Source organism: Pinus tabuliformis, chromosome 9 (genome assembly GCF_031772625.1).
Source record: "Pinus tabuliformis cultivar Carrire ecotype Pingquan chromosome 9, CPIR1, whole genome shotgun sequence".
NCBI lineage: Eukaryota > Viridiplantae > Streptophyta > Pinopsida > Pinales > Pinaceae > Pinus > Pinus tabuliformis.
Genome location: NC_142307.1, coordinates 192,300,992 through 192,373,080, shown reverse-complemented (window position 1 = coordinate 192,373,080; position 72,089 = coordinate 192,300,992). Strand labels below are relative to the sequence as shown.

The following is a 72,089-nucleotide window of genomic DNA, read 5'->3' as shown; positions in this document are numbered from 1 at the left end:
CAATGAGAAAGCCAGCACTTCAGAAGATACAGGGCCTATTACAGGACAGATTTTCTATAGCAAGATAGAAAATCTACTTTTTATAATGAATGAAATTAATCACTTGTTTGATGTAGCCCCAAATTTTTTCAAATATACAGAGGCTGAAGAGACAATGGAGGCCATCCTCAGGCATCAGCTCCCTACACAGGAATGGTGGACAGATGCGATCCAGAGAATTTTGTAAATAGTAAGTTATCCACCAACTTCTGTTTTTTCTACAAATTATGATGAAAGGAACATTCAACAAAGTCAGCAGGCATCATAAAATCAGAGATGAGCCAACTCAGCGGATGTAGCGGCCAACAAAGCAGAAAAAGAGAACCACAGCTGGCAAACCCGAGAACGCACTGCGCAGCCAAAAGTAAATGCGTATCTCCAGAATTAACACAGAGTAATGCAACCGACTCAGTGACTCTTAAAAGTCAAAACAATCCTCTGACAGACATAAAGGGCATTTACGTTGCATTAAACATTGTAATAACTCCTTGCCTACTTTCTGAACGTAATAATGTAGATATTTTCTCTCTCAGATGACTCAATGCCTGAGATATTTTGTATACACCTTTCTATAAAATCCCCTTCGCATGAGATAGCAAGGGTTGTTGTTGATTTCTCCTGAAGAAGTTTCTTATGCTGTAATCATTTTCTGGAGCTAATAAATGGAACAATGGAATTTCTGGGATGTCTGATGTGTGGAAAGCGTTTTGTGCCTGTTGATGACTGCTGGATCCCTGTGTATCTCACCATGCAATAAGTATCGGTAACTCTCTCTGTTATTCGTTTGTTTTTGAAATAAATCCATATTTGTTAACTGATTTCTAATACTAATCAACGCAGAAAAAGAATAACTCCAAGGATTTACTAACCCAGTACCCTGAGTTCAATCTGTGTTGTTTATAAATGTTTTCTTCAGTTGTAATCTGTATAAAGTGTGATTCTTAACTGCTGCACTTTCAGAATACATATTTCACGTTGGCCTCTGTTACAGGAATTCGAACTTTGCTCCTGGGCAGTGAGTCCATTTCCATTTCACCAACTTAAACAGAAAATTCTCAATAGATTTCTGTTGTTTAACATGCATCACCACTCAGTCTTAAATTTTGTCTGTTTGAATACACAATAGGCCCTGCAGTTAAGAACAGCACCAAACCAGCATATAAGATCATTTCAGAGCATCCAGACTCCATTGCCCAATGGCATTTCATTATCTGAACAATACATCATAAGACCTGAAAGGAATCCTTCAACCAAAAACAAAACAAAACCTGAGCATAATAGCTAGCCTAAAACACCATCATAACAGAGACAAATCATAAAGAGAGAGCCCTCTCTGGTTGCAGTTAGGCTAGGAGTTGTAACCCAAAGATTGGTTAGTGGTTACCCCGGCCGTATTCCCTTGGGAGTCATAGGGAACAACCTGGGTGTTAACAGATTGTACACAACCTTCCTTGTTACTGGGTTCCAAAGCTTATAACCCTTTAAACCATCCTTATACCCAATAAAGATGCACTTTTCATATTTACTATCCAACTTGGTTCGTTTCTCCTTTGGAACATGTACATATGCATCACATCCAAATACCCTCTGATGTGAAAGAGAGCGTTTCTTACCACTCCATACCTCTTATGGAGTCTTATCCTCCAACACTGATGAAGGTGATCTATTGACCAGGTAACATGTTGTCTCCATAGCCTCTGCCCAGAATTCCTATCCTAACCCGGCACCACTGAGCATGCTTTTTGCCCTTTCCATCAACATCTTGTTCATTCTTTCTACAACTCCATTTTTCTGAGGTGTATATGGAGTACTCTTTTGTCATGCTATACCACACTTCTTACAGAATTCTTCAAATTCCTTACTGCAAAACTCTCCACCGTTGTCTGTCATCAACACCTTTATCTTCTTCTCTATTTGGTTTTCCACCAAAGCCTTAAATTCTTTAAACCTGTCAAAGACTTTAGATTTCTTCTTAAGGAAATATATCCATGTATTCCTTGAGAAGTCATCTATAAATGATACATAGTACACAGACTTACCTAGTGATGGAACCTTCACAGGTCTAAACACATCACTGTGCACAAGCTCTAATATATGTTTTTTCTCTTACCACTAGAGGGGAAACTCACCCGATTTTGCTTCCCATATACACAATTTTCACAGAAATCAAAATCCAGAGAGCTATTACTCATACCTTCTACCATACCTTTACCATGAAGTATTCGAAGGCCCTTCTCTCCAATATGTACAAGCCTTTGATGCCATAACATGGTCTTCTCTCCAGAGACCACTAGATTTTCTGTTCCACTTTCAAGAACCACAGAAATGTTGCACCCATCAATAACAGTGCTACTTAGCAGCTTGTACAGAGTTCCAATCCAAACTCCCCGCATCAATACCAGTGCTCCCCGAACCATTTTGCAGGTATCCTTCTCGAACACTGTTTTTACACCTACATCATCTAGCTTGCTTACAGAAATTATATTTCTAACCAATGCAGGAATATTTAGAACACCTGGAAGTGTTCTAACCCTTCCACCTTGCAACTTCAACTTTACTTTTCCGCAACCAACGATTCTAGCTTTCCTGTCATCCCCCAAGAAGACATCACCACCATCATATTTCTCATACTCGTAGAACCACTCTCTATGGGGAGTGAGGTGAAAGGATGCACCTAAGTCAATCAACCATACCTCATGATCTACATGTGTACTTGAAAAATCCAAGTACACATCCCCACCCTCATCTGAGGTGGTTTTCGCCTCTGCAGAAGGAGCATCATCAGATCCCTTTCCTTTATCAGGAGCTTTAGATTTACAGTTCCTTTTGTAGTGCCCTTTCTTTTTGCATTTCCAGCACACCAACTTTACAGGTTTTCCTAGAGATTTAGATATCCCTTTAGATTTAAATCTTCCACTCAATGACTTATTTTTGTTTCTGTTCTGGGACCGTCCTCGTACAGACAAGGCATCACCATTCTGGCTCTCCATATTTTTCCGTCTCATCTCCTCTGTCAACAAGGATGAGACTATTTCATCAAACTACAAGGCAATTTCATTGCTACCTATTGCAATAACCAGACTATCCCACGAATCTGGTAGAGAATACAACAAACTTATGCACTTATCTTCATCTAAAATTTTAATATCAATAGATAATAACTGACTTACCACAGTATTAAATGCGTTCAGATGTTCTGTCACCGAGTCTCCATCTTTCATCCTTCAATTTATACAGCATTTTTCGTAGGAATAGTTTTTTCATCAGAGACTTAGATTGGTACAAATTCCCTAACATCTCCCACAAAGCCTTCGTTATAGCTTCCCCTGATACATTCAACAATACTGAATCCGAGACACACAATTGCATTGTTCTCTTAGCCTTTCGATCCAACTTCTTCCATTCTTAATCAGAAACTCCCATTGGTTTATTACCCAGATCTACCGCGATCCACTGATCTTTATCCACCAACAAATCCTCCATCTTGAGTTTCCATAACTCAAAACTCTAACCATTAAATCTCTCTATCTCTACCTTTCTACTGCTCGCCATCTTCTTTCACCACCAGAATCGATCCCGCAAATATCCCACTGAACAGGGTCTACCACAGGCCCGAGCAAAACCCCTCAGCAACAAAGGCGTCCCCTTGAAGCCAAAATAGCTCTGGTACCAAATGTAGGTTTTAACCCCGTACAAAAATTACCTGCATACGAATTCTTAAAACACAGAAAATAAACAATGTGAGAGCATAACAAATAAAACACATATACACAGAGATTTTCCCCTGGATCCCAAAACCGGGACTACCAGCTTGATTTTTCATTATATTTCTTTCAATGTTACAATACATATTTATACATGCCGAAGCATCCAATACCATGGACCGAAAAACCATCGCGTCCAAAACCATGGAACGAAAACCATTACATCCAAAACCATGTGTGAAAAATCATGCACAAAACCATAGGTAGGTCCGCCCAACCTAATATAGGGTCCAAAAACAAAATTTTGCCCTCAAACCCCCTGTGACTCCCCCCACTACGCAATCGGTGCAACAAAGGAGGGGCTCCACCCCCCTTCTAACCTGTCGGTTAACTATGTGGGCTAGTCGTTGAAAGAATATAACACAACCCAACATGCGTTGAATAAGGAATTCAGTAGGCCCAAGTCTGAAGTGCAATCAATCCTGGGATTCAAGGAAATCATGATGAAGCCTGGAAAGACACCCTGGGAGATGGATCAAAGACTGAAATGCAAGATTCGTGAAGCTAACATGAATCTTACGTATGGGCAGCATCGCGAATGGTTTATGGCTTCGCTCTTGCCTCATCTAAGTGTTACCTTATCACAGCAAAAGATTGGAACCAGGCGAAAGCCCTCGAGTTTGCGATGAGATTACATGAGACACCAATTCAAGACGTTTCTTTAAGAGTTCAGTGGATCCACGGGGAGTTGCAGAATCTTTGCCTAGAGTTCCAAAGTTTGAAGAAAGATAGAGCGGCTCGGCCTGAGGTGTGCGAAGAAGTTTGGTGTTTTAAATTTAAGAGTCAAGGGCATGATAAAGATCATTGCCCTGTCTTCGCGAATTATGTTGCAGGAGGAGGGACAATGCCTCTGAGGTAGAAAGCTCAAGAAGTTCCAAGTACAGGGCTCGCACTATGGTGCGCTATATGTCAGGTAGCTGGAAAACATGTGACATACAATTGTCACTTGCTGCAGAAATTTGTACATACATTGCAACAGCTCCTCTGCAACTTCTGCAAATCAGTAGGTCACGATGAGCGCAATTGTTGTAGTTATGAGTTAATGATGGAGAGAACGCTCGCATATCGGATGCAGACAAAAACTCAACCTCCGGATCAAGGCGTTGGGGGAGCGCGAGGAGGATATCAGGGGCGCGGACGAGGCTGAGGCAGAGGAGGACCTGCGAGAGGTCAGGGACAAGTTATTTTCTACAATTATGGAGGGCCAGGACACTACGCATGAGAATGTATGAACCCGACGCGCCTGTCGTGCCGATACTATACTCAGTTTGACCACGTGATAGAAGACTGCCCTGTATTAATAGCTAATATGAAAGAAAAGGGCACGCAGCCTCAGCAGCCTACCCAAAACCTGCAGATGATGAGGGCTGAACCTCACAAAGAAGATCCTAATGTGAATATTGTGTTGCGTAGTGGAATGACGACTGGCGAAGATAAGGGAAAGCAGCCTGAAGAAAGTGAATGGGTCCGAAAAGCTCCAAAGAAGGAGGTTTTCTTTGATTTAGAGCATGCAAAAGAAACCTTCATGGAAGCGAAGAAAAGATTTACTGAGGATTCTACCTCAGGAAGTCAGGATAAGCAGTCTGAAGAAATGGACCCATCCATGCTTACTACCTTTTTGGAGACCTGTATGAAGCTACTACACAATAGCAAGGTCGTGAAAGGATTACAGGAGTTGATAAATAAATGTTTTGGTAAAGAAAATGCTCCTAAGGGACCACGTGTGGTCAGGAAAATTGGTAAACATCAGGCAAAAACATGGTGTGATATGAGGCTCACTGCGCAAATAAGCGAATACGAACTGGACCAAGTTATTCTGGATCTTGGGTCAGATGTGAATGTTTGCCTAAACAAACATGGGAGAAAATGGGAAGACCTGTGCTGCAGTGGTCTCCTATTCAATTGAGGATGGTGAATCAGCAAAATATTATCCCCATGGGAAGATTGCAGGGAGTGACAGTAGATATTGAAGGCATGAGCGCGTTAGTTGATTTCGAAGTGATAATATTGTCGATGACAGCAATCCCTACCCCGTGCTCCTTGGGATCGATTGGGCTATTGACATGAATGGGGTGATCAATTTGAAGAGGCATATGATGTCATTTGAAAGAAAATTGCTATGCATAGTAGTACCTTTGGACCTTGCAGAAGGACCGTGTTATACTGAACCGGTTCGTGATTATGAAAGTGACAATGATTTGGACCAAATATACAAAATAATAGCGCGAGACCAAGATTGGGTGAATCCAACAGCTGATGGACATATTGCATGGGACCGCGAAATCTCCTGCACATCAGATTCAGATGAGGAATTGAAACATTGGCATAATCGATTGCACGAAGTATATACGCTGCGTTGTAACATCATGACTAAATCACTACACTGTGTATCATCGGAGGTAAGAAGTTTGCCTTACTATGATGGTTTAACTGATGTTGACAAATTTTTGGATGCATTTGAAAGGGAAGTGCCAGAGAAGAATTGCTTCCAAGCCTTGGACTTGGCGTTGCGCACTATGCCCACAAGATGGTGGGGTATGCATAAAGACAATTTTGATGGATGGCGTGAATACAGAAGAATGATGAGGGTGCGGTTTGGTCGCCCAAAAGTGCGATTGACAGAGAAATACAATGGGAGGAGTGATCTGCACGATCACTTAGAAAAATGGACAGATGCTTATGGAGTAGAACCGCAACCGGAGTGGGTGCATCTATTCTGTCACACTTTGGTCGTAATACCAATGAATTGGTACTTGGAAACAGAGCTCCGCCATGGCACAGACGAATGGGACATTTTGAAATAGGGATTCTTGATGACATTAAGCTTTGAGGATGGATTCGATTGCATCGATGAAGTGTTGCAGGAGGTCAAGGCAATGATATTCAGAATCCCGCAGGATCCCTTCAATTTGATTAAAACAGATTGGACCACCCAGCTGCGCCATGCATTGGAGTGCTACAATGTGACTGTTGAATAAGAAGAGGAGGATCTAAGGAACGTTAATATCCCAGAGGCAAAAGGTCATCGCGAAGTTGAGGGGCCATAGATAGAGAATCCAGATATCACCGCGTCGCTGAAAACTAGACAAGTGAACATTGGAACATAGGCGAAGCCGAAAATTGCGAAGATAGGGGACTAATGGGATGATGCTACGATGGATAAGGTCACTGAGTTGCTCTGCCATTACCAGTATTTTTTCCCTACAAATTTTTCAGACTTGAAGGGGATAATAGGTGATTTAGGAGTGATGAAAATAATGTTGAAACCAGACACGAAGCTTGTGAAGTAGAGGCCATATCACCTTAATCCTAAGTATAAGGAGAAGGTCTGCTTGGAGTTGGACAAGATGTTGGCAATGGGCATTATTGAACCAGTGGAGGAGTCTATGGGTAAGTCCTATGGTAGTTCAGGAAAAGAAGAATAAGGATGAGATAAGGATTTGCGTAGATCTCAGGAAGTTGAACGATGCTTGCATTCATGATCCTTTCCCAACTTCGTTCACAGATGAGGTATTGGATAACGTTGGAGGACAGGAGGCCTATTCATTCACCGATGGGTTCTCTGGATATCATCAGATAAAGATCACGTCGGAAGATAGGAGTAAGAAGACCTTCATTTCTGAGTGCGGATGTTTTCAATATATTGTAATGCCTTTTGGACTTAAGAATGCACCGACAATCTTTTCACGCATAGTCATTGTGACATTCAAAGAGTTCATTCACAAGTTTTTGGAGGTATACTTTGACTATTGGATAGTGTTTGGGCTGGTAAAATGCCATGTAACGAGTTTGCGCTTGATGTTGGATACGTGCCGAAGGTATTAGACCGCGTTAAAATTGAATAAGTGCTTATTTTGCATTCCTTTCGGAATCTTATTGGGTCATGTAGTGTGCAAACAGGGATTAATGGTGTACCCAGCTAAGATCACAGTTATAATCAATTTGGAGGCCCCAAGAAGAGTTAAATAGTTGCGCGCAACACAGGGTCATACTCGTTATTACTAAAAGTTAATCAAGAGTTATGGTCAGATTACTGCGCCGATGGAAAAGTTGTTGAAGAAGGATGCTACATTCTGTTGGAATGAAGAATGTCAGTGGAGCCTGGATGTGTTAAAGGAGAAGATGGTCACTGCGCCAATCCTAGTCTTCTTGGATTGGAAGAAGGAATTTCATGTGCATGTGGATGTATCATGTATTTCATTGGGAGCAGTACAGACACAGGTCGGTGAAGGAGAATTGGATCACTCGATAGCATTCGTAAGCAAGAATCTGTCTAAGGCTGAAAAGAACTATTTGATGATGGAGCGCGAAGGGTTGGATATGGTGTACGTGCTCTAGAAGTTTAGACATTACTTTCTAGGTGGAAACTTTAATATGTATACAGACCATTATTTATTAAAGTACCTAGTCAACACACCTGTGTTGGGGGGGAAAATATGCAGATGGTTGTTGTTGTTTAAGGAGTACAATTTCGAAGCAATTGTGAAGCCAAGGAGATTAAATGTGGGACTAGATCAGTTGTTTCACATTTAAATAAGAGAGGAGCCTACTAATTTGGAGGAAGGATTGCCTGACAAGCAACTCTTTGTGGTGCACGTAGCAGACAATCATTTTTCAGACATCATCCACTTCCTGACTATGAGAACAGCTCCAGAGGGGTACACCAGTCATCAGAAGAAGGAATTAGTGGTGTGCGTGACAGACTTCTATGTTATTGCAGGTCACTTGTATAAAATGGGATCGGACGAGATATTGCGATGCTATGTGCCTGATTTTGAACGTAGCAGCATCCTAGTTAAAGTCCATGGAGGAGATGCAGGAGGCCATTATGCAGGAAAGGAAACAGCGAAGAAGATTTTACGCGTTGGGTTGTGGTGGCCAACATTGTATAAGGATTCAAAATCATATTGTAGGGCGTGCAATGCATGTCAGGGACCGACAGGCCATCGCGGAGGGATGAGCTGCCTTTGAATCCACAGCTATCATTGCAGCCATTCGAAAAATGGGCAATTGATTTTGTAGGACCGATTCACCCTCTAGGAAAGAAGACGGGTGCACGATACATCATCACCGCGACCGAGTATTTAACCAGATGGGTGGAGGCGCAACCCGTGAAGGACTGTATAGGGGCGACAGCAACAAAGTTCCTATTTGAATATGTGATGACCAGGTTCGATTGCCTGAATATTTTAATGAGTGATCACGTTATGCATTTCCTTAATGAAACGATCAGCACACTGACGGGAGAGTTCCAAGTTTATCATCAAAAGAGCACGTCATATCATCCTCAGGCCAATGGAACGGTGGAAGTGTTTAATAAGATATTGGAGAACACGCTGACAAAGGTTTGCAATGCGCAGAGGAATGATTGGGACGTGCGCGTACCAGCGGTGCTATGGGCTTATAGAACTACTTGTAAGAAGTTGTCTAGACAGATAACGTTTAGGTTGGTTTATTGCGTAGACGTTGTGATGCCGATGGAATACATTGTGCCTAGTCTATGCATAGCGGTGTTCATAGGAATGGCAGACCGCAGAGCCTTAGAAGAGTGGCTCGCACAACTGACAGAGCTGGAGGAAGATAGATTCTTGGCTGGATTCCATCAACAAGTTCAGAAGGAGCACGAAAAGGCATGACACGATCGGCACATCAAACTATGCACCTTCAAGGTAAACGATTTAGTTTTATTATATGACAGCAAGTTTGATAAATTTCCAGGAAAATTTCAGATGCATTGGCTGGGGTCGTATGTTATCAAGGATATTACCGATGGTGGAGCAGTTCAGCTTGTGAAATTGAATGGAGATCCATTTCCGGGAAAGGTAAATGGTAGCCGATTGAAGCCATACACTGGGGATCCAACCAAATGACTATATGACGGTAGCACATTCTTAGCGCTCCAGGCAGCTGCAAGGAAGCGCGAGACTATAAACTACACTACCTGGGTTGTAGCGTTGCGCGACAAGAGGTTTGCACGAAATAGGAGGATGTTATAGTACCAACAGAGGCGCGAAGGGAGTTGCGCTATGGGGGTGGATACTGCGCAGTGCAGCCAGAAAGTGACCGTTATTGTCACTGTTCATGATGTGACTACCAGAAGACGGTTAAGAGGAGTGGGCAACCGACATTTAAGGCATTTAAGACTGAAATCAAGTGTGAAATATTTGAAAATCTACCGCCAATCTCGCATTTATGGACGGATTTTAGGGGGAACGGTCGAATTTGAATTTGAATTTGCCTATAAATTACAGGTGGTCGTCTAGCGAGAAACACTTTGCATTTTGATAATATCAGAGTTGTGTTGTTTTTTGCATGAGCTCTTTGCGAATTGGCTTGCAAGCCTCGTGTCTGATCAGTATCTTGAGTCCAATCGAAACCTCATTAACAGCCTCATGTTTGCACCAGCTGAGATCGCTAGTACCAGGGGCATTGTTTCCTCTGAGGGAGCTGCCCCTGAGGTCGTGAGTATGGAGGTTCCCGCAGCAGTGCCTAAGGTGTCGAGGTCACCTAGGCTGAAGCCTATGCCGACGAGAGAGGTTCCCAAGCCTAAAATGGATAAACAAAAGAAATCGATGCCAGTGCGCGAGTCACCGAGGAAGCATGCAGCCACATAGGCTCAGAGAAAAGAAAATCCAACCACACAGGAGAAAGGAAAAGTGGTAAATCTGGAGGCTTAGGAGGGCACAAAATACATTGATATTGAGGGGGTGGACATTATTTCGAAACTATCGGAGTATATCCCTCCATGCCAGGGCAAGGTGAAGGTCTCGAAGGACCTAGATGAGGGACGATTCCTCTTGAACACACCCTTGCTGCCAGAAAATATAACTTTTGAAGGTTTGCGCTTGGCGCGCATCCCACATTTGAAGCTTGAAGATTGGGATTTGGGGTACATTGAGTGGTTCCCCCACCTGGCTATAAATACCTTCATGAAGCGCATGTTCTACAAGGAGTCTGGTGTCACCACACTGTAGCCAGTGGAATGGATTCGTGGGGTAAACAAGGCAGGGTTGTTGAACCTACTATGGGTGCCTCACTACCACCACACCCCCATAAATTTGATAGTCATTAAGCAGTTGTTATGCCTTGTGCATGATGGGTGCTTGTGGTTTGAATGAGCCAATACCAATCACTGATTTGTTGATCCATACGATCACACTGCTCCCTCATTCAGGACTGAATCCGGCAAAGGCATTTGGTGGAAAGACGGGCGAGCACGACCTCACTAAGAAGATGAAGAACAAGTTCAAACTCGTCAAGAAGGCGCATGGGTATTCCATTTCTAGTATTACTGACCCCACAGTGAAGGTTGCCACCCAAATTTTGGCTGGAAAAGTGATGAGAAAGTGTTGCGCGAATGAGGTGTCGGCACCAGTGGTTTCGTTAGCAGCTCAATGCGTGGAGGCCGTACAATTTAACTAGGCATGCTACCTATGCAGCGAGTTCCTCGTGAATTGCAGATAGGCACAGGACCAAAGAAAGACTTTCCATTATTCATGGATATTATTATCAATTGTGTTGGTCGCATGGGAGTTGTTGGAGGATAGCCAGTTTCTTCCAGTTGAGACATATTTACCAAAAGCATCCAAGTTTGCTTCTCTCTGGGCAACCAAGGACGTTGTGCGGATTCGTGAAAGAAAAATATTTTAGGTACTGATGGAGGCAAGCATCCACGCAACCATCAACCAAAAGCCGCGGTTGTCACCAACCGTTTTTGATCAGTTATCTGGGTACGCGAAGTTCAAAGTAGACTTCCTCCGTGTTTACATCTAGGCGTTGAAGGATCTAGATCAGAAGTGGTATGATCTCCCCTACTTAGCTACAGATGATTCCATTATAGAGGTCCTCAAGCAATGGCCAGCAGATTGGAACACGCCATCGGATTTGGCCTTCACCCCAAACAGAGATCAAGAGAGCACTCCTTTCTACATAAAGTGACATAGGGGACAGGAAAAGGAGGGACTAAAAAGAAGACCAAAGCCTCCAAGTTGTCGCTAGATCCAATCACCTTGACGGAGGGTGACTTGGACGATATTGGAGATAAGGTAAGGGATATGAAAATAGAACTGTTGCGGAAATTTGAGAAGCAGCAGAAGCAGGCACTAAGTTCCATAAAGACGAGTTTGTACGAGCTGCAGATCCAAACAACTAGACTCCAGGCCGGTGCAGGGCAGAGCAACGTGGCATCAAATAGCTTGGCGTTGGGGACCACTCAAGTAGCAGAGTTGGTTCGATACTTGGATCTTCGGGTAGTCGCACTGCCTGATGGAGCTATGAGCGTGAAGGCAGATGCTGACAAGGCTACTATCAGTGCTTTCAGGAATGTTGGCCTCAACTTTCCCGCACTCCCCAGTGAATTCCTTCACACACTACAAGCAGGTATGATTACAGAAATTAATGCCCGGGAACAGCGCACACTGAGCTTGATCAGCGAGCAAAAATTCAACAACGAACAGATGTTCCTTGAGAAGACGGAAACACTAGAAGCATGGAAGAAGGTTCAGGAGAAGAACGAGCGCACTGCAGCAGTGGTAGTCGAAGCAGGCAGAACTGTTCCAGAACTACATATCCCACAAGAAGAGATGTTGGAGGCCAAGATTAGGAAGTTGGCTGCAGGTGTGCGCGATGCAAAGACAGAGGCAGCCAAGGTTTAGTTTGAACTAAACCTTAAAATCATAGAGCTTGAGTTGAAGTCACAGCCTTTAACACCACCATAGATCAAAGAAAAATGGGAGGCAGTTATAAAGGATGGAGTCGTGACAGTAGATGTCGCGGTGGCAGATTGCATTGCACTCTTTGAGCAGTCTATGGAGGTCGTTACGACTCTGTAGGAGGATCCTAACTTGTAGAGGTTGAACACAGAAGCCCGCGAATTGCAGCAGCAGTATGACGAAGCAAGAGCAACAGTGTGCACTGTCACTATATCACAATGATTGACTAAGCTACATGAGGAAAAGCATTTGCTCGAACAGGTGGAGGCAATGCAACGGAAATAGGCAGTCATCAAGGCCAGATTGGGGCCTTGGCTAGACGAGGCCTATGTTATCTCTGCCACCATTGAAGAGAAGTTGGTGGCCCTACATAAGACACAGCGGAAGATAAAGGAAGACAGCGCAAGACCAGCAACAAAGCCGCTGGTGGAGCAGATCAAGCAGGTAGCCACAAAGAGTGTGGTTGAGGTAGCAGTGGCGCAAGTCAAACTGGGAGGTCTCCACAGTAAGATCTCCACGCCAACAGAGTGACTCGAGGTTGAGTCACGATATTTTTGTTGGGGACCTGTTGGGACAGGGTTCCCTAGGGTCAATTTTGGGGCAAAAGCCCAAGTTTTGGGGTAGAAAACCCAAGTTTTGTTATGTAAAGTGAAAATCTCTGCATGTTGTGGTCGCAGAGCATGTAGATAGTAAAGTGTCATAAAGGGTCTTTCCCTTATTTTATGTAAGTTGTGTCGACTTTAGTAGATCTACCCATGGTCCACGGACCATGGGATTGTATAAAAGGGAGAGTCTTAGAGAATCTAAGGCAGTTAAGTTAAGTTCATTGATGAATGTAATGGGTCATTAAGAAGTGAAGAGCGAAGAGTCTTAGAGTAGGAGAGAGGCTCTGCAGCTGAGTTTGCAAAGGCCTAGAGTAGAGTCTATAGCTGAGTGCACGGACCCTTGCAGCTGAGTGCCCAGGGAAGTCTCAAGTTTGTAAGCAGAACTGAAGTATAAATAAGGAGATTATTCCAGAAATATTTGTGTTTTGTCCATTTACTTTTGTTATGGATGAATGCATTTATGTTATGATGAATAATGGGGTTATGATTTAATATCGTATTGATGCATGATTCTGCATGTTTTACGTTGTTATAAGAACGCAAGTAATAATATATGTTTAAGCGAAGAATATCTTAATGCATGTTAAAGATATCAGATAATTAGGTTGATCTGGGTAAATACAGAACTAAGGATGATTACAAAGGCGTGTAAGTAGTGATTCACATGTTTAAGGTCCGCAAAAGACAGTCATAGACCTTCGCGAAGGTCTAGAGGCTGGTAAGAGAAAGTTGTATTGATAAGCCTTAAGGTCTTATCGATCTGGATGAAGGCAGGTTGAGGGCATAAAACGACATCACGCTCATCTTTGGGTGTGGAAACTTGGTTCCAGCATCCCCCCATACCGCTTCGGGTGAGACTTTAGTCCGCACTCCGCGGTTGATGCCGAAAGTGCCAGTTGTGTAGGGATTTGTTTGGAAAAATTAACTCTGAACCTAGGTTAGGACCCACTAAGCCAACACGTAGTAATATAGTCAAATCCCAAATTCTATTAATAAATAAAATAACTAAATATTGTAGAACATAAATTGGCTAGAATGGTGGTAGATATCTCTGAAGAGAGAAAGATGGAGGCTACACGTATTCGCCAAAAAATAATACAAGAGGTCAAAAAAATTGTATTTTAATTTAAATAAATAAACCTAGAGGTCAAAAACCCTAGCCCTAGAATATGAAACTTCAAACGGTTTATGGGCCTTGAGGTGGTTGGATGATGCATCAACTTCCTGGGGGCACAACTCTTGTATACAATATTCGTTTAGGTCGCATAGTAGCTCATTGGAAAGAAATATTTGTTGGGGCTCAAAATCAATGTCATCTTTGATGTAATTTGACCACTTTGAACACTCCATAAACCCCATTTTTTCCCGAACATACATATTTCTCGTGCATATCAAAGGAAAACTATGCAAAAAGTTAAAATTGTTAATTATTGTTAATTGTTTATGGTTTGAGATGCATTTGAAGGACCTAATCCATGATTATTGCCACTAATGAAGGTTATGAGGTGGTCCCTATAACCAGTTTGAGATCCTACAACCACACTCCATGGTTAGCATAGGCACATACCCTCAAAAACAAAATGAGGACGTGGGTTTTCTAGGTGAAATCTCTGAGATGATTTCTTACTTGTCAAACCAAACCACACTCGGGGAATTTTGAGGTAAAAAATGGACCTCAAAACAAAACAAAAAAAATGTACTAAAAAAATAACTTTATAACAACCAATAGGATTCAATATGATGATGTCATCCCCAAGGGAAACTATTTTGGAGGGAAAAGAAGAATATTATTTTTTTAATTGTATTTTTGACTTATCTCCTTACGAGTTTACTCAAATTCCATGTGTAGACACCTGTTGTATCCGGAATGAAATTCCACATCCAATGAGTACCCACTCTACATATTTTTGAGTAGGCCACGCCAAAAAAATTGAAATACATGAAAAATGTGAACACGCATTTTTCATGTATTTTCATTTTCTTTCGATGTGGGTCTACTCAAAAGTATGTAGAGTGGGTACTTGTTGGATGTGGAATTTAATTTCGCATTCAATAGGTGTCTATACATGGAATTTTAGAAAAAAAATGTAAGGAGATAAGTTCAAAATACAATTTAAAAAAATAAATAAATAAAAATAAAATAAAAATAAAAAGAAATAAATAAATAAATTCATCTTTTATTTTATTATTTCAACCATTTTATTTTTTTTTCCTTAGGAGGCCCATTTTAGGCCTCAAAATCCCCTTACTGATAGTTATCAATGAGTGCCCAACTGGAGTTCCACATCAACAATCAACTACAAAGAAAACGAGGAAGATATGGATGAGATTACGGGTTTGCATATAAAATATATTCATCCTAGATGTAGTTGCATCATCCCATAATCAACATCTCCTATTTCATTGTTCCAAATTTGTATAGGGGTTTGTTGGATCGCCTAAGACTTGCTTAGTTAGGCTTGCAATTATGAGTCTCATGGATGTCATCTTGTGATTTTTAATGTATAAAAATAGAGCCAAGGTCTTGAAACCCAGGATTAAAAAGATCAATATTGTTTTATTATAATAGCTCAATCCCATCGGATCTCTCGGATGCTCTTGAGCATATGTACTTCCATGTAGTCTATGAACTAAGTAATGAAATATTGTTGTTGACGCCTATTCTTCATGCTTTTGTAGTGAATTTATATGTGTGATTTACGTTTCTTTTAGGGAAACATTGTTGGTTTAAAAGGGCCCACCAACCCCGCATATTGCCACTCTTTGTTCTATCATTTCTCATGAAGTTGTGGTGTGTCATATGAGCTCTGTAAGTTCGGTTTTGCGTCATTGATTGTAATAGTTGTATATTTGACACATGATGCGTGGATTCGTTCAGTGATAGCTAGTTGCTTGGTATATGACACAAAGACCCATTTTTTTATACTTGTTCTTAGTATATAATACATATGTTTGCCCTTTGATAATTGTATTTAACATATGATGCATTGATCTATTGTACAGTGAACACTCAGTTGACATATGATAGGTTTTATGCATGCAATAGTCATCGATCTTGTGAATTTTGGGTTGAAACATTAGGATTAGCTATACAGTTGCATTGTATAATCATGGTTTATTGATTTTGTAATGACAACATTGTGCATGGGGTCATAACTTTGCATCCTTTTGTGATTTGACTCTTTTTACTATGTTACAGGTTGTCTCTATGTTTGCAGGGATGAATTCAATCATTGAATGATAATTTCAAGGCATTGTAACCTTTCATGACTGTGGAAACATGCTCATTTTACAAGTGTGAAAGATTGTAGCCAATCAATGGAGGGCCCAATGTTCATAAGAGTTTAGATATTTCATCTCGTTAGTATACTAAGAAGCTTGCCCACTTAAATGATACCAAAGTGCTTTGTAACTTTGCATGTAACATTTGGATGAATAGGTTGAGAAATAGTAAGAAAGGATTGTGACATGTAATGGTTTTGTAGTAGGTACCCAATCAAGCACATCTCCTGTAGGTTCTCTTTTCATGCTAGAGTGTTTTCAAGTATATAGGTGAGGTATGTTGAAGGCAAGACTTAGAGGCAGCTTGTAGGAATCTTCAAATCCCCACAGAAGTATTCTCCAGTATGTTGTCTAGTGATTAAACCCCTATGCATGACACTAAATTGCTTGGTATTTACATAGGATTCGCATTGTAGTGATAGGATAGTAGATCTATTAATGTTAATAGCTCCGCACATACAGCATAGTGCCTCTAAGCTTACTCTCTTATATTTTTCAAACAACGTCCTTAATTTAAAGTAAGTAAATTCACCCAACATTTTTGTGTCATTATCAAAGAGGTTCTAAAATGGTTAGGGAATTAGTAGTCTAGTTTTGTTTTTCTTGTAAATGATTTCTCTTGATTGCCCCAACACTTAAGACTTCGGGAAGAGAAGGTAAGATAGGAGGTAAGAATATGTGCAACTACTTTGGTGAGTCTCTACAAGTTCTTGTGGCACTGGTACAATGTGTTTCTTTTATAAAAGTGTGTTTTCTTTTAGTTTGATTCATGGAAAGGAAGAAGTCAACTCATGTCAACAGACAACTTGGTAACATCAAGGTCTAAGTAGCATGAGGGAATACAATTATATGATAAATTCTACTTTGAAATTGTTTTCTTTTAGAATATTTCATTTTTTTCTTCAAAAATATTTTTATTCCATGGTGTTGTAAGAACCCCCACCCCCCCATAAAGTAATCCATGTGTTAGGCGGGAATCAACAACTAGAAATAAGAACTCAAGAGTGATCAGGAATTTTGAAGAATGTTACTTCAAGAACTTTGTCAGATTCTAGCAATAACTAGAAAATAATTTTCCTTTTAGGAAGAGAAAATCTTAGCAACAATCAAGAGTATGTCTACATCACTAAAAGTGATAGAAGAGAAAAAGAAACGAGACACTTCTACAAGAAGATCCATAAGACTTCTTTGATCACCCTTGCCAATCTATCGAGGATGCAAAAGAATCATGGACTCGAGATCGAGGATTTTTTAACATGTCTATCATCGGAATCTAGCATGCACTCCTGAGACCAACCATCCAATGGAAAAATATCTACATGGCATGGCAGAGGAGGACATGTAGAGTGGACCAAATGGGCAAGAGAGCTGACAACATCATGATTATATTGAATGTTGGTTCTGGATGACCATCAGATCAAAGCACCATTCTCTTCTTCGACAACTCTTCTCATCGTATCATCTGAAGCAGCTAGTCTCTCATGCTTTGGTATGCATCAAAACATACTTCTGAAACCTGAGTATGAGTACATTTGTTATTTTTTTACACATATGGCTTCTTAAAAATACTCCTACACTTGAAGAAAAATGTGTTTTTTCAAGTAGGATAGAATAGTAGAATAAATAAATGAATAGAATAATAAAGATAAAAATAAGTTTAGTTGTTAAAACTAGGTAACTGGTACAATTAGGCATAAGTCTTGCGTGAAAACTAGGCAACTAGCAAGCAAGATTCACAATAAATTCTATAAGTTCATGTTAGTTATGATGATTCTTCAAAAATTACTTTTGGTTCTATGCTCGAGTTGGACGATGTGGGGTTCCTTAAAGCCCACATTCCAATAGGTATTTTCCCATTGACTCTTACACCTTATATGGGACTAAGATCAGAGATCCATTTGAGTACTTAGGAGTTTGGATACATCAATGGAAAATCTCCTCGTTGACAAAAATGGAATACCCCATTTTCTCTTGATTTCCATATCCTATAGTTGACTCAACTTCATCACATCTATTCATACATGTTGGAATGCACTCTTGGGCCTTAACGCTCATTGACATCAACGGTGAGTTGTGTCGCATTGGTTAACGACATCCATTAACAATCAGTAATCCAATGATTTATTTCTATATTCGATTTTAGCAATGTTTATTCACATAGAATGAATTGTGCTAGATGTGGTTTTATGATCAATACTATCCTAACATTAGTTTGCAGAAATGTGCCAATGAAAAAGACATAGGGATCCAACCTCCAACATCGGCTTATGGTCTCTTGGTTTTAGTTTGGTTTCAACATTTCCAGAGTTTCTAAGCATGAAAAGCTCAAGTTTCACTCCTTCGGCATCAGTATCAACATCATTATCAGTATCATCATCATCATCATCAACATCAACATCAACATCAACAGTCAACATATTGTGGGGAAAAAAACAAATAGAAATACAAGGACAATACTACTCATTCTTGAGATCGTATTTATTATTTGTTCCTTAGTTATCTTTTGAGCCTGACATTGATTGGCTTTTCATGGTACAAATTGCATGGATCCAAATTACAAGGGGATAAAAACATCAACCTTGACAGTTTTATGAATTCTCATATTTGCACACGGTTTGGTGGCCATGGTTAGAGGATCAGTATATTAGTCACATGATTGTTTTTGTTGTGCTTTTAATGGATCATTGTACAAATTCTAGTTTGTTTAATAACATAAGATCATAAGCAGCAATCTATTCTCCTTGCCTTTTCCTATTTTTCAAGATTTTATCAGCAAAATGAACAATTTTGTTAGACACCTGATCCTCAAGATTAAGTAGTTATTGGAGTCTAAGAAACATAGGAAATTGAATCAATGGTTTACCTATTGTATTAGTATGTACACTATGTACATCATTCTTTGACACCATTCTTAATAATACAGTTGAGTTGGTTTCCAATTATTTGTTGTTCTACAGTGGAGCAGAGGTTCATCTACCTTGTTGAGTAAGTTGAGCCACAAGTTTGTGGCCTTCCATAATTGAGCCACTAGTTTTGTGTTCGCCTTTGGTGCTCCTTCCTTTTCTGACTTTGGTATAGAAATGCTTGTTGATCCTTATCAATTTTGCATCATTATGCAAAAACCCTTCTGATTCTATCTGCCTCTCCTGTTGAAAGAGGAATTTACGTATTTGACCTATTATTGGATGTCGAACCTGAAGGTCGAATTATGGTAAGGGAATCTATTAGGAGAACGAGGAGCGAGATAGTTGTGTACATGTGAAGAAGTATGGTGAAAGAGCTCATCGAACTTCCATTCTCAGGTTTGGGTTTGTGTGGAGAGTCTGGGGGTGCAAAAAACACACGAATCTTTGTTTCATGGAGAATTATCATGAAGAGAATGTTCATTTGTTAGCTTTGATTGCTTCTGGACAATGTTGGTGGTTGACAGTAACTGTCTCTATGTCACTGGAGCCGCCAGTGGTGGAGGATTCACAATCAAGTAACATTCAGGCATCTAGAAATTTTTATGTGCTTAGCTACTATTGCCTGTTTTTCTTTGTTTTTAATTTTACTAAAGAAATCTCGAAAGCTCTTTGGCATATATACTGGGGATATTCAAAGTCAAAATCAAAAAGTTTCTAAGCTACTATTTTTCTTAATTGAAGTGTTCAAATTGTAAATGTGTTAGAAAACCTGCACAGATGAATCTAGCTAGTAAAGGTTGAACACACAGCTTTTCAGAGCAAAAACACTAAAAGAAAATCGAAAGAACAAAAGAATGATGCATTAGAAAATAGGTTACAATGCTCATGATATAGCATTACTAGGTGAAGATCCCAAGGTAATGCACCATAGTGGTGATCAATGAGAGGAATCAACACCTACAACAAGTTCTGGAGAGAACTAGCCAGTTGCGAAGTGAAAGGAGGAGCAAATCAGGGAGTAAATCATGCAGAAGAACTAGCCAGTTGTGGAGTTAAAGAAGGAGCAAATCAGGGAGTAAATCATGCAGAAGAACTAGCCAGTTAAAGAAGGAGCAAATCAGGGAGTAAATCATGCAGAAGGAATCTTGCATGTAGTCCCATGCTCTAACTAAGTGTCTGCATGTAGGTGTAGTACCTCCAACACCCCCCCTGAACACCACTATGGGGAAAAATAGAAAATGGGCCCTGGAAACTAAGGCCAAAGGTCACCCAAAATACAGTGAAACTTGTACTAAAATTGAGGAAAGAGGGAAAACCTCGTGGGAAAAACCCCCCCTCAAAATACAATGTAATCAAAAGAAAAGAGGAAGAAAATACAGTTGCTAAGCAACTATGTCCTTCACTCCAAGACAATCGCGCAGAGAGCGAAACTTCTGCTCAATGAATGTCTTGGTGAATATGTCTGCAGTCTGTTCTACTGAAGGACAGAACTGCAAATCAATGAGTCGATCATGTACTAAGTCTCTGATGTAGTGCATATGGATCTCTATGTGCTTCGTCTGTTGCTGCTATACTGGATCCTTGTAAAATTTGAGAGTGCTCTGGTTGTCACACCAGATGACAATGGGCTGGTGGAACTGGACGCCCAACTCAGTGAGGAAGTGTTGTAGCCACAGAGCCTGAATGGTGATGTTGACTACTCCTCTATACTCGGCCTCAGCTGAAGAGAGAGCAATAGCAGCCTGCTTCTTGCTCGACCAACAGATAGGGCCAGACCCTAGACTGAGTGAATATCCGGAGGTGGACTTGCGATCAATGTTGTCGCCCGCCCAATCAGAATCAGTGAAGCCAAGGAGATTCAATGCAGTGCCTGCTGCATAGTGAATCCCGAAGGTGATGGTGCCCTGCACATATCAGAGGATGCGCTTGGCAGCATTCCAGTGTAGCTCATGCGGCTCCTACATGTATCTGGAAACTGCCCCTACTGCATATGAGAGATCTGGTCTAGAGTGGGTGAGGTACAATAAGCTCCCCACTAGCTGTCGGTAGAGAGTATTGTCAACTAATGGAGTGTCACCTCCATCCTCAAGGCGGACCCCAGACAGAAAAGGAGTCGATGCTGGCTTGCAGTCAATCATGTGAAATCTCTTGAGGAGATCCCGTGCATACTTAGCCTGAGAGAGTTTGAAGCCTGTGGCATCCTAGTTGATCTCAAGACCAAGAAAGAAGTGTAAAGGACCCATGTTCCTCATCAAGAACCTATCATGCAAGGCCCTCTTGACTGCAGCAATGGCTGAAGCCGAGTTGTCGGTGATCAGGAGATCATCCACATACAAAACTAAGATAAGAAGAGAATCATGTGTCCTGAGCATGTAAACATTCGGATCAGACTTACATCTTTCAAAGTTTTGTGATAAGAGAAAAGAATCCATATTCACATACCAAGCTCTCAAGGCCTGCTTAAGGCCGTAAAGGGATTTCTTCAGTCTGCAGACCAAAGATGAATCCTGAATGAAACCATGTGGCTGCTCCATGTAGATCTTCTCAGATAGGTCTCCGTGAAGAAAGGAATTCTTCACATCCATATGATGTACTTCCCACCCCTGGGCAGCTGCAATGGCAAGTGCAAGGCGTATGGAATCCATCTTTGCTACTGGAGCAAAGGTCTCATCATAATCAATGCCATGCACTTTCTGGAAGCCTTTGGCTACTAGCCTAGCTTTCTGTCTGGTGATTTGCCCATCTACAACACTCTTGGTCCTGTAGACCCATTTGCATCGGACAAGTTTCCTTCCTGAAGGAAGGGGGACCAAATCCCAGGTTTGGTTCTCGAGGAGGGAGTTATACTCCTCCATGGCGGACTCCCAAGATGGATGCCCAGCAGCCTCAGCATAAGACTGCGGATCGGAAGACTGAACCAAATGACAATGCCAGGATGGTGTTGGTTCAATGGCAGTGAGGGCAAGAGAAGGCTCAATAAACTATGAGCTAGTCCTCCACAAATCAAAAGTATCCCCCACAATACCATTTCTAGTCGCTGGGTGGTCTTGTGCATATATCTCACATAAGCTCCTTGTTCTCTGATTTATGACAAGGGAAGTTGATTCACTGCTGGAAGCCCGATCTGGGCTCGGAAGTGGATCATCATATGCATGCACTGGATTTGTATCTGCAGACTCTGTCTCTACATCTGCATGCTCTACCGCAACATCTACATGCTCTATATCTGCATCTGAGTGTACTGAGTCATCATCTCGGACATGAGGTGAATAAAAGGTGTCTGCATGCGGAAATTGAGGTGCATGCAAGATACTTTCCTCAAATTTGACACTTCACTCAATGATGAGCTTGTCCGTAGAGGAAATCAGGAGTCAGTATCCCTTCACACCATCAGGGTATCCAACAAAGATGCACTCAATGCTCTGTGGATCAAGAGCTTTCCTCTTTTCAAAGGGGATCCTGGCCCATGCTCGAGGCCAAAAACACGGAAGTGGGTGACCTCTCGTTTAGTGCCGCTCCAAGCCTCAAAGGGGGTCTGATCCTTGACAGACCTATGAGGAGATCTGTTCTGGATGTAGTTAGCACAATTAAGTGCTTCAGCCCATAGCTTATGAAGCAGTGACTTAGCATGCAACATGCAGGAAGCCATCTCTTTGAGAGATTGGTTCTTTCTCTCAGCAACTCCGTTCTGTTGCAGAGTGTATGGAACTGTGTACTGAAACTGTATGTCGGACTCAAGGCAAAGGTTCTGAAGTGTTGTATTAACATATTCCCCCCCATTTTTTGTACGGAGAGCTTTGATCTTTCTCTCTGACTGTGTCTCAACTAGTGCTTTGAAATCTTCAAAGTGTGCAAAAACTTCATATTTGTCCCTGAGAAGATACACCCAAGTATACCGTGAGAAATCATCAATAAATGTAAGAACATACCTTGCTTTGTTGATGGAAGGATGAGGAAAAGGCCCCATGAGATCACTATGGATCAGATCTAGAGGAGAGGATGCTCTATGAGTCTTGCCGGTGTCAAACTTTTCTCTAGGATGTTTGCCAAGGACACACCCTTCACAAACTCCTTTGGAGAAATTGATATTTGGCAAGCCTTCCACCATCTCATGCTTGCTTAGCTGCTGCATATACCTATAATTTAAGTGACCAAACCTCTCGTGCCAAAGCCTACTACTATCATCAGCATGTGTAAGCAATAAGGAGGATTCAGATTCAATAAATTCAGAAAATGTATACAGTCTGGCTCCATTGTTTACCTCACCGATTGCAATTTTGGAGCTGCTATGTAGGTCATATATGTTCGCTACATCTGGAGTGAATTCCACTCTCTTTCTGGTGTCAGAATGAGTGATCTGATAAACTAAAAGCAGGTTTACCGAAAGTTTTGGAACATGAATCACATCTTCAAAGCTTCCGTGTAAAAGTTCCACTCTACCTTTTCCGGTGACCTCAATATGTGAGTCATCTCCCATGAGGATGGGAGGTTCTTTGCATGCATCCAAAGAGGAATAGACTTCCTTTGTAGCAGCCATATGATGTGATGCACCAGAATCTATAATCCATGTGTCAGAGGAAGAATTAATTGCAACTAAAGCATGAAAATTTTTACCTTTCCCATGTGGTGGATCCTCAGTTTTCTTCTTGGCGCCTTGAGGGATGTGGTCCCCAAGGTTGTGCTTCTGAAGGATTTCTGCCATTTGGTCAATTTGTTTCTTCATGCAGGAGGATTCTGGATGGAATCCTCGGTGACAGTAGGTGCATTTGTCTCCTTTCTTCCCTTTCTCATTTCTGGAGCCGGAGGAGTCATTGAAGGGCTTGGTGTACCCTTCCTTCTTTGGATGGGAATGCGCTTTTCCCTTGTCTTTTTGCTGCTGATTTTTCTGATTTGAATCAGATCTATGATTTTTATTGTGGCTTCCATCATGCACAGCAAGTGCATGCACTTTTGGAGGTTTGATTTTCCCCATGCCAATGAGTTTATCTTGCTCAAAAGTAAGGGACTCCATGAACTCTTTGAGAGAAGGCATAGTGTAGGATTTACCTATTGCGAGCCTTACTGAATGAAATGTAGACACAAAGACGGAGTATTCCGGTCTGAGCTTTGACATAATAGATAGAACTTGGCGACTCCCCTCCTTGGATTTGTCAATTCCACAACCCTTGAGTTGCAGCAATAGATCATTGTATTTGGTGAAGAAGTCTTGAATTCTATCATAGTTCCATGGATCCAATGACAGCAACTCCACTTCAAGTAGATGTCCTTTCATCTCATCCTATTTCCCGTAGAGTTCTTCAACCCTTTTCCAAATCTCATTGGGAGTATTGCAAGTAGATAGATGAAACTGCAACTCTGGGGAGGTGCACGTGCATATGGATCCGTGGGCCTCATCCATGCAGTTGAGATACTTGGATTTCTCTATGGCTGAAGTGGGTTCCACTTCTAGAGCCATGGTAATCATGTACAACCCTTTTTGATGAAGGTATCGAGCCATTTGGTCCTTCCATTCGTGATAGTTGTACGGTGTTAGGATCGATGCTTTGGGAAACTCCATTTTTCTGTCGATCTTCGATCTCCAAGCTGTAATACGTGAAAAATAAAGTACTGGTGCGCCTTTTATCTAGCAACCTATGGGCTTTGATACCATGTAAATGTGTTAGAAAACCTGCACAGATGAATATAGCTAGTAAAGGTTGAACACACAGCTTTGCAGAGCAAAAACACTAAAAGAAAATCGAAAGAACAAAAGAATGATACATTAGAAAATAGGTTACAATGTTCATGATATAGCATTATTGGGTGAAGATCCCAAGGTAATGCACCATAGTGGTGATCAATAAGAGGACTCAACACCTACAACAAGTTCCGGAGAGAACTAGCCAGTTGCGGAGTGAAAGGAGGAGCAAATCAGGGAGTAAATCATGCAGAAGAACTAACCAATTGCGGAGTTAAAGAAGGAGCAAATCAGGGAGTAAATCGTGCAGAAGGAATCTTGCATGTAGTCCCATGCTCTAAGTGTCCGCATGTAGGTGTGTAGTACCTCCAACACAAACACTACTCGCCCCTTGCCTTTGTAATTAGCAATCATTGCTCTGGTTATGCCTGCGAATCTTAATCAATGCGCCGCTAAAGGTTTCTCCTTCAAGCTTATAAACCACATCTGAGAAGGATAAAAAAGAGAATGATGACTGAGAAGGTGCATTTCTTAGCGAACAACTTGCATGTGGCAAGAATGTTGTGGAATTCCAAAATTATTAATTGATATTGGAAATTTGGGCCAGAAATTGAATCTATTTGATCGAGTTGCAGTTAAGGTTGGTCATAGAACTGCGTTGGCATCACAGGCCATAATGTAGAAATTTTGAATAATTTAACACATATTCAATGGAGATTATCTTGATCATGTACTATTGCGGAAAACATACACAATACATAATCTCCTCTACGTTGATCAACAATATAGCAGCATCAATAACAATAAAACATCAAGAGCATTCACACATTAACACAGTTTGTATCACGGGGAAAGCATCTCGCTAAAAACCCCACACTATCTGTATATTAATGATTGAGTCATGTAACATTACACAGCATAATACTTCTCACAAGTATCTCCACCTCTGTTACACACAATACAGCTCAGATCTGATCTCCAAATCTCTTCCACTGTTTGCCTGCCTCCACTGCTCAATACCTGCTCAAGAACTGATGAGAATAGCTTCCCAAACTCGATTTTCACCTGCAAAATAGTCACTCACTCTTTGTGGACGTGAGCAAAGGCTAAAATGCGGGCCAAATACGTGAGCAAACTCATTGGCATACTCAATCCTTTGATTGTGCAAGATCTGGTGCACAACTATAGTCACAACTGATAGCAATCTGATTCTCTACCACCTGTCCCTGTTGAACTGAACATGCACTGACATGCAACTGAGTTAACTGATGTATTCTTTAGTTGTATTATGAGTTAATAATTAGTTTAACAACTCATCATTAGTCTATCTGCAGTTAGACTAACTACAACCAGTTTAACTAAGTTAAACTGAACACAACTCCATCAACTGTACCTCCAGTCCACTAAACTCAACTCACTTGAGTTCTAACTGAAGTCATGCATGCAACAACTCAACTGACTCATAAGAAAAACGAATTTCCTTCTGACAGCTGCATGTGCCACTTCCGTAGCTCAAACTGAAGTGCTCCAAGAGAATAAGATTAAGTTTATAGTCCAAATATTATTGTGAGATAATAATATTTGAATTTTCTATTTTTGACAGCCAGTCTAAAAATAGACTTGATCACTCACACTGTGATCACTCACACTTTCATCAAAAATAGAAGTCCATCTATTTTTCCCAACTTGATCAATCATCCATAAACATAGACATGATCCATATGTCTAAAAATAGACATAGTCTAAAAATAGACTTGCGCCAAAAATAGCCTGCGGGCCCACTTAGTGAAGGCGACTCTTTTCACTAAGCTCCATCATCTTGTTGCAATCTCAACACATAAATCATGGTGATATGTAGCATAGAACATTTATTATCTACATGAATAAAGTCGGATGACTGTGGAGAAAAATACAGAGAGCAATACATTGTGCGTCGTTGCAAGACCATTGTTGACCAGAGTATAGAAGTTGGGCCCAAAGTGAAATTCATGACGTGGAGGATTACATGACGTATAAGTGTGTCCAGCAGGAATCTAAAGATTCTATGCATTGCGTCAAATGTTACATAGGCAAAGACATGCGTGAACAATGAACCAATGAGTGGACGTCAAAGCATGTCAAAGGCTACCTAAGAGTCCCAGTTTGGAAGTCGTGAGACGTTGTCATGTGATTTGTTGCTTGGCCTGACATTCATTTAAGAGCTAATCACCATCGAAACAGCAGAACATTGTTTGCAAAATTTTGATCATGGGTTTTCCAGTTAAGTAAAATAAAGAAACCTTAGCCGAAGTTCGAAGGAGGACGTGTGAAATCCATTGAAGTGACATGTTATGAACAACATTATAAAGAGAAAGCAGAGGTGGAAATATGTTTGCGTGACCACAGAAAGTTTGGTGTTGTGATGGTAGGAAGGTCACTCCCAATAGGGATTCATGTATTATGTTTGTGTGACCACATAAAGTTTGGTGTTGTGATGGTAGGAAGGTCACTCCCAAAAGGGATTCATGTTGATAAAATAAAGGTTTTCCATTATACCAAAATTCGCAGGTGTTGGTAAACGTTCCAAACCAGTAACTAGGATATTCAAGGTGGAAATTACGGATTCTATAGAGATGCGGTGATTTTTCCAACACCCCCTCAAATGCAACTCAGGGGAATCGAACCTGGGTCCAGACTCTGATACCATGAAGAGGTTTTTCGTTACACCAAAACCCGCAAGTGTTGGTAAACATTCCAAGCCAGTAACTAGGATCCCCAAGGTAGAAATTACGGATTCAATAGAAGTGCGGTAATTCTTCCAACAATTTAAGGATCCCCAGAGTGGAAATTACGGATTCAGCAGAAGTGGGATAATTCTTCCAACAATTTACAATCATGTAATCGAATTGTAGGGTCGCCATTTTTCACTTGTAATCGAATTGTAGGGTCACCGTTTTTCACTTGTTGGTTACTTTTTATGTATTTTGGCCTAGAAAGGAATCGAAAGGGCCATAGCTCATCGTTCAATTTGTAACGGAGGAATAATATCTCAAACGAAAAGTTATATGGAAGCAGAATAAGATTACAGATGCCTAATTATTTTCATGTGGATCCATTACAAAAATAAAATAAAAAAGTTATATATAACGTGAAAACTAGGAGATTGTTTTGTGGTAATGCCTATGTTAGCTTGCCCCTTGAGATTAGTTGCATAATTGAGTAAGTATGGAATTTTCATATGCTTCTCTCAAATATCAAATTGTTTTATTGAGTTGACGGATTGCTTTCTTCTGATACGGTCAAGCCCAAGGTTTTATATTTTTTTCCAACATCAAAATCTTCTTATTCCCTTCCCTTTCCTGGCCGAACATATTCGAATGAGTGCAATTTATTGATTAAATTTTCTGAATTCGATTATGTTACAATCTGAGTTATGTTGATCATGGCCTCTCAGACGCTGCGAAGCATTGCTCTTTGAAAACTAAGCCATTGCACCATCACAATGCACAAGAAGTTGACATCAGTATTTAATTTTTCTTAAGCTTTGTTTTTGTTTTGGTTAAGTTTAAATTATACAATTTATGAGAATAAAATCAAGAAAAGAAAAGGGTATATTAAAGACCACAAAGTCACAAGTTCAAATCTTTGTGCGTGGTAATTTTATTTGTACAAAACAAAAGGGAAGTTAATTTTGAAGAATGTGATACTCACTACACTGGTTGAGTAGCAAGAAGAGGGCATTTGTTATCCGATGAATTATGTTTTCATTTTAAATTGAAAATGGATGCATTTTCGGTTGAAGTAAACACCCTTTTGAAAGTTGATTGCAAGTTTTTTTATAGAAAGATGTAGAAAATGGCTAAACTCAATGATTTGTTAGAGTTATTAAGCAGTCTAATGTCGTCTAATGTTCATAACACAGTCCAAATTAACAAAGACACATTGTTTGATATTAGAAATTGTTTGCAAAATGCACAAGAGAAGATCGAGTTTCTGCCACTCGAATCCCAACTCCAACGAGATGAACCTCAGCAGAAGCGTTGTGATTCTAAACTTGTTTTTGTTCAAAACAACTCTCTTTTTAATTCTAACTCCCATCAAAAAGACATTTCAGGAGTAAATTTGGATACAGCTGAAAGTCTTGATTTGAAACATGTAGTTTCCAAAGAATTTGTTATAAAATGGGAAGAAATTGTGCATAACAAAAACAAAACTAGTGTGGGATATGATAAAGATGTTTCTTTTTATGTTCTTGACTTTTCAAAGCCTGTATAGTTTTGTAGTGTTGGATTTATGGATGATGTTGTACCACAACAATTTATAAGATGCCAACATGGTAATAGAATTGGACATGTGAAAGATCATTGTTATGATATTCACCCTTGTGAACATTGTGGGAAGAAGAATCATAATTCAAGCAGATGCTTCAAGCATAAGACTATTGCAAGAGAGAGAATTAATTTGGATGGATTGATTCTTGGGATTGGTCTAAAACAGCATAAGTCATACCATAAGAGATGTTCAAGAGTATTGAACAAGCTTGCAATGAAGTGTACTTCATCTTCTCACCTTGTACCTGACAAGGGGGGAATTGATGGAATTGATATGGTCTACTACACGTTCGAAGATTTGTCAAGCGATCATGAGTCAAAGATAACCAAAGTTGCACTGCTACAGCCTAGAGTCTGAGTTCATGAATCAGAGTTAGAGTTGTAGATAGAGTTTTCTTTATTTATGCTCTATGAGAATGAGCATGATTGCATGTTTTTGGCATGCTGAGATTTGTGAAGGAGCACTTCCACCAGAATAGGAATTGTTCCAAAGTTGGTTTGTTTGAGGAACTGTTATGATAGTTCTAGATTTGACGGTCATCCTTAAACCATCACTAGTTGAGACCTTGATTTCTCCTATATTTTGGTATCGTTTGTGGTTTTCTCTTAAAAACCACCATTCTTGGTTTGTGCTCATCCTTGAAAACCATTTCTGAGAGACATTTAGCTCTTGGCTGAGATGCATTTTTGCATTTTTAGCTCTCATTCTTGGACTTTGATACATCCCTTCGATTAAGGGGGGATGTTAGACACCTAATCCTCGAGATTAAGTTTGGGTTAGTGTCTATTATGGTGAGTAGTTATTGGAGTCCAAGAAACTTAGGAAACTGAATCAATGGTTTACCTATTGTATTAATATGTACACTATGTACATCATTCTTTGTCACCATTATTAATAATATAGTTGAGTTGGTTTTCAATTTGTTGTTGTTCTACAAATCTAAATTCTAAGAAGTTAGATTCAAAATTGGTGTAAATGCTTCCAAGTTCACAGATTTCTCGACAATTTCAAGTCAGTACTCCATTGGTCACAGAAGTCTTGAGTTTGTTTTACATGGTTGTTACAAGGATGCTACAATACAAAAGGTATATCTGAGGTGAGAAAATCATTTTAAAGGTTATTGGATGTGTTTGAAACATTGGAAATTTAACAATATAACCCTTGGTCCCATATATAAATTTGGTTTTCCTTTATGTTCACCACCTTGTGCATTCATTTGAATATGAATGTTTGATCTTTGCATTACCCTGATATCATGATGCCTTTCTTCCATTATCCCACTAACATTGATCATCATTGGTTCGCATGCATGTTTGATTGGTCGTGCCTTGACACAATCTGATTCCCATATCACCCACAACCTTATCCCACGTTTCGAAATATCTCCTTTGTTCCCCATAACCCTGATTGACAACAAGATTTTAGAGAAACCCAACACTTAGCATTTACTCTATAAAGAATGGGGAAGCTCAAACCAGTGAGGCAAGAACCTTGGTCGTTGACAACCCTAGAGTCATGAGCAAGCTAATTCTTAGAGTCGAAGGGTGGCTCACATTTCTCTGAAAAATTCCAGGGGTATGACAATGCCATAGCAATTGCTTTTGCCCAAGGATTCGACGGAAATGTAGCTCAAATTAGTGATAGAGTAATGGTTGTGACAGAAGAGTCTCAGGACACAATTCTCCCTCAGGAGGGTGATCATTGGTTTACAAACAAACATGTGGAGAAGGGGTTTTGGAGTAGATTCCTGAATTATCCAAACCTAGAACCAGAATGGAAACGAGGAATGTTGAATCGATACCTTGTGGAGAAGTGGAGAAATTTGCTTTCTATTTTGAAAATGTTTGTGATGTCTGGAGGCAAGTATGTCATCACCTTCCTTTATCATATTCGTTTTATTTCGAAGTTGGCGATCATATCAATTTTCTCTATTTCCTTTATAAGAGCTTGGGAAATATGGCAAAGTGCATTCAACAAAACCCTAAGAGTGCCAAGTGTAGTCTTTATCATCATGGCTTCATTAAGATTCGAATTATGGATGACTAGAGATGAAGGAAGGACAATTGGGATGCCTTTGTTGATCCAAGATTGTGTAAGTACACAACATGTGTCCATGCCCCTTTGTCACTAGCCCATATGGACTTCATTGCGCCTCCCATGCCATGTATTCCACTAATTCTAGTTCCCCTGTGTTGTCTGTAAATCTAGGCGGCCTTGAGAGATGCCTCACAAGGCAAGAGTTAGACTAAGATACAATAACGAGGTTGTTGTGACTATCACCTTAGCACTCCATCTACTACTCTTTAGTGGAATGTCACCAGACATGAGGCTTTCTGGTATATATCACCTAAAGATATTCTAAGTCAATAGAATCAAGGTGATGCAAGAGACACTTGATCAAGGTAATTCTTACTTGGATTATGGCAAACTCTTTATGTAAAGGAACAATGTACCAATGAAGAAGCCTAGAGGAGAGTACTTGAAGCATAGGTTTCAAAATATGATTTAATAACCATGCATCTAAGCATACAAGCACAAGGAAAACATATGCTTTAAGAGGATGATCAACAATAGAAAATGGAAAAACTTCTACAAGCCCTAAGTTGAATCCTTTTTGTAGAACTAGGGTTTCGAAAGGTCCTAAATTACCTAGGATTGATGACACCAGCCCTAAAGAGGTAATTTCCACCAAGGAAGAAGCTATACTTTGAGTTGATAAGGTCAAACAAGGTGGAAATATGCCAAATCAACTGCAATGTTGCACCAATTAAATACTTAGTTGAATTTGGCCCTTACCCTATCCTTAGTGACTTGCCTTAAAGGGCAAAAAACGATAAGATGGAGAGGAAAAGATAAATTTTTCAAGGTTTGATCATTAAAAGGGATCCTAATGCCTTTTCCCTACTTGGGTGATGGATTCTTGGGAACTTTAACCATAGAGATATCAAATTTTTCACATGTAAGGGGTAAAACCCTAGTTTTCATTTTCTAACCCTAGCTATCTTTTTATGAGGAGAGAAATTAACTAGAAAGGGCTTACTATGAGGTTTTCTAGAGATTTCAAAGGATAATAGAATTAACATGCAACGATTTATCAAGAATTTCCAATAAACATTTGTATTTAGATAAAGAACAAAATAGAAACCCTAGAAATATTTCATTACATGTAAACCATAAAAGATATGCAATAGAATACTTACAAAATATCCAAGAACGTGCCTTTTTTCAATCCCAAAAAGATGTCTCCAACACAAAAACTAGTCTCCAATATCCAAAATCCACATAAGATTACATCTCCTCAAGTGGCGAAGTACAACTAGGCTAAGTCATAGTCTTCTAGAGAGGTTGAAATCCACAAGTGTGATGATGACAAATAACAAGAGGTGATCCTCTTTTTATATGATGTCTATCACCTCTAACAATCCATTAAAAGCCCCTAAAACAGTATAATTTTGAGTAGACATAAAGTAAATTGGGTCACAAGGCAACCCATTAGCTCAACAATAAAATATGCCAATACATGCCATAAGCTCCTAGTAAGCATGACGTCATACCCTTTTAGGACTCAAGATGCTTCAAAAGTGCACCAGAAGGGCTAAAGAGTCTCCAACCTTAATGATCAACCACAATTTGAGGAAGGGGTCCCAAATCAAGCCTTAAAGAATCTCCATGTGTCCAAAAGTCAGTTGTGGTTGCCCTACATCATCCCTATGGGTGTCAAGTAGACCTCATAGTGTACTCTCTCTCCAACATTGGGGCTCCATCATGTACAATAAGCCCTCCTCAATCATCATATGGAAAACCATCCTCATCTAGGCTCTACATCAAGGCATGCCCATCAAGTAGTGTCAAGGCCAACTTGGGGGCATGTTAGGTCCACCAGTACATTGTCAAGAATCCTCAATGCTAAACAAGAGAAGCTCAGCGCTCTGGCATATGAGGGTGCTTTGGGGTGTCTATCAACTACCAAGATAATCTAAGTGCCCAACACTGTTGAATAGAGGCAACATGGCATCTACAAAATCATCATGCTCTTCGGAATTGTAGTATGATATGGGCATCATGTGGAGTATGGGTGGAAAAATGTGCCCTCAAAGGCCTCGACTACTCTGAACCACTTGGAAAAACCATCTCAAACTCAAGGGAAAGCAACCATTCATTAAATACCATAACCATAGATGCATCTAAGTGTTAAGGATATAATAATACCTCAAATGGAGATCACCTTCAAATATCTAACTAAACCAAGTCCCATAAAAGTGTTCCCTACCTTTTAAGGGCGGCTAAGTAATCAACCCTATTAGGTGCTTCCAACCCCTAAGGGGAGGTGGCATTTCCAAGGTCAACCTTCAATCCATAGGCGTTAATGAGAATAGGTGGCAATGGAGGGGAAATACTTCATGGCCAAGTGTTGTGATCAGGGGACCAACTAATGAGAGTCCACATCCTTAGTGTATAGATGTGATGGAGGGAGCAATCATGCAAGCATGAGTTACCCCTCTCGACCTGCTTTTTCCACCCCTTTGGCGTGCATTTTACTTATTTTTGATAATTATTTTTCATGGTGCATAGTTCAAAAATCAAAGCTTGCTCTTATGATATAGCATTTTATTTTATCCCTTCATATGAGTCTATTTTTCACTCATTAGGGTTGAAATAGGTAAGGGTTCCTTATGATGAGATGGAGCATTAAGTGCTCAAGAACTAGGTGATGGCTAAAGAGGGGGGTGGAGTCAATGCTAAGATTTCCCCAATGCATTAACTTTTCCTTGAGCATCTTTTGCATTTTAATTTTTCTTTTTCATTCATTGTGCCCATCTTATGCTTTTTCATTCTTTTAGTTGCATTAAACCTCCAAAGGAAAGTTTTTCGTCTTGACTTAAGGATGTGGGTATGTGAATGTCAAATCCCAATGAACCAATGACAATTAACCCGAAATATGGAGATGGTATCAAAGGAATAATGTGATATGGAAGGTGTTATGTATGGAAAAACTAGGGAACATGATATTATGACATTGAGGCCTTAATGGAGGTCCCACTAGAATTGAGCTAACGATTCACTGCCCTAGTAATTTGAGAGAACAATTTTACAGTGAAGATTGGTTTGTCATCTAGATTACCCCTTATCCATGTCAAAATGGCAAACACATTAAGTAAAAGAACTCAATTGCAAAATGGGTAAAGTACCTATTGAGTGGTAGCCCACTTTCATCCAAGAGGAATGTTAGATGGTGAGAGGTGCAAGACAGATGCAGATGGCAAAAGAAACTGGCTTATCATCATCAATGACCAATGTGTAGGGTTGTTGGCTGGCTCATTGTCCAATATAGGAGAAAGTTTCATCCTATGGGGTTGCCTTTTTGGGTGGGTAAAACCATGCTACCCTACATTGTCTAGTGCTTATTTCCCCCCTCCAAGATGCACAATGCTCCTCCACCTGAGTAAGATGTTTATCCAAATAAGTTAGCCTCTTCATGTGGCCACCATGAAGGATGTCTCGTAAGTTGTCATGAAAACTTCAACACCATAAAGAAGAGTAACCAGCAAAAATCTGATTGGGACCAAGCTACCATTGTTCTCCAACTTGGACAAGAGGGTAAGGCACTAAAGTCTTCTACTCTCACACAAGTTGTCCATTGTCTTGTAAGAACAATTGAAGCACTTATTATTTCACATGTTTCATAAAGAGAAACTTATTAGAATAAAAAATGGATACATCATCCCGTTGCTCGTAAGAAATTGAATATGATAAATAGCCCTTTCCAAAGATGGAAAGCATTGATTACATGGAGACTATTATGGAAGGAATTTTGTCTAGAGAAAGATTCCATAGTTATGATTAAGTTTATTGTTTATCTTAATCTTCATATCATTGCTCGATATTAAATGAGAAATGTGAAATTGTCAAGTGATAAATTATTAAATAGAAAATGTTGAAAACTAACTATAAAGGTAAAGATAGAATCATGAATTCACTCAAAACAAATGAATATGAATCATTATTACTTTACAAAAAATTAGTGATTTGTTTTCTTTTTTCATATATACATAAAATTGTGTATCCCTACATACACTTATCAATAAAAATGTCGCAAACCTTAATTATGTATTTTTTTCCTCTATATATCTATATATATACACACACCTCCCTCCTATGAAGAGTGCCATTCCAAACCTACAGCACAAAAACGGTGTAGAACTGGTTGATGGCCAATGAGGGGGGTGGAGCTAATACTAGGTTTTTTCCCATACACTAACTTTGTCCTGGCCATCTTTTGCATTTTAATTTTTCTTTTTCATTCATTGTGCCCATCTTGTGCGTTTTCATTCTTTTAGTTGCATTAAACCTCTAGGGGAAAGTTTTCCACCTTGACTTAAGGATGTGGATATGTGAGTGGCAAATCCCAATGAACCAATGACAATTACCCCGAAGGTATCAAAGGAATAATGTGATATGGAAGGCGTTATGTATGGACAAGGTAGTGAACATGCTACTATGACTCTGAGGCATTAAAGGAGGTCCCACTAGAGTAGAGCTAAAGATTAACAGCCCTAGTAAGTTGAGAAAACAATTTTATAGTGAAGATTGGCCAATCATCTAGATTACCCCTTTATCCATGTCAAAATGACAAACACATTAAGTAAAAGAACTCAATTGCAAAATGGGTAAAGTACCTATTGAGTGGTAGCGCACCTTCATCCAGGTGCATGACAGATGCAAATGGCAGAAGAAATTGGCATATCATCATCGATGACCAATGTGTAGAGTTGTTGGTTGACTCGTTGTCCAAGATAGGAGAAAATTTTATCCTATGGGTTACCTTTTTGGGTGGGTAAAACAATGCTACCCCACATTGTCTAGTGCGTATTGCCCCCCTCCAAGATGCACAATGATCATCCACCTAAGTAGGATGTTTATCCAAACATGTTAGCCTCTTCATGTGGCCACCATGAAGGATGTCTCGCAAGTTGTCATGAAAACTCCAACACCCTAAAGAAGAATAACTAGCAAACAATTGATTGGTACCAAGCAACCACTGAGCAATCTACATCTAATGTGCAAAAATACGTTGAGATCTTCTCCCATGTCACAATCCGTCTCAAATAATTCGAAACCTAAACATACACCATGTATCCAAAGTGTCATGAAGCACCGCCAAACATGGCGTAAACATTTTCAAAGCAACACTATGTACACCAAAGTGCCTAAGTCACCAAAATATCACACCAAGCTACCATTGTTCTACAACTTGGACAAGAGGGTAAGGTACTAAAGTCTTCCACTCTCACACAACCAGTGCATTGTCTTGAAAGAACAATTGAAGCACTTATTATTTCACATGTTTCATAAAGAAAAACCATTTAGAATAAAAAATGGATACTTCATTTCATTGCTTGTAAGAAATTGAATATGAGGAATAGCCCTTTCCAAAGATGGAACGCATTAATTACATGGAGACTATTATGTAAGGAACTTTGTCTAGAGAAAGATTCCATAGTTATTAAAGTGGATGATTAAGTTTATTGTTTATCTTAATCTCCATATCATTGCTCGATATTGAATGAGAAACGTGACCTTGCCAAGTGATAAATTATTAAATAGAAAATGTTGAAAACTAACAATAAAGATAAACATAGAATAATGAATTCACTCAAAACAAATGAATATAAATCATTATTACTTTACAAAAAAATTAGTGATTTGTGTTTTTTTTCATATATACATAAAATTGTATATCCCCCGGTACACCTATCAATAAGAACAGTCACAAACCTTAATGATGTATTTTTTCCAAGTGTATATATATACACACACCTCTCTCTCATGAAGAGTGTGGTTCCAAATCTATGGCACAAAAACTGTGTAGATAGTGTGTTTTTTTGCAGAATTGTGGAGTTTTAATTACAATCATTTTTCTAAGAAATTATTTTTGTCATATCTATTGCAACCCTTTATATCGATATACTAATGCAGTCATATAAATTAAATGGCTATTAAACACTAATAGGCATCAAACTATTATAAAAATCAAAATATTTTTTTAATAATGCATCTGACATTACCCAGATTTCAAAAAAAACATAAAAACAAAATTATAACTTTATTTTAAATTATTATTAATAAAAATTATAAAAAACATTTACATATGGGTTAAATACTCACCTAAGATTTAATTTAAACTTCAAACTTGATTTCTTCGAGAAAACCTGTCCAGAGATTAAACTCGAGGGATCGCATGCCAATAATACAGAAGCATGCCGAGTGGCTCGGGAGTAACTAACACCCACTCGAGGTAAAACAATAAAAATGGGGCAGACGATACATCAACCTTTAACCAGGTTATAAAAGCTTGTATAATATCATGTATACTCTTCCATTCTTTTAGGAATAACTATGTACTTGGAGGAGGATTGTTAAGCCACAATTTTAGCCATACTTTTAGTACCTAAATGGAAACAATCCAGCCAGCCTGTAATAGCTTCGTCATTTAAAGGAAATACCGATAATATTGATTTTTTCCATATTTTATGTCCACGTGACGCATATATATATATATATCAAAAAAATAGAAAAAATCAAAACACACATGCCTCCTTTCTTTTTGGTTATATAGATCAAAAGCAGTGATCATGATTTTGTCTAGTCAATTATAGCAACCTCGATTCTGGAGACCAAATCAATGGCCAAATAAGACCATATGTCTACGGTAAAATCTGGAAGAGCGTCTCCTAATAATAATGAAAAATAAAGATGAATTTTTGTAGCTTCAAGTTGAAAGAGCCAAATCACACGACCTTATTCAGATTTTCTAGTTGTCATATATAAACAATCGCAATAAACAACTAGCCATATATTCTCTATATATCCGTATCTTATAGATTCCAAAGATTAATTACACGAGACAATATAGATGATGGCGCTTATTAAATTGGTTTTCACCATTACTGTTAATTAAATACAATTACTAGAAAAAACTTCTCTAATCAGAAACTTGGCATATCACCCAACAATTGCCTGATTTTCTGCCATACATATCAATTTACATCTTCCTCAGATTATCAAGTCTTGCTTGTAGATCATCATCAATACCTGGGTCCTCGGCACTAGTTGCAGTTGCTTGGACAACTTTGGTCGGTGCTGCAGGTGCAGCCACTGAAGTTGCTGGAGCCTTTATCAGCTGCAATATTTTAACTTGATGTCAGTAAAACATATCATTGAAAGAGTAAAGTAAATCTAAATCATCTGGAACATGATTTGACAGAAGGAATACATCCATAAGAATAACAAATGGAAAAGAAATCAAACCTGAGAATCGATATCAATTCCAATCTCATCTAAAACTTGACTGACAAGTTCTTCTGTTTCTTCTTCTTCTTCATCTCCTTCCAAAGCATCATCAATTGCATCACCCATAACCTCTGTAACCATTTCCATTCGTTCATTTTGTCTCTCAAATTCTTGCATTATTTTCTGCAATGCTGGTAAATTCATCTGCCTGTTCATCTGCCTCATTGCTTTGGTGACACCCTTCATTGCCTCCCCCATGCTTTGAGTTGATTTAAGAGTCTGCCACAAAAATTCCCATTGAGATCAAAGCATAAATGTACTCTCTAAATCTTTGCTATTAAAAAACATAAATTTGGTTTGGAAGGAAGAACTGTGATAAATTGGGAGACTCAAAAAGAAGTATGCCAACTAAATTTTGATGGGACTTTGAAGGGAAATCCAGAAACAGCGAGAGATAGATGACACATTATGGAAAGCAAATACAGGGTAAAGTTAGTAATAAGTATAGCACGAGCCTCTAGTAAAGCTTCAGATTATTAGGAAGAAATGGATTGTCTGATGATCATGGGACTCCAGCTCAGCAAATTCTTTTGAGTTAAATAAATGATAGAAATGGACTCTTAAGATTATAATTTATAATGCATATGTTTGGTAAACGATATTTCCTTGACTGGAAGTTACAACATACCCTAATGTTCACCAATTCGAAATAATTGATGACTTACTATTTAAGGTTATCATTTTTATTCAACAAAATATTCAACGGATGTACCTTTTGTTACTTCACCATCATCCATCTAAAAATTGCTCCTGGCACGTATTTTGGCACATAATTTAGAAATCTCTCATGAGTTTCTGTGAAAAGATCTTAATCTACCCTGCGTTTCTACTGGCATAACCTCTGAGGTCATTGTCAATATTTTCACACAAATTTCTAGTTTCTTTCTGACTCACCTATCTACTTGCCTATCAGTATCTGGAATAGCTCTGTCCATCTTCTCAATAATAGTTTTCGGCAATAGCCACAATAGAACCAATGTTATCTCATTGATAGGAGACACAACTTAGAACAGGAAGTATATATTCATTACATATATCAAACAACAAGATAAAGGATGGAGAAAAGAATGATTATGTACATAGGGGAGGTTTATGGTCTCTCAACAACATTCATACTTATAATTCTTCCATACAGAGTGCTTTAACAAAACACCCGTTATATAATAACCAGCATAATCTGTTACACAAGTTGTCACAATCTAAGTCAACTAGGTCCATTAACTGTTTAAATCAAGTGGCTGAGTCAATGTACTTGGTTGACCTATTGTTAGAGATGACAAACTTAGCCTACCTACTAGTTGACTTGGGCAGATCTGGTCAACATACTGGCTGCTGTCAACCATCAAGTTCAATTGCTCCATTGTTACCTTCTTACTTATTACATTCAAACTAGAATCACACCAAACCATCTGTAAGTTGGAGACAATCAGATAAATTAAAATGCAAATTAAAGCATGACACTCATGAAGATAACCATACCTGGATGCGGAGAGAGATGCCTTGAAGCTGTGACTTCAGTGCATAAAATTTTGTTATTTGATGCCTTGTTCGAATTAGATCCTTTGCCATGACCTTCACAGCAGCCTGACGAAGAAAAACGGTTGATTTAGAGACAAAAGATGGCCAAATTTCATCCAAACTCCTTGGAGCAAAAATGCTGTGAAATCTATGCATAAAAACTAATTTAAATTAGGATAATATCAAGACAAGCTATCAACCTAGCCATGTGACACGACAAATTGAAAGTAACATTTAAAAGGCCTTGTGCTATGCAGAAGTAAACTTTTATTCATCTCCAAATAAACAATAAGCCAGTGCTTTCTATTGCATACTATTCAAAGAATAAAGGTAATTATTTGTTAGTCATTTCAACATAATATAGAAAACTAAAGCAGGACTACTCATTGTCCAATTTATAAACTTGTTGAAGATCAACCTAAAGCAAAAAAATTAAAATCTTAGCCAATGTAATTTCAAAGCGAAGAACGAAGCCATCCCGTGGTGGATTTTATAGAGAGAAAAAGAACAAAGATGAAATTGCTTGAAAGGAATGACAAAGGGGGGAAAGGCAATTAGACAGCCAACTAAGGGAAGATTGCAAATTCAATAAGTGATCCAGGAGAGGGCTTTGTGTTAAGAGAAAAGCTAGAGCTTCAAATATTCCAAAGACAAGAAGTTACAAATAAAATGGATATAACTGAAGAGGTGAGAAATACAGACAAGGATCAAGAAAGAGAAAATAATTTGGATAAAATAACTGGGGGTTTAATGTAGACATTCCCAAATTGTAATTGAGAAGCTAAAATCAAAGAGCAGTATCAGACAAGCATAGAAACACCAAAAAATAGCGAAGACAAGCCAACAAAGGCCAACGAAGGAATGTCAATTACTTATGAGGACCATCAAAATGAAGAATCCACCTTGGAATACTTGAAATCGAATACAATCTTGAACACATGTTGATTCCTTCTTCAAGAGAAAAAATATCGCTACAACACAAGTTAGCTGTAAGGAAATTTGAACAAGGCTCATTGTCCAGCACTGCCTTGGCATGTTTACGAAGGAAGGCTAGCAATTCTCTGGAAGCTTAAGTCGGTACATCTAGAATCCTTCATTAGGGGATACCTGGGAGATAAAATGCTAGCTGAGATTCCGTAGACTCCCTTAGAGGGGAAAATCAAGACGTGTTGAATCAGGAGAAATTCAGTGTCATCTATGTAAGGGAAAAAAGGGGTCTCAAGATATCTAGACAAAGCCAGCATCTTGTTGAATAAAATTAGGCTTTCATAACAATAAAACCCAAGGACAGGCCATACACTTGGAAGAACAGGAGCTTTCAATATGAAGGATGTGCAATATGATTATTGTTCAATAATGTTGGATAATACTGAGAAGTTCAAAAAAAAACCTATATTAATGTCCACAAATGACCAAAATAGGTAAATGGTACTTGGACATTGACAACAGCAATAAAGAGTGCCTATAGCATCTCCTAAGCAGTTCTAATCTACAGTTTAAGGAAAGAAATAATGAGCAGGCAATCTCCTAAGCAGGTCTAATCTACAGTTTAAGGAGAGAAATAATGAGCAGGAAATAAAAATAAAGAGAGAAAACCCAGAAAGGTAACCCTAAAAGTTAAAGTAGATAATGTTCCAGTAGAGGAAAGACTCGTAGTAATAACGCTGCACCATGACATTTCAGAAGCCACTGAAACGATGGAAAACAAGGGAGAACAGTGCTTGGCTAGCCACTACATCAAAAGAGGAGTCATCATCATCCACCAAAACAAATGTGGCAAGGAAGGCATATTTAGATTTCAAAAATGTGGATATACATCATGACTTGCAGTAAAATATGTAACAATAGTGTATGAGGGCCAGCCGAAGCATGAGACAAAGATACGTATTCTAACAATAACTAAAACATGTGAAATCTCAATCAGAAGTAGAAAAAGAGGAGATGCTAGAAAACATTTTATCGGAAAGTGTGAAATCTCAATCAAAAGTATGAAAAGAGGAGATGCTAGAAAACATTTTATCGGAAAGTAAGGAGCTATAAAAAATAAACCCACCGGAATGCACATTTTGGTTTCAAAAATTCCAAGATGAGAACTAGTCCCACAGGAATGTACATTTAGGTTTCAAAAATGTGGTATTAACTTTACACATCATAATTTGGTTAATAGCATAGAACAGTGATGGTAAAAGGGTTCACCCAGGCATAAGACAATGATATGCATTCTAACGAATAAACTAAACCATGTGATATCTCAATTGAAAGTCCCAAATGACAAGATGCTTCAAAACATTTATACACAAGGAAAGAGCTAGAAGAACTACTTCCATAGAAAGGTACATTTAGGTTTCAAAAATGCCAAGACGAGAACTAGTCCCATAGGAATGCACATTTAAGTTTCAAAAATGTGGTTTACACATCCTGATTTGGATAAACTCATAAAACAATGATGATCTGAGGGTCAACCTAGGCATGACAAAGAACTACATTCTATCAAATAAACTATAACATCTGAAATATCAATTGAAGTCCCAAATGCCCCGGATGCGGGTGCCACCTCGCATGACCAGGTAAGGCCACTTGCCACGGTCGATAGGACACGCGACGGACGGAGGGCTTTAAGGCTCCTCGCCGCCACCTCCCATCGACCAGCAATGCAGCACACTAGCCTTTATGAAGGCGCAAGAACCACAGCGGAGATTGATGGCCGCATTCAATGCGGGGACAAATCGAAGGAATGAAGGGGTCGTTAAGAATTTCGATTTGGGGGCAGTTGAAACCCAAAGCTATGGTGTTCATGCTCTGCGTTCTGCGAATTCTGGGGTTATTGTGGAATTGGGGGAGGCTGGCCGACTGCTGGTCCTCCCTGGTTCATGCTTACAGTCATTTGTCTGCCATCGTGAGCCGAATTGGAAGGAAACTTCGTCTGAGGAAGAGGTATCTGGAAGAATGGTGCGGGAGAGAATGCCATGTCGTCGAGGCAGAGGCTCAGGGCGAGCCAGATCCTCTCGCGGGCCTGCAGCTGACCTACACCACCATTGCTGCTGTGTTTACTGTTATCGACGTGTGGGAGCTCCTCAGGTGCAGGCCAGCCAATTTGTGGAAGCTGGAGGGTCCAACAATGGCGAGCCAAGCCTACCTGCGTTTGGCTCTGTCATCTTTACACTGCGCAATTCCAGAGAAAATTTGGGCATCAATGCCCATATTTCTGTGTTATTCACCAGGATCCCGGATGAGAATGAAGATGGCTTGCCTCAGCCACCTGCAATGGAGAATCCCTCGGATAACGAAGGGGGAATTCCCCTGGTGCAAGAAGGAAGCCTGCCTCAGGGTCTGGCGGAAGAATGTCGGGTTGTGGACAAAGGTAAGAGGCCATTGGGGGAGGCCTCAAGCTCAAGGGATGCTGCACTGCGGGAGCGCGAACCTGAATTGCCGGCCTTCATGGACGGCTTACCAGAAGGACATGGTTGGGCTTGGATTCGTGAAGCTGAGCCAGAGGATGAGCCGGGGGACGACGCGAACGAGGGCTAAGCCCACGTGGCTCTCATGCATGATGCCTGGACGCGTGTGGGATCGTGGTCGGTTCTGTTATCTCTCCTGTTGTCTTGTGTCTTTCTAGTTTTTTCTGTTGAATTGTGTTTCTGGGTCTTATGTATCAACTGCTGTCTCTTGGTTTCTCTTCCGTTACGGAATGTAGTTTTTTTGGTTTGGGCCATCACCACAGGCCCTGTATCCTTCTGACAAACTCTGCCCCTGCGTGGGTTTCACAGAGATGTTTTGTGTCTTTTTGTTGGCGGTTTTTAGGGAGATGTCTAGGTACCTTCAGGTGGTGGGTTTCACAGAGATGTAATGGGTTTTGGGACTATGTCACAGCTGCCATGGCGCCACATGGGCAGCAAGAAATCTCGTATGTAAAGTTTCCGCTGTAAATATTAATACAAAGTAGGTAATGTTGCTTAGAAAAAAAAAATTGAAGTCCCAAATGAGGAGATGCTTCAAAACATCTCTAGGAAAGGAAAGAGCTAAAAGAGAAGATGTGAAAGGAATAGGGTATTCGATAGGAAAGTACGACTATGAAGAGTCGATTAGAGATGTTATTTGAATAAAATGGAAGCATTAAAAGGATGTAGGAAATCTTTTCGAAACAAATATCATGGATGAAATGGCTTAAAAAAGAAGATAGATACACCACTTTCTTCCATAGGACTACAATACAAAGGAAAGAAATTGATATGATTACCAAACAAAAGAAATATGATTACCCCCTAGAAACAACAAAAACATGAATGGACTACTTGAAAACATATTTAGGAGATGACAAGCGAGATTCTTCCAACACCTAATCATACAAAGAAAAAAACACAGAGAAATATAATAAAAATTAATGGAATACATGATGGAGGAAAAGTTAAGGGAGATGATATTATCTGCAAAGGGTTAGGTCCCACATCTAGATAGAATCCAGGTTGAAATTTTCTTATAACCTTTCTTTCCAATAGCAAAAGATTGCACTGAAGCAACAATAGAAGAATCATCCCCTGATGGGGGTGAACCAACAATGAGATAATTGGCCTCAGGGCTTTCCCCTCCTCACACACAGCGAGCATGCTCCTCGTCTTAGTGGGTATAATTCGATGTGACGACCGGCCTCTAAAGTCTCCAAAGGCAGTGGGTATAGTTATAATGTTATTCAAGCACATTTGGATGGTTGATGCAGATTGGGAGATGAGCAGTGAATGTAGTGTGGCAAGTTTGAATAAGGGTTGCCATGCGAGCTCGGCCTGGAAGCTGAACGGGCAAAGAAGAGCTACGACGGACCTTCATGCAACAATTTGTGTTCCAGACGGCTCTCAGGCGTTTATCTGGGACCCCGAAGTGCACTTGGTTTTCTCAATAGATCTCCTTCTCGGTCTTGGATCTGCAAGTGGAAGCACCAACTCTTGTCAATGGTACATGCCCCTATCCTGTTTGTCATTAGGTGGCTTTCAGGTACTCCTTCCTTTTGGCTTTGCTATGAGTCCCCTGTTCTGGTGGTGTTAATATATTGGTTACAATGTGGGGAGGGGTTTCTGTGCTCAGGAAATTGGGTTCTGGGGTTGTGGCCATCCCTGTGGGTCGTACATAGTGTAGGGTCTTTCTCTTTCTTTTTCAAGTTGTGGTGGAGATGGTGTGTCCAGCAATTTTCGGGTGGGGACGTCTCTGTGTCCCTGAGGTCTGCTTCCTTTCTATTGTTTGTTGGTCCATGCAGTCTTCAGTCCAGCCCCACTTTGAATTTGGTTCTCTATGTATGTTGTCCTAAAGCTAAATTCAAGTTGTATTGGTGCCTGGTTGGTTGCAAAGAGTTGTATGTCAAGGCATTTTTGTTGGGGTGGGAAAGTAGTACTTGTTTCATAATCCTCTTCGTTTTTAGCGAGAGCAGTCCGAGGTCAGTCAAATTTTCCGCCACCCTTAATTACAGTGGGGTCTGTCATGCATTGGAGTTAGATTTTGTTAATTTTAGGCAACAATGGTATGTTCTATGCTTTAGAGCAATTTTACTTCAATTTCTTTATGAGCCCAATATCAATTTCAGTTTAGCAATCACATAAACATGTAAGTAAAACGCTGATAGAACATAAACATAAACAGTAGAAGACAAGCCAAGACAAGAGGACACGACATGTGGCACCAGCTAGGGACAAACCCCATTGTGGGGAAAACCCTTGATCAAATCTTCTTTTAGTCTTCAATAGTTCAGTAGAGAGAGATAATAAATTTTACAAATTCCGATAATTTATAACAGTAGCAAAAGAGCCCTAACCAATGAAGTCAATGCTGGTCAACAGGGAAGTTTCTTCCTCAATTCAGCTCAGTCAAACCCAATCAATTTCAACCTCCAACAAGTCTAATCAGCCCAAAACAGTCTAAAAAAGTCCAATCAAAACTGGTCAACAAAAGTCAACCCTGCAACCAGCGCTAGTACAATCAAAGCTAGTCAAACAAGAGGTCAGATTACCTCGGTTCTTGTGCCTAGATCTTCGGCTTGCTAGGACAGAATTCCTCCACCCAAAATCGCACCAAAAATAGGTCAACGCTTGGTCAATACAATCAAAACAACCTCCTGCAAATTCAATCAACACTGGTCAACAGATGCAACAGAAAAGTACAATCCTTCGCACATGCGGAGAGCTAACCAAAAATCTGTACCCACTCATGTGAGGAGAGAGAGATGTGTGAGAATTTAAGTGTGTCCAAATGAGGATGAGGCATCATGTATTTATAGGCTAATGTTGAGGATGATTAGATGTGACTATTGGGCTTCTGAGCCTACATGAGTTTGTTGGTTGACCTTGATAATTTGTCCATAATCAAAATAAATTCCTAACTTCATTTGTACATGTCAAAATGGGACGATCTTTAGATCAATCCTACACCTCTCTGAGAGAGGGATCTAATAAAAATATCAATTGTCATAAATAAGATGACCCATGTGGAGTTTGGCCCTAGCTGCCAATTTTAACACTCCCTCTCAACTAGGGAGAACTCCCCCTGCTAATCCATATGTCAATCTGTATTATATCTGCCATCCATGCACTGTTATGCTGAACTATGAAGAAGTGATAGAGAATGTATCATACCATTCTCTACTGACCCGAAGTCGATTCCAATCAAAAGAGAGTGTCTCATACCACTCTTACTGACCCGAAGTTAGTTCCCATTGATCCCAGATCAATATCGGACATCCTAGCATAGGGAGTACGGTAGTACACAATGCGTCCATCAGTAGTACTATGGTCCCTATCCTCATTTCCCTACTCATGGCTCAGATGAGAGGTACTTCCCATGAGTCCCAAACTGCATGGATAGGATGTCTCAGCGGGAGTAGGATGTCTCAGCAGGAGAAGAATGAAACACTCGTCTTGCTCACATGTCGCCAAGGGGTATCACAGGGGAAGGATGAACCACTCACCCTGTACACAACCAACCACTAGGGGAACGCTGGACCACTCACCCTATGGTTGCTCACCGCTCCAAGAAGTACCCCAAGCCCCCTGGAGCTCCCAGAGCACAATGTCCATCTCAGACCAGACCCTCATAAGAGGGTCTCTCCACGACTCCCAGTGGTTCTCAGAAGGCCAAGAATTTGACCTTCACCAAGGGCTTTGTTAGAATATCAGCGACCTGCTCATCAGTCCCAATGTGATGGAGCCTTATTGCTCCTCGTTGTACCATATCCCGAATAAAGTGGTTCCTGATATCTATATGCTTAGAGCGATCATGAAACACGGGATTCTCTGATAATCGGATCCCACTTTGGTTGTCACAAGAGATCACGGTGGTATGCAGCACATGTCCAAACAGCTCACTGAAGAGCTTCCTCAACCAGGCAGCTTCACAAGGGGGCATACTAGTAGTTATGTATTCAGCCTCGGCGGTTCTCAAGGCAACCGATTTTTGCTTCCAGCTCATCCAAGATATCGAAGCAGAACCCAAACAAAAACAACATCCAAAAGTGCTCTTGCGATCCACCGCACTGCTAGCCCAATCAGCATCAGAATAACCATGCAGCCTCACATTTCCGACAGTGTATCTCAGTCCATGAGTGAATGTGGCCCGAAGATATCTCGGAAGATTCTTGGCAGCAATCCAATGTATATGATGAGGCTCAACCATGTATTGGCTCTATGTGTTAACTGCAAAACATATGTCCGAACGAGAGTTCACCAAGAACATCAATGTTCCTATGAGTTGACGATACTCAGAACCATTTCCCAATTCAGGTCCAGTAGCACTACCACAACTTCTTAAAGTTAAGTTCCATTAAAATAATCACAAGCATGCAGTCCACCATCCCAAATCTCTCTAATATCTTCACAACATATTTTCTTTGAGAGAGTAAAATTTCAACTGGCTTTTAACAGACCTCCAACCCTAGGAAATAGTGCATCAACCTTAGGTCCTTCATCTCAAATTCAGAAGCCAACTCCCTCTTAAATTTGAAAATGAGAGAGTCTGCACCTGTCAGAAAGAGGTCATCCACATAAAGTACCAGAATGAGAGGTTTATCATTTTCAACCTTAAAGTAAAGGTTCAGATTGGCTTCATTTCTAGGTGAATCCCAGCTTCATTAAACAGTTATCGATCCTCTCATAAGAAGCCAAGAGTTCTTGCTTCAATCCATAGAGAGCATTCTTCAACCTGCATACATCAGATTTTCGATCATGAACTTCAAACCCCTCGAGTTGTTCCACATAGACTTCCTCTTTGATTAAACCATGCAAGAAGGCGGTCTTGACATCCATCTGATGTAGGTTCCATCCTTGCGAGGCAGTGAGGGCTATGATCGAGCAGATGGTGGTGTATTGGGCAACAGGTGCAAATATCTCATGGTAATCTACACCTTCCTTTTAAGAGAAGCCTCGAGCAACAAAGTGAGCCTTGAACTTTTTTGCACTCCCATCAGCTCCATGCTTAATTTTGTAGAGCCACTTAGAAGTGACAACTGATTTGTCCTGGGGTCTAGGGACCACATCCAAACATCATTCTTTATAATTGACTCCTATTCTTTATTCATAGCATCCTTCCATACTTGTTGCTTCATGGCGTCTTCGGATGATGAAGGCTCATTTTGAATGATAGTGCTCATGGCGATCAAATATCCTTGGTACCTGTTCGGCTTCTTGCTTTCACGGAAAGTCCCATTTGGTGCAATGTGCCTCTCACCATCTTCGAGAGTCTCCCTAAGCCATGAGGGTCTCCTCTTGGAGGAGGAAGGCTCATAAGGGAGCAGATCAATAGGATCCATAGGTTCATCAACATCAGGCATCGTTTCGTCCTCTTTTTCACCCTGATTTCCTGTGTCAGCTTCTTTGTCCTTCCTTAAGATAGGAAGGTTGTTGATCTTCCTGAGGGCCATATCTTCGTCGAAGGTGACATCATGACTTATTTGAACTTCCTTTTGACCAGCCACATAAATTCTATATCCCTTAAAATTTTCAGTATAGCCCACAAAGATTCATTTCTTCCCAAATGCACCCAATTTGCTTCTTTTCTCTTTCAGCACATGAAAATATACGGGGCTTCCAAAAATTCTAAAATGAGAGACATCAAGTTTCTTATCAGTGAACATTTCTTCAGGAGTCTTGGAGTCCAATGCTTGATGAGGGCATCATTTTTGAACATACACGGTGGTATTTGCAGCTTCACCCCATAGAAACTTCGGAAGGCCTTGATCATGAAGCATGGCATAGACAGCTTCTACAATAGAGCGATTCTTCCTTTCAACCACACCATTTTGCTTGGGAGTGTATGGCGTTGTAGTCTCCCTCTTAATGCCAGCTTCTATGCAATAATCTTGGAATTCATTGGATTCATACTCGGTCCCATTATCAGTCCTCAATATTTTGATTTTCTTCCCGGATTGGTTTTCCATCAAGGTTTTGAAATGTCGAAACTAGGTGAACGCTTCATCCTTCTTCTTCAAGAAGTAGATCAAGGTCTTGCGAGAATAATCATCCACAAAGGTGAGATAATATAAGTATCCTCCCAAGGATTTTACAAGCATCATACCAGATATGTTGGAGGGGATCAATTGCAATATGTTTGTGGTCTTGCTATTACTTGAGGGGAATGGTCTCCTTGTAAGTTTACCTTCGGCACATCCCGGACATACACCTTCATGCTCTACTTTGAACTCGTGCATACCTATCACCATTTGTCTCACATCGGATAGGGCCTTATAATGAAGATGAGCGAACCTTCGGTACCATAGTTCAGATTGTAGAGATGTGTCGCAGGACATGGCTCCCAATGGACTTCCTCCAACTTGATACAAAGTGTCAACCCTGAACCCAAAAGTAAAAGCATCTTTGAAATTTCTTTTCCAAACACGTACCTTTCCATTGATAAAATCCACCTTGAATCCTTTATCTTCCATTGCTGAAATGGACACCAGGTTCTTCTTGAGATCGAGTACATATAGTACTTCTTGCAAATGAATAGTGTTACCTTGATTCAATTGAAGGGTAACATTCCCTACTCCCTTCATGGAATAGGTGGCATTGTCTCCAAGGATGATCTTCAAATTTGTCTCCTTTTCTATCAGAATAGAGAGGGCTTCTTTGTATCCGGTGAAGTGCCTTGAGGCACCACTATCAATCAAGCAATTTCCCAAAGTGTCCGAAGGAGAGGCAGTGGAGAGGGCCTATATAAGATAGTACTCTTTTTGCTTATTGTTAACAACATTAGATTCAACATATCTTGAGTTCCTTGATTGCTTGGAGGATCGACCATTTCCTTGATGTCCCGCATTCCTTTTTCCTTTGCCATTGGACCTGCCATTCCTTTGATCGTTGTCGTTGTTGTTGAAGTTGCCCCTAGAGTTATTATGATAGTCATCATCTCGAGGTGTATCCCTTTTATTAGGACACTCCCTTGCATAGTGGCCAAACTTATTGCAAACAAAGCACCTGCCCTTCCTTCCTCCCTTAGATCCAAGCTTTCCATGGAAATGACCTTTAGACCCCGTATTATTCCTCCTTTTGGCATGAGCGGAGAATGTAGTGGGGTTGCTTCTATTACAAGGCATTTCTTGCTCTACCATACTTGTTTATTCTTGAATGCATCTCGACATCAATTCTTCAAACCCTGGAATTCGATCATTGTTGAGTATAGTGGTTTTAAATACATATCACTCATGTGGGAGTCTTCCAAGGGTGGTGAGAGTAAGTTCCCTGTCAGGAATGACTTCTCCAATCAAGAGTAGATCATTCTTGATCTCAGTAATCCTCAAGAAATAGGATTGAATGTCCTCGTCCTTGCCCTTCTTAATATCCTTCAACTTATTCTTGAGAAAGAGAATTTGATTAGCATTACTAACCTTGAACATGCCGACCAACCTATCATATATCTCCTTGGAGGTCTTCAATTCAGAGATATAGGCCACCAGATGCTTGTCAATGGAATCCCTGATAATCTTCTTCGCTTTGACTTCAGCCTTATTGTACTTGGTCTTCGCAGCAGCCAGTGCATTTGAAGGAGGCTCGGGGATTTTACCCTGCACATAATCCATCACTTCCTTCTCTTCCAAGGTCAAATCAAGAGACATCTTCCATCCATGATAGTCAAATTTATCATGGAGCTTGTCTTTAGCCGAGAAGTAGGATGAGGAACCCATTGAGTCTTTTGTCCTTGTCCAACTGCCTTTGGCGATTTCTCTTTCACTCTTACTTGGGCTTTGTCTTCACCTCAGCTCTGATACCATGTTAATTTTAGGCAACAATGGTATGTTATATGCTTTAATGCAATTTTACTTCAACTTCTTTATGAGCCCAATATCAATTTCAGTTTAGCAATCACATAAACATGTAAGTAAAACGTTGATAGAACATAAACATAAATAGTAGAAGACAAGCCAAGACAACAGGACACAAGATGTGGCACTAGCGAGGGACAAACCCCAATGTGGGGAAACCTTTGACCAAATCTTCTTTTAGTTTTCAATAGTTCAGCAGAGATAGAGAGTACAATTTACAAATTCTAATAATTTATAACAGTAGCAAAAGAGCCCTAACCAAAAAAGTCAACGTTGGTCAATAGGGCAGATTTCTTCCTCAATTCAGCTCGGTCAAACCCAATCAACTTCGGCCTCCAACAACAAGTCTAATCAGCCCAAAACAATCCAAAAAAATCTAGTCAAAACTGGTCAACAAAAGTCAACCTTGCAGCCAACTCTAGTATAGTCAAAGTTGGTCAAACAAGAGGTCAGATTGCCTCGGTTCTTGTGCCCCGATCTGCGACCTGCTAAGACAGAATTCCTCCACCCAAAATCGCACCAAAAACAAGTCAACGCTTGGTCAATGCAGTCAAAACAGCCTCCTGCAAATTCGGTCAATGGATGGAACATAAAAGTACAGTCCTTCGCACGTGTGCAGAGCCGCCCAGAAATCCGTACCCAATCATGTGAGGAGCAAGAGATGTGTGAGAAGTGAAGTGTGTCCAAATGAGGATGAGGCATCATATATTTATAGGCTAACGTTGAGGATGAATAGACGTGACTATTAGGCTTCTGAACCTACATGAGTTTGTTGGCCGACCTTGACAATTTGTCCATAATCAAAATAAATTCATAACTTCATTTGTACATGTCAGAATGGGATGATCTTTAGATAAATCCTACACCTCTCCGAGAGAGGAATCTAATAAAAATATCAGCTGTCATAAATAAGATGACCCATGTGGAGTTTAGCCCTAGTTGCAAATTTTAACAGTTATTCCTCCTCTTCGTCTGGTCTGCAGGTCTCTCGTTTGGGTTCTTGTGGGTGGCATCACCGCAGGGGTTGGCAACCATTTTGGGTTTCAAGTCTGAGATATTCTTGTGTTTATAGATATTCCTTGGCAAAGAGGTCAACCTCGCAAAGGAGGTGGTCAACAGGGGCAGGCATCGCATAGAGCAGTGAGCGACAGCTCATCTATTGCAGACTCGGTCAATATGGAGCGAGAGGGGGAGCTAGCCCAGGACCAAGGACACTCCCCAGGATGCGTGGATGTGTCGGTCACCTCGGAATCGCTAGTTGAGCAGTTGAGAGAAATCCAAGCCAACCTGGACATCCTCAGGGAGCATAGATACAAGGGCAGGAGCGCACTGGTGGCATATATGAACGACATCCAGTTCAATCAAAACAAGATTTGCGAGCAGCTAGCTAACTTACGCAATAGCCAACGACAGACTAACGACCACCTGCATGAATTGGAGGCCAGAGTGGAACACATTGATTTCCATATGCATGAGCGATCTGGCCTACTTGTAGTGCCTCCTTTGCACCCTCATCTACCTCCATGATATGTTGTTTACAGGTTGTCTTTTAATTTTGTCTCTCTTTTGGCATGTATGTCTATTCAACCTATTAGAAATAAAGGTACAATGGGAAAATCTTTTGCATACTTCGGCTCTCCCAACTAACAAGGCATGAAGTCGAGGGAGCCGTTGAGACTCATTTTGTAATATATATTTTCATGACAATATAATAGAAGCTCTTTGATCAACAAAAAAAAACAATAGAAGAATCATAAAGCTATCAACAAGTCCTTACTATTAAATGGTAAACATTCTTAGCTTAATTGAAAAAATGGCAGAGGCAACTTTTCTAGATGAATATAGGTCTATGTTGCACAAAAGTTCTAGGAACCCAGTGTTTTGGGTCGTACCCATACTGGAAACTCGGCAGAAACTTGACCATCATGTAATCATCTATGAGAGTTAATATAGACTTGGTTTTTCTTTTAAATTGCCATGTATCGATCTTATTCCCCTTTTTCTTGCAAAATAATGTATTATTAACTTATTTATAATTTTGCTATATATATATCGGCCTTCTATCAGTCTTATTCCCTTTTTTCTTGCAAGATAATGTGTTATTCACTTGTTTATAATTTTTTTGTTTTATATATATATATATATATATATATATCAGTGTTTTTAAAACCGGAACCAGTGACCAGACCGATCCACCTAATGAACTGGTTTACCGACCAGAACCGGTCTAACTGGGACTGGTTTGGTCTAAACGAACTAATTTTAGAAAAATACATTAAATAATTAATTTTTAATGAAAAAACTATTTTTAAGATTTAAAACCATGATTCCAAGCCAATAGAGACAAAATATGCAAAGATTGCTCATTTATATACCATGTAAAGGTGAATATATCAAAATGGCACCGAGTGCAATACATATCATCAACAAAATACATAAGCAATGAGGCTCTAAATGGCCTCTAGAGTGCAAAAACAAAGCCTACAAACTATGGGGCCAGTGGCCTACTACAAGACTCAAGTCTACATATATGATAATAGTGATCAACATTATCACTTGAAACTTCTCATGAGTCATCATGATCAAACTCAGTTGGTTGAGTCTCGACTCCCAAACTTTGCAGTCACAAACTTCTCTATTGGTTCAGTGACTTGAGTCTCAAACTTCTGAAGGTATTCTGCCCTAATATGCCCTATTATTTCATTTGGTGCTCCACATGGCTTTACATGGCCTCCTATCCCAGCCAAGTGTTGCTTGAACCTGTTAATACCCCCTCCTTCAATGGATTTTTGGCAATATTTGCAGATCATTTTGCCATCAATCATATCATAAAGAGCCCATGCAATATCTCTGGCTTTTGGAGGCATGATGACTACTAGTTAGCTTAAACTTTGTTGTTCCACTACTCCAGCAAAAACTCAACACTCTCCAAGCTCCCAAGAAAATTCACAAACACTCCAAATGAGATGTGTGAGACAAATGAGAGGGAGAAGGGCCTCTCAAAGGCTTGGAGAGGGTGTTTTTGGAAGGAAAGTACCCTTAGTTTCCCTCCAAAACCCCTAAAACACACTCAAAAAGTCGTCGATTGGGCTCACTGTGGGCTTTCCTCCTAACCGGTTGGTTCCGTCCTAAACCAGCTGGTTAAGGCCGGTTAGCTGCATTTTTCGGCGAATGAGGGTGTCTGACCGGACTTTTTGACCGGTTTCAACCGGTGGGCCTCCTAACCGGCCGATTAGACCAGTGACCGGTTAGCTGGGCCGGTTTTGAATACTATGATATATATGACATTTCAGCCGACATTTCCATTGTTGGAAGGTGATGTTTCTAAACATACCTGTTTTGGAAACTCCGAAACTTTTCAGCATTTCGTGCAACTTAGATATAGGTTAAAATCACTATGCAACATGGTGTATATGCTATTTTAAAAATCAATTATTAATAATCTGGAAGGCACTCTTTCTAAATATCGTTCCCTAGAATAAGGGATTTTAGCAGAGCACTAAAAACAGCAAATCAACCAGACAGATTAAAGGGATTCAAATGACCTTGGCAATATATCCCCTCAAACATCTCCAATTGGTGGATGATACTCTTGATTGCATGGTTACAGATTACAGAGCTGAAGTAGAGGAGAAAAATCCTAGATAATGCCTTCTAACCAATTGAGAATTTATCTAATGTTGAGCTCCACAATGCTGGACTGATAACTATGTAATCAGGAGCTCCACAGTGAAGCACAGTAATGCAGCAGTAAATTGGAAAGGAACTTTGCACGACATATACACAAGGTTGCATTCTTGGACATATAGATGGTTAACCTTGACAAGAAGATTGCAACTTATAAAATTACCGATTTACCTCTGTTCACTGGTACCTATGAGAGTTCAAGAACTTGAAAAGGAGTGAAAGGAACATTTTTAAAAGAAAACATCTGGGAGGGCAGGAAAATGCACTTATTGGCTTGGGACAACGTACTCAGACCAAAATATATAGGTCAGAAAGAGACACGTACATTAGATTTGTTATATATCGCCATTAGTGGCTAAGATGCTTAGGAGATTCATTTAACAAGCATTATCAACTTCATGCATGACTTCCTAAAGCAACATACGACCCATGAGTATAACTGAATGACCTCTTTAGAGTGTAGCAATTTCAAAAATGAGATAGCATGTGGAATAACAAGAAGGAAAACACTCAATACAAAATCATACATTCCAGGAAATTAAGAATGGGAATCAACTTTCAAGATGGCTCATGGAACCAGCATCCTCTAGAAATAGATGACAAGAATGAAAGGAGTTCAAGAAACGATCAAAGCAAAAGATGGTTAAAACGTAATAGATTACTAGCTAAGAAACTCGAACCTCTTGGGGAAGATTTGAATAAAAAAATGGAAAAGCTCAATGTGGCAGCAGTATATCTTAAGGAGGGAGGAAGAACTCCCTAAGGGGAACACTAGCTGAAAGAAGAATTATGTATGATAATAGGATTCAGGAAGGCTTTCCTTAAATGAGGAGGACCAAGAAAAAAGGGAATTCACGGAGAAAGCTATGTACAATGTTCTACTAAGTTCTCACAGATAACAAGAGTTTACAGAGAATATGATAAGAGTTTTCCCAAGAACAAAGAATTTATTTTGGATCAAAAATAAGGCATATTTCTACTATGTCATCCTAGGAAAATGATTAAATAGCCTAGCAGAGGCTAAAGTTCTTATCATAGGCATGAAGGTGTCCCTTGAGTTATGGGTGTTTAGGCCCTAGGGTAGTAATAAAAGAGGAAACTAAACTTTTTATCAAACTTCTGATCTCCAAATTCTCAAATTCTCAAAAACTGGATTCTTAATACTAAAAATGATGAAATAAAACTAAAGAGGTGTTTGAAGATAGAAATTTATGCATGTGAGGAGAACAAGTAAAAATCCCAAATTCCCAATAATAAGTTGGATATATTGCAATCAAAATTCCATGGGGAACCGATCAGCAAGGCCACATCAAGGGTGGCCTTTTTAGCACCACGGAGTGGAATTATTTATAATTATACTAGTTGATAAAAGCATATAAGAACAGAACTCCCATGGATTTATAATTACATCATAAAGCCAAGGAAGATTTGGGATAACAAAACACTGACAGTATGAGAAACTTGCACAAGACCAAGAACTATGACTTGAAAGTACTCTCAGAAATTAATAACTCAACATGGGTGGGATATAAGATAGACTATCCACAAGTAGCAGCTGTCTTCCCATTGAAAGAACCAATGGTTCTCAGTATATAGATGAACTCAAAAGTGTACAACCAGAGAAGTTTTGGATGATCAACTCAGGGAGCTGTTCTTTTAATTTAGAAGAGAATGCAGGACAGTTGTGGAGCCAGTCCTTCATAAATAAGAGGCCTGAATACATCAAGTTACCATCCAGGAAGCAGGAGACAAACGAAGGCGGAGCTGAAAACAGTAGGATATACTATATAGGGGCAAAGGAAGAAATATGAACATGGACATAAAGCATACACGTTTGAGATGTTGGTTCATCCCCTCAAAGTAGGTTTTCAAGATGGTCCAAGGTCACTTCAGAAAGAAATGATAGTCAAATGCAGCTTTCATCCTTAACCTTTGTACCAGTGTTCCACGGGGATGCGCTTCCTCGCTCCCCCACACTCCTGGGATGGGAAAACTCCTAGGGAAATGTTTCCCCACATCCCCTTTTTTGGGGAAACTCCAAGGGGACTTTTTTCTGGTGACGAAAAGCATCCCCCCAAATTTTATTGCTATTGCTAATAACAATTAAAAGCATAAAAAATGAAAATGCCCCTTGAAGGATAAATTAAAACTTTAAAACATAATCATTCACATTTCTCATTAACCCTATGATTTTACCTTGCCGCCCGACATTTTCCTTCTATTGTTGCTCGACATTTTACCTTGCCACCCGAGATTTTCCTACTGCCCCCGCTCAACATTTTTCATCTGCAATTTTCTGTGATTTGGATTTACCATCGACCGGGGGCCTGAGACATTTGGAGCTGCGATTTTCATTTTATGACTCGGAGTTGTCGGATTGGAGTTGTGATTTTCATTTTGTGACTTGGTGTTAAAAATATGCAACTACGGTCAAATTCAACTTTGTACAGATCCCTTAACGGAGATAATATTTGCATTGAAATCCTCTTTTCTAGAGGACCAAAATCGACCTAGAGATCACTCAAATCAGATAAGGGAAAGTGTATTTATGAATAAAAACCCACGTGCATATTTGATAAGGTCAAACCTAAAGCAAAGTGGACCATCTTGGAAGCTATAAATACAAGAGACCTCTACCTCATTTGGACACAATCATGAGACACTCTTCTATCTTGGTTTTTGGCTTGCACAGGTTTGAGGCTCGTCCGAGGAGAAATAGGTTCACTTTGAGGTGAAATTGCGGGGTTCAAAGCTCGCATTTCAGATCTAGGGTTTTTGGCCACAGTCGCAAGAACAACATAGAAGGATCTCGACCACAATCGCTCCCACAGAGGCTCATGCATGCTACTGGAATCTTCCAGTCGCACGGGCAACTCACTGTGCATGCAACCGGGAGTTAGGGTTTTCATAGTCACAGTCGCTCACTCACCACAGATTAGATCCGGACCTAGTCGTTCACTCACCATAGATCAGATCTGCCCCTAGTCGCTCGCTCGCCCGCCAGGCTTAAGGGTGCAACTACGCTGCTAAAATCACTCAGATGACTCCTCCATGCAACTGGGAACTAAAAGATGAAATCTCAGTTGTCCGCAGGGTTCAGCAATTCACTGCAATCAATAACAGTTCAGTACAGACTTCAGAATTAGTATTTTGAGTATAAGCTTTGTTGGGTTTATTTCATGGATATTGTAGTTGTTTTCGCTAGATATGGATCCTTGTACTCTCTTTTGCCGAATCATTTGATGACAATCTATAAGAAAAATAATTTACAAGGGTTTTCCCCATAGTCGGTTTTGCCCTGGTCTCCAACCAATCTTGGTGTCTCTATGTGCAAATGTTTTTCTTCTATTGTTCCTTTTTGTTTCGTTGCATTGATGATGATGATATTATTCTTTCTACATAGTTGCATATGTTGTTGAATAATAATGTATATCTCAATAATGTTATGATGTTATGGGGTGAACTTAATGTGTTAATGATGAAATGCAATTATCAAGGCAAAGAACGATATAGCCCTAAGAAAAATTAACACTTGGAGCCACCAGGTTGGAGCTGTGATTTATTATATAGTATTTTTTGATAAATTTACTAGTATTTTATTGCTTTCTATGTTTACTTTTAGTTTAGTATTCTATTGTTATTTTAGACTTTAACATAATGTCATTGTCATATGATAGAATTTACTTTCGATATGCATTGTGTAATTTCAATTGTCAAATGATTAATTTAATTTATATGTACCTTGCATAATATTAATGCTCATTGCCAAATGATAAATTTAGACAGAACATTGCATAATGTCAAACGATGGATTCAATTTAGTAATTTACTTTTAGATTTACAATTTTACATTAATAATTGCAGAAATGTCAAACGATAATTATGATTCATAATAGTCTAATATGAAATTATGATCATATTTAGATGTACATTTCATAATTATTAAGATTTACTATTTACTAACTTAGCTATTGAAATATTGTTGGGATTTATTTTTTATTTCTATATATTAAATTTTTAATGATTTTATAATTTTTATGACTCTGACATCCCTCTGTTTCCCCGAAATTTTCCTAAATTTTAAGGTTGCTTATATACGTCGCCCTTGTGCATATCCCCACTCCCGCGTTTCCCCGCCCCGAAAACTTGATGGAACATTGCTTTGTATTGTAGATCACATTACTGTAGATTGCCTTATGAAGTAAAGTTTTATTATAATGGTCCCATGAGCTGATATTGCACATAAATTATAATGAATTTGATGACATATTCCAATAGATAACAACATTCAAGGACAAAAGTGCATAGGAGACATTTTCAGCATCATTTTTTCTATTAGCTAAGATTGCATATAATGATAGAAGAGAAATTCCAATCTAAACAATATAAGTGTGATAACCTTATGGATGAATCTTCAGCAGAAACAGTAGTACAAAATTGTTTTGACTTATCAAAAATGTAGGCTACTCAATGACTTGACATATACAATGGTACATTTTTCCTTTACATTCAGTGTGTGTTAAGCCTTGTTCCAGCCATGTTAACAACTATCACTCTCAAGGATAGACAAATAACCTAAAATGTTTTCAGTGATTAACTGACAATAATGTTTTGCCTCCAGAGAGTAAAAAATGGGAGACATTACACATGATAGCTCAGGAGAAATGATATGCACAATATCTTAAGAGCAAGCTAAATAAAGTATGTGCTGCATAAGCAATTGATAATAAGTTTGTTTCCAGCTGCATTAATGAGCTCAGGACCTAAGTTAGCAAACAGCTGCCGTCTATGAAAATAAAAAAGTAAATACCACCATGTATGAGGATGGAGGTTAATTAAAATGCATATCCTATAACATATGTCTTCATAGTGTGGAATTCTCAACAATTGAAAAGTTCACCAATATAATAACAGAGTACACCATCCAGATTAAAAAGGAGAAACAGTGAAATTGTTTCAATTGCTAACAAGGTTTAAAGAAAAGATAGCCTCTCAATAAGAAACAAACAAAAAAATAATCATTATGTAGGAAGCACACCATTTGCCCTTGCTTTGCGGTCTTCTTAATCTCTGTAATAAGCTTCTTCTCCTGGTTTTGTAAACCTTGCCTTTCCCTTTCTATTTCACGAATAGATCTGTCTAGCATGCGTTTGTTCTCCCGCAGAAGCTCTGCATGGAGGAAAAAAAAAATTCTCAAGTCACTCAAAGATCTTTTGGCCCATCAATTTAAAAACATTTTTTTTAGTGACACTACATTATAAAATGAATGCAAACAACAAAATTCCATTTTCTGATTCTTAGTGGATTCAGGAACCCAAACCATCATAAATGAACAACTGGGAGCAGTTTTACAGGTTCTTTAGTCTCATCAAGTCTGTCCCAACTGTAGACCTATGTCTGGTTAACAAGAGCATCTTATATGCTTCTAAGAACTTTGAAATCTTTGTCTATTTCTTCCAAAATATATTGAAATATTTAATGAAAAAAGGGAAACGTTCTAGTTTCAAAAGAGTTTTTCTATTGCAAAATATGCTAATGTGAAAATTTTAACTAAATTATAACAGAATTTAATAAACATGATAACTATATGACCAGGGTATATATAGGTTAGTATCAATGTTCGACACTTTTTATTATAGACTGTGGCAAAAATAATACCACAAACAGTGTTTTTCCTTTTCAAATATGCAATTCCTGCAATCTAATCTATTGAAATGTGAACTGGTTTCCCGCTTCAAAGATATTGAAACTAAAGATTTGTTCATATCCTGGTGAAGCTCATGGTGATAGAAATACTTGCTTTTCAGAAAAATTAAGTGAAACTTGCCTTTCTAAGATGAGTGTATGCCTTTCTAAGATGAGTGTATGCCTTTCTAGAAGGGAGTATAAGACAAGATTCCCCATAAACTCTTCAAAATTCTACAGATGTTAGAATGAGTTTAATAAACCCTACTGATTGGTGGATCCAGGGATGCCATTATTAGTGCAAACAAACAGAACATTAATGCACGCACAAGTCCTTTAATCTTCTTTGGGTAAAAATTTCCCAGCCATCGCTTGTAAAAAAAAGGTTTCCAAGCCATCAAACTTGCTATCATAACAATACCATGTTAATCATTTACAATTGCTACAGTGGAGTGGGAATGATAAGGATACAAATGAAAATTGCCTGCAAGTACTTCACAAATTCAAGTATATTGGAGATGAAATCGCATCAGGCTTATGAAACAGAATAGGGAGCCTCTATATGACGAAATCCCTAACAGACCGAATCTACTTGAAGTAGCAATTGTGTTAAAAAAAAATCTGAAGAGAAATATAAATTTACGAACAACAAAACACAAATCATAGACACGCAATGTTTATCCTAGAAAACCCAATCCAGGGAAAAACCAGTAGCAGAATATTATATTAGTGTCCCTTCTCCAAACCCAGCCAAGCCGACCAAGTGAGCCTTCACCGCTCACATCCCTAGCACTCTTACAATGGAGTCTTTCCAAGACTTTTAAAGGCTTCATACATGCAACTAATTGGCACAAAACTATGGGACAGTAGGAAACCAATTCCACCATTGTTACCTTGACTTTTTCACCAAATCAAGTTTACATAACAACCCCCGCCCGCCACCCCTTAAAGTTTGACTCGGGTTTCCCTTGACTAAATCTGGCCAAGTAAACCAACACAACTCACCTCCAGGCCCTATCCCCCTCAAATTTTATATCTAAGGAATCTGGTAATTCGGCATGCCCTCCTATCACCTAGGTCTAACACCAGACTTTATTGGTAAATTCTCAGGGATACACATGCCTTACCATGTCCTAAACCGTATGCCCATTTATATTTAAACATTTTCAACTTCATTATAGTATTTATTTTTATTCGTTGTTGTTGTTTACAATACAACAACCAACATCCCTCTCTTCCACAAGTCACCCATTTCACCACTGAAAACTACAATCTGAAGCAAACAACCCATGATAAATCATCTCAATGAAACATTTTGCCAAACACTTTGCATGCATCCTTGACATAAATATAATATCAACAGGAGGCTTGGCATGGGTTTTCTTGTAAGCCTCCTTGCACATATCCATGGCTCTTGTTGTACTCAACACCCTCAATCCAGCTACCACAGTTGCTCTCCCTATTGGATTGTGTTAACCACTTGACATATGATGTCAGCAGCATAAAGGGTTCCTCCCTGAACTCTGATACAAATTGTTAAAAAAAAAATACTGAAGAGAACTATAATTTACAAACAACAAAACATAAACACACAAACCTAGAAAACCTCAATCAAAGGAAAAACCAGTTAACAGAATATTCTATTAGTGTCCCTTGGCCAAACCCAGCCAAGTGAGCCTCCATCGCTCACATCCCCGACATCCTTTCAATGGATTATTTCCAAGCCTTTTAAAGGCATGCAATCCACAGGCACAAAACCATGGGCAACCAAAATCACTAATGTTACTTTGACTCTTTCATCGAGTCAAGTTTACCTAACAAATTGTACAATTTACAGATGAAAAAAAGCACCAAAATTGTTGATCATTTGAATATATTTAACGAATTGCTAATGGTGGTATTGTTCTTATGGGGAACAATGTGTCTTGTAAGATTGTTGGGGTTGGAAGCATTAATATTAAAATGCTTGATGGTGTTGTAAGGACACCAAGTACCTGAAATTGAAAAGAATTTAATTTCTTTGGGAGTTTTGGATTCTGTAAGTCAAGGTGGAGCACTAGAAGTGTCCAAGGGCATCCTAGTGGTTATGAAGGCTACAATATTTGGAAGGCAAAGCTCAAAAAAATGAAGCAATGGTGGTATCTAAAGAAGCTAACAAATCTACTCAATTATGGCATTAGCAGCTAGGTCATATGAGTGAAAAAGGGCTAAACATATTGATAAACCAAAAGTTACTTAGATATTTGAAATCTTTGAATTTGAATTTTTGCAAACATTGTGTCTCTGGGAAGCAGTTTAAACAAATGTTTATAACAAGGAGTCATACAAGTAAAGGCATTATTAATTATGTCAAATCAAATGTGTGGGGCCATCTCCTACAGTATCTTTTGGTGGAGCCTCTTATTTTGTAACATTTTTAGACTGTTACTCTAAGAAGTTGAGGGTCTATGTTCTAAAAAGGAAAGTTAATGTGTTTAATGTATTTAAACAATTTGGAGTTCTGGTTGAAAAAAGAACTGCCAGGGCAATCAAGGGCTTGAGAACAGATAATAGAGGCGATTTTATGTGTTTAAGTGTTTAAGTGTTGAAAAATATTGCAAGGAAGTTGGGATCGAAAGGCATAAAACCAAAGGATACATTCTCCCAACAAAATGGCATGTCAAAACACACAAACAAGACACTTATAGAGAAAGCAAGGAGAATGCTCAGTAATGCCAGTTTGCAACAAGAATTGTGGGCAAAAGCAGTCACCATTGCTTGTTATTTGGTAAACCGGTCACCATCAGTTGTAATAGATTGTGAAATTCATGAAGAGGTATGAGCGGGTCATCCTTGTGATTACTTAGATATAAAATTTGTGGTTATGAAGCTTATGCCCTTACTCCTAAAAAGAAACGTTCTAAGCTAGACCCCAAATCAAAGAAGTATTTTTTTGTTGGTTATAATCATGTAGTTAAAGGATATAGATAGTGGGATCCCACTACCCACAAACCATCATTAGCAGAAATGTAGTATTTGATTAATCCTCTCTCATAAAATCAGACAATGTAGAAGTTGAAATGACACAAGAACAAGTATGACAACATTAAGAAATTCAGTTGGATACTCAGCCATCAACAAAAACAAGGAAGCGAGATGAAGCTTCTGAAGAAGAAGAAGTTAAGGATACAGATGTCAGAAAATGTATAGGGAAATATGGAAGGAGATATAAACAGGAAAGAAATCCTCCTAAGAGGTATGAAGATTATGTTTCATCTGTTGCTTTGATTACTAATGATGGGGAACCTTCGTGTTATAAGGAAGAAATGAATGATATCGAAAGCGCCAAATGGAAAATAGCAATGAAAGGAGATATGGATACCTTGGAGAATAACAAAACATGGGACCTAGTAGAATTCTGAATGGAAAGAAAGGTTGTTGGGTGCAAGTGACTCTACAAATTGAAGAAAGGGTGTTGATGGCAAAGTAGAGAGATACAAAGCAAGACTTGTTGGAAAAGATATCAAATGGAAGGTATTGAATTCCATGAATTATTTTTTCTTCTTGTCAAGCTTGTCTCTATTCATGTTGTAATAGCACTAGTTGCTCTATTTGACCTTGAGTTAGAGCAGTTAGATGTTAAAACAGAACTTCTACATAGATATTTGAATGACGATATATATATGAAACAGCCAAAAGGATCTGTTCAAGATCATAGGAGAAGATTTGACTGCAAGCTCAAAAAGTCATTATATGGCCTAATGTAATCTGCTATGCAATGGAACAAGAAGTTTGATTCCTTCATGGTGAGACAAAACTTTACTAAAAGTAAGTATAACCAATGAGTTTACTTCAAAAGTTTAAATAGCACATCCATTATCTTAGTGTTATATGTTGACAATATGCTTGTTTCAAGCAAAAAGCATAGTTGATATCAATAGGTTAAAGGATCCTTTGGCTATGAATTTTGATATGAAGGATCTAAGAGCAACAAAATAAATTTTGGACATTGAAATACACAAAGACAAAAAAATGGTAAGCTTTGGTTATCACAACAAAAGTAGGTGGAGAAAATGGTCATGAAGTTTGGTATAAATGATATGAAACCTGTAACTATCCCTTTTGCTTCCCATTTTAAGCTTTCTTCAAGATTATGTCCTAGTAGTAAAGAAGAAAAGGATTATATGTCTCATGTACCATGCCAATGCAGTTAGATGTTTAATGTATGTGATGGTATGTAATAGACCAAGTATTTCACATGCATTTGGTGTTGTCAGTAGATACATGGTAAATCTAGGAAAATATCATTGGGCAGCAATGAAATTGGTGCTTCGAAATCTTAGAGGATCAAGTAATTATTGCATCACCTTTGATAGTTGTATCAATACAGTCTATGGTTGTGTTAATCAGATTTTGCAACTAATTTGGACAAAGGAAGATCTATTTCAGGTTATTTCTTTACTCTAGCTAGAGGATCTAGTTGGTTGTCAAAGCTTGAAAAAATGGTTGTTTTATCCACTACTGAAGCTGAATATATCACTGTCTCAAATGCATGCAAAGAGGCAATTTGGTTAAAGATTCTTTTGTCTGAGTTACCAAATAAGCAAGACACAATGAATGTATTATGTGATAGTCAAAGTGCTATACATCTAGCTAGTAATCCAACTTATCATAGCAAGAGTAAGCAAAGTGATATTACATACCACTTTGTATGAGAGGTTATTAATGGAGGAGGAGCAAATTTTAAAAATATTCATAGTCAAGAAAATTGTGCAGACATGTTCACAAAACAATACTATTAGAGAAGTTACAGTGGAGATTGGTTTCTCTTGGCTTGCAGAAAAGGTGATCAGCAAGGTATCAAGAAAATTGCTGCCAAGGTGAAGATTGTTGGTTTGTGACAACAAAAATGATGCTCTCCTCAAGGATGACTGTTCAACTTCCAAAACGTAGGGTGAGGCAGGGTGTAGTGGGGTGGGGAGAGCAGGGCAGAGGTGGTTTCCAAAATCAAATCGTGCCTGTCCACATTCTTCAACGCATGGGGAAGGGGTTGTGGTGGTTTCCAGAATCAACTCTAGCCTCGTCTACATTCTCCAATGCATGCCAAATTGTACTGTGGTGGTGAACCATGTAACCACAACCCCACAAATTCTTGACCAATAGAACAGCCCTGTGTGTGAATCTCTCAAATTGTCTTTCATCTTTCTTTGTTCCCTGCACTTCAAATTCTGGTGTGCTGGCTCCAGAGTCCAAACCAGTAATAACGAAATAGCCAAATCTGATATAGAAGTATTGAACGTCTTATTCGACTCTTGAAAAGCTACATGACAATACCATTAAAAAAAACGGAAAAGCCAAATAATCCGGATCACACATGCATATAATCCAACCAGCTTGCAGTACCACCCGCTTGTGCTCAAACAAAAAGAGCTTTGCAATGATGGGGAGCAACCAAAATAAACTGCATTCTCATGTAATCCAGTCCCAAAAAATTCTAAAAACCTTGGAATTGCACATCACACGCTTAACTGTGTCTGGCATGCAACAGACTTCAAAACAGCCATCCGTGATTAAGATGGCCCTTAACTGCTAAACTATTGTGAAGAACCAAGTACCCAAGAACTTGAGTCTAAAAGAAAAGCATAACAGGTAGACACTTTGACATATCCGAATCCACCATATTCGGTGATCATGAGCATTCCATTTCTGATTGATGTCATAGGCTATTGATCAACTTGGTCTAGCTTTATCATAAAGCTTCTTTTAGTATTGATCCATAAACGACATCCCATTAAACCACCTCCAAACCTTCCAAATCGGCCCACAAGAACCATTATTGTTCCGTGTCAAAAAACGCTTCGTCTCTCATGCACTACCAGACTCCGACATTGGAAAAAAAAATTGGGTCATTTGGAAAATATGTATTATAATACAACGGTTCAGAATTGAAAAACCTACATGAATTAATCATACCAAATTTCCGCATTCAAAAATTTACTCGAACCATTCTGAAATCTAACTATTTCAATCAATGATAACGGTTGATAAATTGCAAACCCACATGGATTCCACACTGAAATTGTCGATCCAAATAGCTTTCGAAAATCCCCAAAAAAAAAAAATCTCTAAAACTAGCATAAGCGATCATCCATTGAATGATTTCCAAAAATTCAACAATTGAACTTTTAAATTAAAACCCCTCAAACAGAAGATCAGACCCAGCAGAATCACAAATTAATTAAAAAAATAAAATAAAAATGCTGTTTGAATCGTGCATAAGAAAGAACCCCAAGGATGGTATTACCTGCAGGAGTCTTCTTTTTTCCGAAGAGGAAGCTCATATCGATTGCAGATGATCACAGACCTTGATCCAACCTAAAATATAACCCTTCAAATCGGAGACTTTTTCAGTATAATTCAACAAAAATTCTTCAGTTTGCAAGAAGCCAAAGACAGGTAGTGTGACTTTCTGATAAACTCTTCAAAAACCAAAACGTTAAATATTCGAGATGGGTAGAAAAAGATTCTCTGCAATGGAGAGAATTATCTCGTTGACCACAATCATACGGCCCTGTGCCCTCCGCACAGCTGCTCGATGGATTCTCCTCCGTCCAATTAGGCCACCGAAAGAATGAGAACTTGCAATGGAATGCTGGACTTGGGGGCCTTAGATCTCCTTTTCAGAAAGTTTGAACCATTAATATTTTCTTTAGGAGCAAGTATTTAGCGTGCCATGCAAAAGCAAATTGGGTGGATAGAAGGTGGAAACTAATTAACCTAAATTTCGAAGGAGTCAATAATAAATTCTATAGCAATGCAAGCCGACCCAAAATCCATGGTATCCAGTGTCGGTAACGCCTTTTAACGCGTAAACAGTCACGAAACCCAGCAAGGACTTCTAACCTACCTTTGTCAGTTTCTTAGTAATGATGCATCGTTCTACCATTTTTGTTTTACGATTGTTATTTTTTATTTATTCAGCTTTCTACGGTGTAAGAGAAAACTTATCTTCATTGCATAGGGACAATTTCTCTAGTCTATAGGAAATCCAAAAGGAGCTAAGGATGTGACAAGGAAACACTTTCTCAACCCTAGAAACAATGATATGACAACCAACTATAAAATAAATTAGCATAGAATATTTAGTGTAGCCAAATAAATGATAGAGACCTCATTCATCCATGAAAAAAAATGTTTATTCATTAAAAAAATCCATTTTTAAATCCATCTCCACTTTTAACAATTCAAACCATTTAAAAAAATGAAAGGAAGAAAGTTTATCCTATATGATGGGGTAACAAAATCCTCAATGAAGGTATATCCTATAGGATTGAAAACAAAATCCTCATTAAGGTTTATCCTCTATGATGAGTAGACAACTTGTTTCCATTGAAGGTTTATACTTGTTTTTATTGAAGGTTTATTCTATATGATGCGAGACAACTTATTCTTAATATGTTCATTAATATAGTTTGTAATAGTGAATTTATGATAATGATAAGTCATCTCCTCATATGTTATTAGAAAATATCTATATTAATTAAAAGTCACATTCATCTCGATATTAAAACTTCATGTTAAATGTATAATATGTTAATAATGAAGAGCTCTAGAGTAGACAACTTGTTCTTAATATGTTTGTTGATATAGTTTGTAATGGTGAATTTATGATAATGATAAGTCATCTCCTCATATGTTATTAGAAAATATCTATATTAATTAAAAGTCACATTCATCTCGGTATTAAAACTTCATGTTAAATGTATAATATGTTAATAACGAAGAGCTCTAGAGTAAACTAAAATATGAGAGTAGCAATGAATAGTAAAGACATAGAATTCTAAACCCTATACCCATCCTTTTAAGTCACTAAATGGGATGTATAAGTATGTCAAGCAAGGGTATAAGAAATGTGTTATCAAACTATCAAAAGAGTGCAAAATAATAAATTCAGTTAGCGTGTGTAACTATGTCAATTGCAATATGCATACAAGATGGTAGCCAACCACTGAAGTTCACACAACTAACAAGCATGGGCAATGATCCAAAGCCCCTCCATCTCGTGTATGTCCCAAAGCAATTAACACATAGTTAATAGATGAGCAACTTAGAATACTTTCGGCTGTTTTTTCATCTCATATCATTTATTCTCATGTTTCTCTTTTTCAAATTGTCCTTCATGGGACTTTTTCACTTAGCTTCCATTCCAAAAGTGGGATATCACATGATACAATTTTGTAATATATAAGGAAAGTCAAATGCAACATATGGCCAAATAACATTATATTCCTAAGGGATGTGAAAGTGAGATGTTACATGCCCTCCCTCTAAAGAGAAGCATTGGCCTTAACACGACTTTATTCATCAAGCAAATATAGCCACTACTCCCACACAGCAGCCTCCACTTCTCAAGTAACTAGGTTAGTTGTATCTCCATTGAAATTTTACTTGAATGATTTTGGATCTACAAGATTGAGACTTTCCCACCAAGAACACAAAGTGGTTCTACTTAACTCTCAATCCAATTCCTTTTAAAGCATGCAATGATCAAGATTAAAATTATGTGTATATTTTTTTAAGAAAAAAACATGGAAGATGCCATACCCTTTATACTAGGAGACAATGCAAACGTGTATGCAATTGACCCAATTTTATCTAATATCTCAAGAGGGACATAATATCAAGGTAAAAGTTGTGTGAAATACCTAAATTTTAAGGAATTTCTTTTGGCTTCATAAATAAGAAGGCGTGCTCCTCAACTAAAAACTCACTTTGGATTTTTATGAACGGTTGCATAACTATTTTTCTTATCTTGGAATACCTATTGTTTTTGCCTAATCTTGAAAACTCGTTCTTCCAATTCTCTCAACATATTTGGTGCAATCACAACTTTGTTTATTGGACCATTTGAACATAAGAGGTGTTACATTTTTCCTATATAAGACTCTAAATGCGCTCAGACTTGGTGATGCATGGTGGTTGTTACTATTTGCAAATTCTACTAAGTGATCCAGGTGGCACCAGAGATGCTTAAAAACTAGACATAGTTCAAAAATCAAAGTCCTCATATTGAAGTGAAACGAGGACCAGATCGTAGTGCTCGTAGCCCTGATTCCAACGGTGTAAACGACATTCAAATCCAAGTTTGTATGCTCAAGTTATCCCTAGTCAAATTTTTGGTCAAACTTGACCAAGTGACGGTCACTAACAAGGCAACAATTTTGCAGAATCTCGATGCAAGGGATCTGACCACTTGAATGAGAAAATTTTTCGCCTCAATAATTTTTTCGGTGACCCTTAAAATCAACGGTTTTTAACATTTATGTCCTAAAAAAATATAAAAATATAAAAATTGGGGTGACGAGCCACCACCCAGCCCCAACGGCATATATTATATTTAAATATATTAAAAAAAAAAGCCATGGCACCCGGGTCTGCGGCTCTGACCTAAGACCCTGCCCACGGCAACAGCCTGTCGTATTATATATATATATAAACAACATCAGGACCGGTGGGGTTCGAACCCGCCTGGTCAGTTGGTTAGCCTGCCCACGGGCAGTCCCACATAATATGCCAACCACTTTAAACTCTCGTCATATTTCATTCAACTGTTTGTCCAAAAATTGTTAACGTCGTTCAAATGGTTATGCAAAAAACATAACACATCACATTAAACACAGACCGTTAATGATTATGCCACAATCCATTTAAAACCAGTGCACAATTCAATATATGCAAACTCATCAAACACTAAAAGCATTGCCCTTATGGGGAGTCGAACCTGGTATCCCGCCACCCAACGGCCTACTAGTTGTGGGCCACCCAACAGGCCAATGGACAATCATTGTTATGTTCGCCTCACAAACATTACTTAAATCGCCCATTGATCATTCGTCGTGGCAACAAGAGAGGCATCGAAGGAGCGTCGAGCGACTGTGGAACCAGGAGTCGAGGAACTGCACCTAAGACAGGCATGCTTTTCGAGAAGAGAATATTCGAGGGGAATATTCCCTAGAATATTCCTATGCAAAATCTTGGAGGAATCTAAAATATTCCTTAGAGGGTGATTTTTCACAGTGACAGAATCATGTCAACTTTATACTCAAAAGAACCAAAATTTCACAGGGAACGTGATGGTGTGATCTATTTCTCCATCTTAGCAATATAAATTCAGGTGGCCAACAACAAGGAATATTTGCAGAATCTTGTGGAATCTAAAAGATTCCCTTGGAGGTTGATTTTTTACAGAGGCAGAATGATGCCAACTTTATAGTCATTTTTCACAGAATTTCGCAAGGAGCGTAGTGGTGTGCTCAGAATTTTCATCTGAGCAGCAGATTTTTCAGCCATCTCCAGGAAGGAATCTTTGGGGGAATCTTCGAGATGCCCGAGGGTCCAGATTTTGACGATGTGAGAAAGGGGTTAATTTTATAGTCATTTAACACGATTTCGTGCTACGAATTCAACGATGTAGTCCATTTCATCAACAGAGTTCTACATTTTCAGGCCATCCACGAAAGTGGAGGTATATGATGCAGTCATGTCTTTCTTCTGATTTGCTAAGACGATGTTTTTGTTGTTGAGATCCCTGATTACCATTATGTTGAGGGATACGCGTATGCCATGTTATGTGAGAATTTATTAGCTTGTCATGCTAAAGGAAGACCCATTTGAGTGAGAGTTCCTATAGAAAGAACGTTTCATGGAGAGACATGCCACTCTGGTTCAGGAAAATTTTCCTTGTAATGACAAAGAATGTACTATGTACTCATCGTCATCTTGCAACATTAATGACGTGACCTCCCCACTCTTGACACTGGGGCCCGGAGATGTAACCCACACTTGGTGAACTCTGTTATCAATATGTGTGTATTCTTTGATTGAATGGTCGTCGTTATGTTTCCTCTTCTTTTAAGCATGCACATGTGGATTTTCATACTCTTTTACCTGCAATTCTGCTAACATCACATAAGTAAAAGATTTTGGTTAATTCTGGTAGCTGAAGAGATATTGATCAAGTTTTGGTATCAGAGTGGTCTTCTCACTGATGTGAATTGCAAGTGTGAATGATTGAATGTGCAACAAGAAGGAAAATGGAGAACAACAAAGATATATACGAGAAACTCCTAAGATGGCATGCATGGTGTACATAATGTATGAAGATTATGAGGAGAAGATGGCAAGAAAGAGCAGAGGAAAATAATCCATCTCCAACTTTCAGTGACCATTCATCTTCTTCATTATCTTCTTATCATTCGAATGAGGAGATCAATCAGAGCCTTCA

General features: G+C 39.1%; 1 protein-coding gene across 1 annotated transcript; it reads right to left on the bottom strand.

The window, feature by feature from the left end:
* Positions 1–38,134: 38,134 nt before the first annotated feature.
* On the bottom strand, positions 38,135–67,271 carry LOC149147793 (vacuolar protein sorting-associated protein 2 homolog 1). Its single transcript, XM_089445944.1, has 5 exons — positions 67,110–67,271; positions 60,180–60,310; positions 40,126–40,230; positions 38,605–38,865; positions 38,135–38,476 (listed from the first exon to the last, which is right to left on the bottom strand). The coding sequence occupies exons 1-5, from the start codon at positions 67,144–67,146 to the stop codon at positions 38,339–38,341; spliced, it is 672 nt and encodes a 223-aa protein (XP_089302070.1). The 5' UTR covers positions 67,147–67,271; the 3' UTR covers positions 38,135–38,338.
* Positions 67,272–72,089: the final 4,818 nt, after the last annotated feature.

What these genes read in the sequence shown, in the direction of transcription:
- LOC149147793 (XM_089445944.1), bottom strand. Translation starts at nt 67,146, where the DNA reads ATGAGCTTCCTCTTCGGAAAAAAGAAGACTCCTGCAG. An exon ending in CCGCAAAGCAAGGGCAAATG is followed by an intron (nt 40,231 to 60,179) that starts GTGTGCTTCCTA and finishes TTTCTTCGTCAG; the next exon opens with GCTGCTGTGAAGGTCATGGC. An exon ending in GAATTGATATCGATTCTCAG is followed by an intron (nt 38,477 to 38,604) that starts GTTTGATTTCTT and finishes AAAATATTGCAG; the next exon opens with CTGATAAAGGCTCCAGCAAC.